Consider the following 72,089-nt stretch of genomic DNA (forward strand, 5'->3'; position numbering starts at 1 on the left):
TTTAGTGATAGCTAAAAGTTAAGAGGCTTATCTAATGTGTGACAGTGTGAGTACATGTGTCCCACAAATTGAAGGGATGCGATACAGTCATACTATGATAACATATGTTGAAGCCTTTGAAGGGATAGGATTTGGATCTTCAAATTCAAAAGTATCCTTAACCTTGTTGTTACACACTCTTTGTATTTTTTTTTATCATTTCTACTTTAATTATACGGTTGGTTAATGTTATTTTTTAACTATAAATATCTTTTAAGTATTATATATTAGTAAAAATTATAATAATTAAATATTATATTCTATTATTTTCGACACAATTTCAGTTTATTTATGTCGAGCTCATTATAGTTCAGCTATTTTTCCTCTCACATTTTCAGTTCAATCCAAAATAACAATGTCTTAATAAGGCGTGTTAGACAATAACTTTTGAATTAGCTTTTAAAATTTATACCAGATCAAAATTGTACTAATGGTGGAAAGTAATGTCTTGTGAAGTAGTGTTTGAAATAGTTTTGGTGTTTGAACTAGTGTTTTGAAAAAAAATATTGATATTAGCCTTTCAGGTAGTGATAGCTTTTGGAAAAACTTTTTAAAATTGAATATAGTTTACTTTTGTTATTTTTGTAAACTAGCAGCTAGTTTTACCGAACACCAATTATCAAAAGCAATTCTCATAGTCAAACTCTAACAACTAATATATGATGGGTAACATCTAGTATAACAACTGACAGTTGTCGCTACAACTAGCAGTTATTGCAATTGCTACTTTTGCCGAACAAACCACAAAGTAACTAGTGAGTCGAATCAAACAAAACCCCACATAAATATTTTACTGATATATTGAGAATTTTTTTTTTTTGAAAAATCTGTTAAGATTTCAAGTGAGAAAGATAAAAAGATACAAATGTATTGTTTCATCTGATTTTATATAATTGTAACTTTTTGACATTTACATTATTTGTATAATCAAATAGTACTTCATGTGATTTCCGTAAATATCTAGGCACACTTCACATGTGAAAGAGGAGCAAAGTGTCAATGCCTAGGCAAATTTATGGACATAAATAAGTTTGTTTGAGCAAACTAACTTAATATCATAAAAAATAATCTAAGCTCTACAAAAATAATTTTAAAATAAGCAAAACATTTACGCTGAATGTAGTAAGAGTAAGTTAAATTCAATAATAATAAGTTTAGCAAAATAAGTTCAATTCAACAATGATAAGTTTAATCAAGTAAAAATAAATTAAATTTAGCAAAAATAAATTAAATTTAGCAAAAATAGGTTAAGAATACATAGAGTCGTTCTAATCATATATTGAAATATGTCTACCCATATGTTGGGTTTTATCTCTCACTTTGTGAGAGGTTCGGACTTTGATTTGAGTGTTTGTTTTCCTTTATGGATTGTTTTGTTGATGAGAATTTGTGGGGGATCATGGGCGATGTCAATTCTTCGTCTACAATCAATTGAATCAAATCAATAAAAAATATAAACGAGGGGGTATCAAACAACGATGCTTATTGTGTTAAGCCACCATTGGCGTATCCATTCTAGACCGAATCTCCTAATGAGAAAGCTCATTAAAGCAAAGTACAAAGTTTATCCTATTTCTCTCACTATTACAAAGAGAAAAGATTGTTCATTGTCTTATGGAGATAGGGGATTGTTGAGACCAACTACAGAGATCAAAGATGGGCTGGGAATATGGATCCCAAATGGAAAAACTACAAGCATCACATAAGATTTTGGGACTAGGAGAAAAATTGAGTTTAAGCGCGAGGCCTCGCTTTGAGATCTAAGAAAACCTTCTTTAGTAGTTGATCTTATTGATGAAAATCAGAGCTGGGATTAGAAAGAAATCAAAATGAATTTTGGTAACCCCCGTGCTCAATCAATCTTCTCAACCCATTTACCCTCTACTCCAAGTGAGGATGTCATGTCCAGCAGAGGAACGAGGAATGGCAACTTCAATTAAGTCGTGCTACTGGTGGTTGGTTAACAAATATCTTCCTCAACCTTCTCCTAACCCCTTATAGAAAATGATGTGGCAAAGTTGCCACCGCCCAATAAAAAAATTAATATATTATTGTGGCAACAATACTTTAAGCTTCTAAAGCATTTTCAAATACAAACAATCTTAGAGAAGAGAACTAGTCGTTGTCTACCTTTTGTATGCTTTGTAAAAAGGAATAAGAAACACCATCTCATCTATCTAGAGATTGTGAAGTGTCTCAAGACATATGGCTTCCTCAGAGTTAGGGAACAGAAGTGGAAGGAATGACGAGACCGAAATCTCAAAGTAGGTTCAGATACTTCCGACCTCCTCAAAATGTCAAAATAAGATACACATCGGTCAAAATCATTGTTTATGTCCTTGGGGTATTTGGCTCCATATAAACAAGGTGATTTTGAAGAGATTGGATATGTACCCATCAAGGATCTCACAACTAGTTGCTGAAACGAGATCTCGATGGGAAGCGACAATGGAGATGCCAGATCTAAGGAAAAATTGGGAAGTTAAAAAAATGGGTCCAATTGACTTGATTTTTGAAAAAGCTCGTGTTTTGAGAGAGGATCCTTGGGCATGTGGTAGTGCGAAGATTCAAGGAACAAGCCTCAGATTCACAACGGATGGGGCATGGAAAAAGAACGAAAGCAATGGGTGAGTTTTAGCTAGTATTGGGTGGGTTCTTCTTCATCACGACGTAAGACAACCTCACTTTGAAAAATAGAGGCAAGCTCACTGCTCCAGGCAAAATTGTCGACCATTTGGATCCCCATATAGGAGGTCGCTTGTAGACTTAATTGAGCTACTGGCATTTGGACGGATTTCAAGGAATAAGTCTTCCACCCGAGACACCTAGACCTCGACGACTAGTTCTCTAGGGAACTTGTGAAGTTGATGTCATCTTTGGCTTTATTGTTACCTTATTGTATTTGTAATCTCTAAAATGGAGGTTTAGGAGGCACACCTTCTTGCCTTTCAAGGTAGGAGGCCCTCTAAACCCTTCATTTGTTTGTCCGTCGCAAAAAAAGAAAAGAAAAAGAAGTGTGTGGAAGTGGATTTGTGTATCAACAATCGTGATTTCGGCATAATAGAAATTTATGTGATACAATCTGACGTATATTTCTTAGTTTTGATTTACTCTATAGATGTCATATGATTTTAAATCAATGAATTAGCTTTGATTTTTAAAAAAGGCCTATGGGTGTTTCAAAATCACATGTTAATAAACATAAACGAAACCGAACATATTAAAAAGATTAACATGAACATTATTTTCAAAGTCAATTTCAATATTAAATTTTCGTTCAACTTTAGTTTAACCTTGTTTTAGATTGGGTAAATAATAAGTCCATTTAATTTGGATTTTGAATATGGAACTGATAACAAGACTACTCAACAACATATTGACAGGCTAAAGTCGTATCACCTTATCAAAAGTAATCCTAAGTCCTCTAACAAACAGTAGTCAGGGAAGTAGGGTCGAATCCACAGAGAAACAGTGTTCTTTTCCTAATTGTCAGTCAAATCTAGAGTATAGGAACGAGTGTTTGTGTGTAATTATACTAAACTAAACTATAACTAATTCAAGAATTATCAATAATAAAAAGTCTAGGGCATAGGTTCACCAATGATCAATATTTCGGGATGAAACACTAAAATCAACAATTAATAATGCAGTTAACAGATTGATTCGCTCTCTCAAGTCTAAATCAAGCATAGAACGATATTAACAGGCTCTCGCAATTTATTAACACCAATTCTACCTATTGAAACTAGCCTTAATATCAAGTTTATACCTCTCGGCGCATAACCTAATATTGCAACACTATAACAATCAAATCTGGCCAAATTGGATTGAATAACATAATAAAAACATCAATAGGAATCAACATGCATCAATAAAAATCAATACTTTAATAAACATCCCTTCCTAATTGATCATGGATCCCCCTAAACCCTAGAAATAGACTACTCAATCATAATTGGGGAAAACATATTCATAATTAAATAAGCAAACATGAATTAATAATAAAGGATTGAATAGAATAAGAAAGAAGAGAAATAATACCAATTGTAGAACCAATCTTGCAAAAATCAAAGCTTTATTGAAAATTCAATGTAAATGGAGAAAAACAAACTAGGGTTCTTCAATAATTGAGAAAAAAAAAAATAATCTTTTATGAATTAATGACGGAAAAACCAAATAGAAAATAAGATAGGAAATAATAATATTCCCTTGAGTCTTTATACCTTTCTATTTCCTAAAACAACTCGAAAAATAGAGTCTAATTCGTCAAAAGATAAAGCCTTATTCGACTAGGAAACCCGGAATAATCCGCGGCGCGCGGATTTTCGGGCTGCAAAACAGCGTCAACTTGTAAAGACCATATCTCGCAAACTAGAAGTCGTATCGGGGCATGTAATATACGTTGGAAAGCTCTTCAAGTCTAGTTTCCAACCCCACTGGAATCACTAAATTCCGATCTCTGGATAATAAGTTATGATCAAAAGAGTGCACATGACTCAATTTCCATACTTCTTTTAATACGTTTCCGCTATGTTTGGTTGCAATCCGACTTGAAGATGCCCTTTGGACTTCTCATTTGACTTAGCTCCTTCCTAGATGCTTCTCATGCTTAAGCTTTCCAATAATACTCCAATTGTGTTCTCAATACCTGAAAACTATCAAAAACACCGAAAACACACACTAGAGTAATATCTTCTCAACTTAAGTAACTTATGCAATTATGGACTAAGAATGCAACTAAATGATCCTAAAATGCAACCTAAATGCATCATGAAATGCCTATATTAATATGACTATCAAACTCCCCCAAGCTAAACTGTTGCTTGTCCTCAAGCAATAAACAATAGACACGGGAAGAAAATGATAACCTACAATATGGGACTAAAACAGGGTCAAGCACACAATCCAAAACACGAGAGATATCAATCCTACATGAACCAAGCATCGAGTATCAATGAAACAAAGCCGCATAGCACGTCATGTGACCAATCAACTCAACAATCTTACCACAAACCCTTTCCCCCAAGCTGGACTTAACAACACTTGACAGACCTCACTATAGGTATGTGAACTAATACTCTCTTGTGTTTAGGGCGAAAATCAATGACACTCAACGATCTCAACCTATATATATCAACTCAGAAGAACTGCTCTTTAACTTTGACCTTTTGACTCACTTTCAACACGAAAAATGTAACACACAAAGATCAAGAGGACTTTCAAGGGTTGTAATGAGGCTAGGGTTAAGGGTATGGATCATATTTTGGGAAATGTGGGGAAAAGCCAAGAAGGGGAGCAAATATCAATGTAAAACGGCCTAACAAGGCATTCATCACAATTTCATATAACACCATCATTACCACAATATCACCACAATATCTTTCATGCATAGTAACCCATATATAACCTTTTCACTTTTCTTTCAAAATATGTTCACTTTCTTTGTTCTTTCATTTCTTTTTCTTCACTCTTTTTCATATTGCCAAAATCTCTTTGCACCACATTCAAATTCGATGATAAAGCTCATTAATAACACTTTCCTTCAACATAACCATGCATTAACTACATCCATGTAATACAGTATGACCAAAACTAACACTTGCTCCCCCAAGCTAGGCTTGGGACAATAATCAAATGAGGTTGGGTTGTAATATGGGTTAAGTAGCAAGCAAGGGTCAAGAAAGCTCAGCGGGGCTAGAGACGGGAAATATGTGAACAAAAAGAACTCTGGAGCTAAAATCTGAAATGAACGCCTCAATCATATCAAATAGTGTACACAATCAAGTATCAAGGACGTACCAGGTCAAAATCAAGATCAATACATCAACTGAGGAACTAATCACTCATGAAAGAACATAACTGACACAGATTCGTCAGTTTATTAGGCACAGAAGCTCACATGGGTCAATTTTGTCTGCACAGTAAAGTTAAAGCCAGCCAGAGAGATCAAACATTCTTACCACAGCCAATCAATCGTATCACAATTATGCTATGAAGAATCATGAAACCACTGTACAACAAAGCTGTAGAGCTGTAGTAGAGATATCCACAAAATTCTCGAAGGTGTGCCAACAATAGTCCCATAGATGAAAACTATAATGAAATGAGCTAGCTAAAATGCAACTATGATGCAACTAAGAAAGCAGTACATTTTTTTGGTTACACGTAAAATCCTATTCCTAATGAACAGGCAAAAGCGTGTAACAACTACAAAGCAATAAAAACTACACTAGAAAGCATAAAGGATAGAATATCCCTCCCCCAAGCTAAATACAGCACAGTGTCTCACTGTGTAAAAAGTAAGGAAAGGAAAAAGAAAAAGCTCACGCAACGGGAGCTTCGTCCATCGAGGATGGCTCAGGAGTAGTGTCGACGCCAGAAGCGATGGGGCCAGAAGCATCTAGCGGCCGACGTAGATCACGGACCTCGGCACGAAGGTCCTCCATATGACGCTCCACAGTCTCGAGACGAGATAAATCGTCGTCTGAAAGGATGCAAAAGAACTCATGAAGCGACTGAAACGGGCTTCCATGCTCTCAGGAGACATAGTAGTGCTGGACGAGGGTCCTCAGAGACTGGAGGTGGAGGGGCTTCAAGTGGGGAGAGATGACAGATGCTGGGCGGATAATGCAACACACTGCAGGCACGGGAATGTCCCCTGAACCTTGCCGCCTACCTCTATAGTTTCAGAGATAGCACGGGGATTCCACAGCCAAACACTAGAATCCTGAGGATGATCATTTGGTAGAATATCGTAGATGATGCGTTTTCTGTGGAATGACAAGGCTTAACAAACCATAGATACCTGTTCTTAGCTTGGTGGACGAGCCATCCATATCGATCCATAGCAGTGGTGTTAAGGAGGTTGGTGGAGGAAGAAGTCACTTTAGAGGCTAAATCGATGCCTCTATCCAGAGCAAACACAGAAACAAACCACCCATAGAGATATCACCTTTCTTTACATCCCGCTCCCAAAGAAATCCACCCATAAGAAACTTGGCAAAGTTCAGTTTCCGTGCACAGTTGGGAGACATGAAAGAAACCACAGAAGTTTCAAATCTTGGAGAGTGACTTGCCCTGATTCCGCTTTGGGACGGAAAAGTTGAAGTATAAAGCGGTGAAGCAGGCGGAGAGCAGGACAACCAATAGATGAGGACTTGCTAGAACCCGATGCCCAATCAGAACGCCCTGTAATCTGCTTCCAAAGGAGATGGGATCAAATTTGTCACAACTGGAGCCATCTTGTAATTGCATGAAGGTAGATGGACCAACATCCCCCCTGTAGGCCAACCAAACATAGTGTTTATCTCATCCCAAGACATGATATGCTCTGTACCCTCAAGGGTGAATACTACATCACCTTTCGATGTTCCCACTGCAAGGGAATCCAGAAATTCAACTACGAGCTCAGGATAAATCCGCTCGTTCAATCGGAATACTCGGCCCCAATGATGTGTCCGCTCAATGTACTCAAAAGCCCAATCAAAGCCGATCTTAGTCACGGCATTCAGAGAGAGATAGAGGGTTGGGGCGATGGTGCGCTTTTGGAGTGTAGCAAGGCGCGTTTGGGAAGTGGAGGGTGAGGGTGGGGGTGAAGGTGGAGGGGGTGGAATGGAGGTGGTGGCTTTAGATGTGGTGGATTTATTTGCTTTGGATTTTGAAGTTGTGGAAGTCTTTGAAGGTGGTTTGGAGGGGGTTTTCTTGTGTATTTTGCGAGAGTGCTCATTGGGATTGTAGATGGGTTTAGGCTTAGACAAAGCTCGCGTGGAGGATCTCATGACGCTTTTGAGCACACAACCAAGATCAATCACCACAATATAATCACAACAACTTCACAAGAATCACCACACAACCAATGTAATGCTTAGCAATCCAATCGCAACAATTTGTCGCCACCAAGAGACCCAAAATATTATCAATTGCAATGAGAAATTCAACACAATCGAAACCACAATCAAGATTGATCAACAATAAACAACTTGAATAGCAACCATGGTTCAAAAATGAGTAGTAAGCACTAACAATAATGATTCAAAATTCGGAACGAAAGTGAACAAATTGAAAACTTACTACCACGTGAAATACACGAGTGATTGAGAAGATCCAAATATGTGTCCAAGATTCCCAATTGAAATTTCAAAGCACCTTCAAGAAGAAACCCCAATTCAATGATAAAGGTTAGGGTTTGAAGATGATGTGAGGGGAAGAAAGGGGAAGAGGGTTTGGTGGGTGGGTAGTGGCGGAGGGAGTGGTGCGCCGGCGGGGGGAAACCGGTCGGACGGCCGGCGAAGCCGCGGTCGATTGAAAGACGGGTCGGGTGTGGGTCGGTCGAGAGAGGAGGGGGGGTGAGAACGAGGGTCGAGTGTGGGGGCCGTAGGGCTGCTGTTCGTCGCGGCGCCGGCGGGTCGGGGGTGTGTCGGACGACCGCCGGTCGTCGGTCAGGAGGCGAGAGAGGGTGGGGCCGGAAGGGTTTGAGGGTGGGGAGGATGTGGGGTGTAGTTTATTATTTTATTGGCTTGTGTTTGTGGTTGGGGGGATTGATGGGGTAGGGGGGGTCGAAATCCCGCGGGCGCGGGATTGGGGCTGCGGGCGGGCAGACGTTTTAGTAATGGGGATGGGTGGTAGGTCTGCGGGCGCGGGGTATCGGGGAGGGTCGCGGGGTGTAATGAGTTGGGAAATCCCGCGGGCGCAGGCGAAAACCCGCGGGCGGACAGATGCTGGGGGAAGGCGGGGGATGGTGCTGCGGGCGCGGGGTTTCGGGGGGAGCGCAGGCTGTAGGATGGGTTCGAAATCCCGCGGGCGCGGGATTCATCCCGCGGGCGGACAGCAGGAAGTGAGAAGGGGGGGTAAAGGTTCGGCTGCGGGCGCGGGGTCGATCGAAGGTGGTTTGGAGTTGCGAAAACCCGCGGGCGCGGGATGATACCCCGCGGGCGGACAGGTTATTTGGGGGTTTGTGGCTATGAGATCCCGCGGGCGCGGGATTAACCCTGCGGGCTAGAGGTAAGTGGAGGGGATTTGAGCCGAATTCCCCGAGGTGCATGTTGGAACTCGTGCTTTCACCTAGGGTCAAAAGTAGCACACCAAAACCACTAAACAACACACTTGTTAGCATGGTTAGTCTAATAAAATTAAAAAATAATTAAATAAATAAATAGATGAAGATGGAATTCAAGTGAATTCAAAACACACAAAAAAAATGAAAAATAAATTGAATTCAAGTGAATTCAATATGCAAATATTTTTGTTCTTTTCTTTTGGTTAGATAAATGAAGAGTAAAATGAAAAAGAAGAGTTAGAGATTCGGGTTGCCTTCCGAATAGCGCTGGTTTATGCAGGTCCCGCACGACCGTTTACCTCTTCTCAATGACTAGTAGAGGTAGGTGTTTGGAGGTAGAGTACCTCAACTAAACCCACAGGAGCGCCTTCATAGTACAACTTCAGACGTTGACCATTCACCTTGAAACTTTCACCTTTTTCGTTCATAATCTCGACAGAACCGAACATGTTCACTTTGGTAACTGTGAAAGGGCCTGACCATCTAGACTTTAACTTTCCAGGAAAGATTTTTAGCCTAGAGTTATAGAGTAAAACCTTATCTCCAATCGTGAACTCCCGAGGGAGGATCTTTTTGTCATGCCACTTCTTGGTTTTCTCCTTGTAGACTCGTGCACTATCATACGCTAGCAACCGAAACTCATCAAGCTCATTGAGTTGTAGAAGACGTTTCTCCCCCGCAAGCTTTTGATCCATATTAAGCTCCTTGATCGCCCAAAAAGCTTTATATTCTAGTTCAACGGGGAGGTGGCACGCTTTTCCATACACAAGCCTATACGGTGAAGTACCAATAGGTGTCTTGAATGCAGTTCTATAAGCCCAGAGTGTGTCATCCAATTTCGTGCTCCAATCCTTCCTAGACCTTGCAACTACCTTCTCAAGGATGGACTTAATTTCGCGGTTTGAAACCTCTACTTGTCCACTTGTTTGAGGATGGTATGCTAATCCAGTACGATGGTAGACTCCATATTTCTTCAAGAGGGTGTCCAAATGTCGTTCATGAAAATGGGAGCCTCCGTCACTAATCACAGCTCGTGGGACCCCAAACCTTGGAAATATGATCTTCTTGAACAAAGCTATGACGACCTTAGAATCATTAGTAGGAGATGCCACGGCTTCAACCCACTTAGAAACATAATCCACAGCAACCAATATGTAGCAATTTCCATTGGAGGAGGGGAACGGTCCCATAAAGTCAATACCCCAAACATCGAAAATTTCGACTTCGAGAATACCGGTTTGGGGCATCTCATGCCTTCTCGAAATATTGCCAGTCCTCTGGCAAGCGTCACATGACATAATGAAAGACTGTGCATCCTTGAACATTGTCGGCCAAAAGAAACCCGACTCATGGAGCTTTGCAACAGTCCTGGAAGGGCCATGATGCCCTCCATACGGTGAGTTATGGCAGCGATTCAGGACTCCATTGACCTCCCATTCAGGTACACATTTTCGAAAAAGACCATCTGAACATTCACGAAACAAGTGAGGGTCATCCCAAAAGTAGAATTTGACATCATGGAGGAACCTTTTCTTCTGTTGGTAGGACATATCAGGAGGTATCACCCGCCTACCAAGTAATTGGCGTAGTCGGCAAACCAAGGAATCTGTGCTGTGACTGCATATAAATGATCGTCAGGAAAAGAATCATCTATAGGAGTTGAGTTCATACCATCTTCATGCCTGATCCTTGACAGGTGGTCTGCTACTACGTTCTCTGCGCCCTTCTTATCACGAATTTCTATGTCGAACTCTTGGAGTAAGAGAATCCACGAATGAGCCGAGGCTTGCTTCCTTCTTAGAGAGAAGGTACTTCAAAGCAGCATGATCAGTGTAGATAATACTTTAGAGCCAATCAGATAAGATCTGAACTTCTCTAAAGCATAGACAATAGCCAAAAGCTCCTTTTCTGTAGTAGCATAGTTGACTTGAGCCTCGTCCAATGTCTTGCTAGCGTAGTAGATTGCATGCAAGACCTTATCCTTACGTTGACCAAGTACTGCTCCAACCGCATAATCACTAGCGTCACACATTATCTCGAAGGGAGTTCCCAATCGGGAGAGCGGATAATAGGTGCAGTTATTAAAGCTTGCTTGATCCTGTCAAAAGACTCAAGACACTCATCAGTAAAAACAAATGGAGCATCCTTAAGAAGGAGTTGGGTCAGTGGTTTAGCAATTTTCGAAAAATCCTTGATAAAACGGCGATAAAATCCCGCATGACCAAGGAAGCTTCGTACCCCTTTAACATTAGCTGGTGGGGGTAATTGCTCAATCACTTGGACCTTAGCTCGATCAACTTGGATGCCCCTATCAGAAACAATATGGCCTAAGACAACTCCTTCAGTCACCATGAAATGACACTTTTCCCAGTTTAAGACCAAATGACACTCTTCACATCTTTTCAGGACTTTAGTGAGATTAACTAAGCATGTATCGAAGTGGAACCATACACACTAAAATCATCCATAAAGACTTCCATGATAGACTCGATGAACTCAGAAAAGATACTCATCATGCAGCGTTGAAAGGTGGCAGGGGCATTACACAAACCAAAGGGCATTCTACGATATGCAAAAGTGCCATAAGGGCATGTGAATGTGGTCTTTTCTTGATCATCAGGATGAATGGGAATTTGGAAGAAACCTGAATACCCATCCAAATAGCAAAAGTATTTATGACAAGCCAACCGTTCAAGCATTTGGTCAATAAAAGGTAGAGGGAAGTGGTCCTTTTTAGTGGCCATGTTGAGTCTCCTATAGTCTATACACATACGCCATCCAGTCACAGTTCTAGTAGGGATTATCATTCTTTTCATTTTTCACAACAGTCATGCCACCTTTTTTCGGTACTACTTGGACAGGACTTACCCACTTAGAGTCAGCAATAGGGTAGATAATACCTGCATCGAGTAGTTTCATCACCTCTTTCTTGACCACTTCCTGCATGTTTGGGTTCAATCTCCTTTGTGGTTGAATGCATGGCTTATGGTCATCCTCGAGGTGTATCCTGTGCATACAAAAATCGGGGCTAATACCCTTCAAATCATCAATACTGTACCCTATAGCCTTCTTTGATTTTTCAGAACAACTAGAAGTTTGGAAAGTTGGCTATCTCGAGTGCAGCACTGACAATTACAGGATCTAACTCTTGCTTCAAAAAAACATACTTCAAATGAGAGGGGAGAGGTTTAAGTTCGGGTTTCTTTACCTCAACATTGCACACAGATCGATCAAACCTCTTTACCTGTTGGCATCCATGAAGGTCAGATTCTTCACTTGCTAGCATCTCTCAATAGCATCTACTTCATGCTCCATATACTGCCATCACCTGTGGAAGAATCAAGACAAAGTACCGCCTCCAAGGGATCTCCATAGAGAGCTTGGGGCATGTTATCATGGCAAATTAAATCAACCACATCAATACTATAGCACTTTTCCTCTAGCATAGGACTTTTCAAAGCAGTGCTCAGATTAAAAGTGACCTCATCATCTCCAACAGATAGTGTAAGCTTACCATTTTTCACATCAATGACAGCACCAGCAGTATGAAGGAATGGCTACCCAAAATGATTGGAATTTGCCTATCTTCCTCCATATCAAGTACAACAAAGTCCACGGGAATAAAAAATTTACCTACTCTAACAGGTACATCCTCTAAAATACCTAGGGGGTATTTAACAGAACGGTCGGCCATTTGTAGAGTAATATTGGTAACTTTCAAACTTCCCAATTCAATTTTGAGGAAACAGACAATGGCATAACACTCACACTAGCCCCCAAATCACATAAAGCTTTATCAATGAACAAACTACCAATGTGACAAGGTATAGAGAAACTACCAGGGTCTTTTAATTTTGGTGGAGATTTATTTTGTAAAATGGCACTACATTCTTCAGTAAAAGCAACTGTCTCCACCTCGTTAAAAGCCCTTTTCCTAGTCAAGATATCTTTCATAAATTTAGCATAAGCAGGCACTTGAGTAATTAATTCCGTGAAAGGAACTGTTACCTGAAGATTCTTGACGACTTCCAAAAACTTACCAAATTGCTTGTCCAGCTTACTCTTGAGGTGACGATTGGGGAAAGGAAGTTTGATAGGAGGAACCTCAATAGCAGGCTTTTTGGCTTCATTGGTCTCTTCATGTTCAGTGGCGCGTTAGAGTTCTCCTTGTCATTTTTAGCTTCAGCTGGGACCTGTTCCTTATCATTGTTCACACTCAAAGTATCATCAATAGGCATGGGTGGTCCATTATAGTGAGAATCACTTCGGAGAGTGATGGCATTTGCCGAATCTGTAGGCTGAACAGGTTGTGCTGGAAGAGCACCTTGTTGCGAGTAGAGTTCGAAGTAGCCAATTGTGCCAACTGATTCTCCAACATCTTATTGTGAGCAAGAATGGACTCAATTTGTGCCTTTCAGCTTGTCGATCCTTTTGCATTTGTAGCATCATGTTTCTCATCTCAACCATCATTGGATCGGCAGGAGGTGCTTGTTGAGATGGATTGAAAGGTGGTCTAGAGAAACCAGGAGGGTGTTGGGAAGGTGTTGGTAGTATCTGGTTCAATTGTTGTGCTTGTGGTTGTGGTGCAGGAGGATTCAGGACATTAGTGCTCTTGTAAGACAAGTTAGGATGATTTCTCAACCTGGATTGTATGTGTTGGAGTATGGGTTGTTCGGCCGATATGCTTGAAAAGCATTAACTTGTTCGAGAGAACTCCGACACTCTTGTGCCCAATGTCCAACTATGCCACAATTATCACACATAATCTCGGAGGTAGTACCCAAAGCAGCAACACTTGCAGGAGAGGAGAGCTGCATATTGTCAAGTTTATTGCTGATGGCATTCATCTGTGCAGCTAATAGGATATAGAATCTATCTCATGCTTTCCACCCTTGTTAGCTAGTCCTCGAGGATTACCATATTGAGAGTTGTGGATAGCCATCTCCTCGATCAAATCATGGCAGCATCAATTTCAGTTTCATGAATCTCCCATTTGCTGCAGAGTCAAGGATAAGTCTCGAGTTGTTCCCCAAACCATTGTAGAATCCTGAACTAGGAACCATTTTTGTAGACCATGATGGGGACATTCTCTCTGAAGATCTTTAAATCTTTCCCATGCCTCATGTAAAGATCATCAGTCCCTTGGGTGAAGTTTGTAATCTGACTACGCAACCTAGCAGTCTTTCTGGAGGGTAGTACTTTCTGTAGAAAGCTAGAGCCAAGGTATTCCAATCAGTGATCCCAAGAGTGGCTCGATTAATCCCATTGTACCACATCTTTGCCTTGTCTCGAAGTGAAAATGGGAAAAGAATCTCCCGAATCTGATCTTGTGTCACTCCCTGCTGCTTAATGGTAGAGCAATATTGGCAGAAATCTTGATAATGAAGATTGGGGTCTTCATTAGGTCCACCACCAAATTGTTTTCTTTCGATCATGTTTAGCAATGCAGGTTTGATCTCGAAATTTACAGCTTCGATTTCAGGCATTTGATTGCTTCTGGGAAGTTCAGCCAAAGAGGGTTGGGAAAATCAGTAAGCCTCCGAGCCATCTCTGATTCTGGTGAAGCAACAGAGCAATGCTGGTAGAATCAGAGTCAGAATCCAAAGGATTATCTTCCCTTGGATTATCTCGCAACTGTCTGGAAAAGTTCTTCTGTCTATGAAAGGATCTTTCGATTTCAGGATCAAATTGTAGGCAATCTGAACTCAAACTCCTGCGCATAGAAGAACTAAAGAACAAACAATTAAGAGATTTTGTCCCAAAGAACAAGTGTTCTCTGAGACGAGAGTTGTATAATCTAGACTCTAAAACAATTAAAGAAAATGGAACAAAACCGTTTCCCCGGCAACGGCGCCAAATTTTGACAGGCTAAAGTCGTATCACCTTATCAAAAGTAATCCTAAGTCCTCTAACAAATAGTAGTCAGGGAAGTAGGGTCGAATCCACAGAGAAACAGTGTTCTTTTCCTAATTGTCAGTCAAATCTAGAGTATAGGAACGAGTGTTTGTGTGTAATTATACTAAACTAAACTATAACTATATCAAGAATTATCAATAATAAAAAGTCTAGGGCATAGGTTCACCAATGATCAATATTTCGGGATGAAACACTAAAATCAACAATTAATAATGCAGTTAACAGATTGATTCGCTCTCTCAAGTCTAAATCAAGCATAGAACGATATTAACAGGCTCTCGCAATTTATTAACACCAATTCTACCTATTGAAACTAGCCTTAATATCAAGTTTATACCTCTCGGCGCATAACCTAATATTGCAACACTATAACAATCAAATCTGGCCAAATTGGATTGAATAGACATAAAAACATTCAATAGGAATCAACATGCATCAATAAAAATCAATACTTTAATAAACATCCCTTCCTAATTGATCATGGATCCCCCTAAACCCTAGAAATAGACTACTCAATCATAATTGGGAAAACATATTCATAATTAAATAAGCAAACATGAATTATAATAAAGGATTGAATAGAATAAGAAAGAGAAATAATAATACCAATTGTAGAACCAATCTTGCAAAAATCAAAGCTTTATTGAAAATTCAATGTAAATGGAGAAAAAGCAAAACTAGGTTCTTCAATAATTGAGAGAAAAAAAAAAATCTTTTATGAATTAATGACGGAAAAAACAAATAGAAAATAAGATAGGAAATAATAATATTCCCTTGAGTCTTTATACCTTTCTATTTCCTAAAACAACTCGAAAAATAGAGTCTAATTCGTCAAAAGATAAAGCCTTATTCGACTAGGAAACCCGGAATAATCCGCGGCCGCGGATTTTCGGGCTGCAAAACAGCGTCAACTTGCAAAGACCATATCTCCCAAACTAGAAGTCGTATCGGGGCGTGTAATATATCGTTGGAAAGCTCTTCAAGTCTAGTTTCCAACCCCACTGGAATCACTAAATTCCGATCTCTGGATAATAAGTTATGATCAAAAGAGTGCACATGACTCAATTTCCATACTTCCTTTAATACGTTTCCGCTACGTTTGGGTTGCAATCCGACTTGAAGATGCCCTTTGGACTTCTCATTTGACTTAGCTCCTTCCTAGATGCTTCTCATGCTTAAGCTTATCCAATAATACTCCAATTGTGTTCTCAATACCTGAAAACTATCAAAAACACCGAAAACACACACTAGAGTAATATCTTCTCAACTTAAGTAACTTTATGCAATTATGGACTAAGAATGCAACTAAATGATCCTAAAATGCAACCTAAATGCATCATGAAATGCCTATATTAATATGACTTATCACATATCAAGTGAATACTCTAGAAAAAACAATAACCTAGCCGTCCCTACTCTCTCTTTTCTCTCTAAAACCCTAGCTTCCTCTATCCCTTCTTCAATAATTTAGGGGCTGTCAAGCCCTTTTTCTCTTTGTATTTTCAATTTTTAGTTTCTTTTCTTGTTTTGTTGAATAAATCAGTATCTCTTTATGAGATTTCTTCAAACCCTGTTATGGGGTTTTTAGTCTCTGTTATGGAGATCTCCTTCTCCCCTATGGGAGTTGTGAGTAGGGTTTTTTTTATTTTTAGATATGAGAAATTGTTCTCATTGGTTGAAGTTCGAGACTTAACATGAAGGTATTGGAATCTCGGATGCGGTTAACATGGCTTGATCAAGAATGCTCTTCCAAAACTATGTCAAAATGATAGATTTCCTCATCAATAGTTGCTTGATTCAACAAATACAAGGGGGTTGCGCTGTATTGCTTGATCTGGTTCATTATAGTTTTTTCGAAGACAAATTTGATTTAACCTTGCTTAATTGTACCTTGTTTTTTCTTTACAATCTATTATAGTTGTCGTTTGACCTTCAATTAATGAAATTTCTCTTTTAAAAAAAAGTGAATACTCTATAAAGTTGTATTGAATTAGAGTTGCTGGGGTGGGGGTGGTGGGAGGGTGGGGGAGGGGGAGCTGCTAGGGTTGGGGTAGTGGGAGGTTGGGGAAGGGTTAGGGTTAGGATTAGGGTTAAGGTTTAAGTTTAGGGGTTAGGGTTGGTGTTACTGTTTAGGGTTAAGTTTAGGGTTAATTAGGGTTTAATTCAAATAATTAGGGTTAGTGACTAATGGCGGTTAACTCTATACTAGGTGTATTTTCAAAAGTGTAAGGGTACCCGGTGAATTTCGTGAAAACTCGAGGGTATTTGGTGAAAAAACTATTTCTTTAAATAGCTAGGCATACTTCACATATGAAAGAGGAGTAAAGTGTCAATGCCTAGGCAAATTTATGGAAAGTAAAGAAACATAAGAAAGAGGGGACATAAATAAGTTCGTTTGAGCAAAATAACTTAATATCATAAAAAATAATCTAATCCCAACAAAGATAATTTTAAAATAAGCAAAACATATACGCTGAATTTAGCAAGAGTAAGTTAAATTCAACAATAATAAGTTTAGCAAAATAAGTTCAGTTCAACAATGATGAGTTTAATCAAGTAAAAATAAATTAAATTCAGCAAAATAAAATAAGTTAAGAATACATAGACGTTGTTCTACCCACATATTGGAATATGTCTACCCATATGTTGGGTTTCATTTCTCTCTTTTTGAGAGGTTTAAACTTTCTTTTGAGTGCTTTGTTTTTATTTATGGATTGTTTTGTTGATGAGAATTTGTTCGCGATCATGGGCGATGTCAATTACTACATTAAAAATATAACGAGGGAGTATCAAACAACGGTGCTTATTATTTAAACCACCATTGGTGTATCCACTCTAAACCAAAACTTCTAACGATCAAGCTCATTAAAGCAAAGTACAAAGCTTATCCTATTTCTCAAAACCTTGTTCGGCGTTTCGGGGAGATAGGGGATTGTGGAGATCAGCTAACATAGATGAAAGATGCATGGGCTGGGAATATGGATCCCAGAGGGGAAAACAACAAGCATCACAAAAGATTTTTGGACTCTGGGAAAACAAATTGAGTTTAAGCGCAAGGCCTCGCTGTGAGATATGAGAAAACCTTATTTTGTAGTTAATCTTATTGATGAAAATGGGAGTTAGGTAAGCAAGAAATCCACATGGGTTTTGGTAGTCCCCCTGCTCAATCAATCTTCTCAACCCATTTACCCTATCTACTCCAAGTGAGGATACCCCATCTTGGAGAGGAACGAGGAATGACAACTTTAGTTAAGTCGCGTTACTGGTGGTTTGTTAACATAAATCTTCCTCAACTTTCTCCTAACCCCTTATGAAAAATGATGTGGCAAAGTTGTCCCCCTCCAAAATTAAAATTTTTATTGTGGTGACAATGTTGTAAGCCTCTAATGCACTTACAAATGCAAACAATCATAGAGAAGATGATTGGGCGTTGTCTACCTTTTGTATGCTTCGTAAAAAGGAATAATAAACAACATCTCATCTATTTAGATATTGTGAAGTGTCTCAACACATATGGCTTCCTCGAAGCTGGGGATCATAATAGGAAGGAATGATGAGATCGAATTTTGAAAGTAGGTTCATAACTTTACTACCTTCTCAAAATGTCAAAATAAGATACATATCCTGTCAAAATCTTTGTTTATGTCCTTTGGGATATTTGGCTCCATATATAAGAGGTAGTCAAGGATCTCACAACTAGTTGCTAAAACGAGATCTCGATGCGAAGGGGCGGTGGAGATAACATATCTGAGGAAGAACAAGGAAGCTAAAAAGATGGATGCGATTGAATTGATTTTTGAAAAAGCTCGTGACTTGAGAGAGGATTATTTAGGCATGTGGTAATGCAGAGATTCAAGGAATAAGCCTCAAATTCCCAACTATGAGGCGTGGAAAAAGGACAAAAGCAACAGATGATGTCAATTGGTTTTGGGCGTGGGTGCTTCTTCATCACAATGTAAGACAATCCCACTTTGAAAAAATAGAGCCAAGCTCACCACTCCAGGTCAAATTGGTTATCATTTGGAGCCCCATATAGGACGCTTGTAGACTTAATCGAGCTACTAGCATCTGGACTGATTCAAAGGAAGCAGTCTTACACCTAAGACGCTCGAACCTCGGCGACTAGTTCTTTAGGGAATTCGTGAACTCGATGTTGTCTTTAGCTTTGTTGTTACCTTATTGTATTTGTAATCTCCAAAATGTAGGTTGTAACACCCCATAACCCCTCTTTATATAAAGTAGGAGAAACTACGGGAGTGTTATGCCACACATGATAATACGTAAGGCTAATAAGAGAATATAGCGGAAGTCTTTTAAAATAAACTGGAAATACTTTAATAAAACTGAAATAATAAAGTATGTAAATGAGTTACAAACTCGAAAACTATCCCATAATAGTCCCATATTCAAAACAAGTCAAGCCTTGACCCCAATGGTCAAGTAAAGTCAAATCTATAATTCAAAATAACTTTATTAAGAAAGTACTCGTGTAGTAGAACTCCCATCCGGATGCTTATGATTCTCATGCACATCAAGAACTTGTACCTGAAACTTCTTCTCTAAACTCTGCTCGCCAAATGGGTCATTACAGGGTTGTTGAGGAAAAACAACAACCAAAAGAAAAAAAGAAACATATACATCACCAACTATGAGTATATAACACTACTAAACTAATGCAAATAATAATGCATGCAATCCTCACAACAACTTCTGCTTGCTCTTCTTGTGACTCTACATGTGACAAGCACATAACTGAACTTACTAAATACTTAATATTATTTGGCAATGAACGGGCACCGTCCTCCTCTTAGAGTCATACGGGCTACTAATTTTTTGTGTAAGAGATTCCACACCTCTTACTATAAGAGATTCCATACCCCTTACTAAAGTTACATGAACTTTAAATAACTTGACTTGAGAAATTTACGTTTGTTAGTAATGAAAGAGGGTGAGAGTGAGTCTCTAGATTCAACATCTCAGAGATAAAGAATATGAGTGAACCTAGTCCACTCAAAGATCTTGATAATTGGAATTCCATAAACTTGCTCGATAAAATAAAAGCATTAGCTAGCATCGTCATGCTAAGCTATATGCAGGAGTGTAGTTCCACACTAACTTCCCCCTTATGTTCAATACTCATGGGGGATCCATCTCAAGTGTTTTATTGCCAAAGCCCATTACGTGAGACACAATCACAATAATAATACATCTTACAAATAAATTAATTTCTTATCTTTCTTTAACAAGTGAATGCAACAAACACCATAAATAACTGGTAAGTGCATGATTTCATATGTTTATCTCCCCTTATTTTAATATCATAAGTATGTTTATACTATTAGTTTAAACGCATTTTATGTACTTCTAATACTATTAGATATATTATGCTATGTTGTTATTTATTACTAATATTACTTAATTAAAATATTTTTTGCTAATGAAATACTTTTGTCCAAGAATTGAACTACATGCTAAATAATTTCATCATTTGGAAAACATCCCAAAGAGAAGGCAAGCCCAAGTGTAAAATTCAGCCCAGCACCAATCAACCCAAAGAAAAGAAGAAAAAATCAGGGAAGAAGAAAAAGAGAAAAGAAAACAAAAGAAAAAATAATAAGAGAAGAAGCATGTGAAAGAAAGAAGAGGAAAACAAGAAGTAAAACAAAAGAAAAAAAGGGAAACCAGAAAATTAAAGAGAGGAACATCGTTCTTCTTCTTCTTCGTTCCTTCCTTCACTCCTCTTGGACATTCTTCATCCTCTCTCTTCAAGACACCTCACCTCCTTCACCACCGTATCTCCACCAATAAGAAAGGCTGCAACTTGCGACCCATCAGACGAAAGCAAGTCGCAATTGGCGCCGCAAAAACTCGGGGGTATTTGGTAAAAAAACTATTTCTTTAAATAACTAGGCATACTTCACATATGAAAGAGGAGTAAAGTGTCAATGCCTAGGTAAATTTATGGAAAGTAAAGAAACATAAGAAAGAGGGGACATAAAAAGTTCGTTTGAGCAAAATAACTTAATATCATAAAAAATAATCTAAGCCCAACAAAGATAATTTTAAAATAAGCAAAACATATACGTTGAATTTAGCAAGAGTAAGTTAAATTCAACAATAATAAGTTTAGCAAAATAAGTCCAGTTCACCAATGATGAGTTTAATCAAGTAAAAATAAATTAAATTAATCAAAAATAGGTTAAGAATATATAGAGTTGTTCTACCCACATCATGTTGGGATTTATTACCCTCTTTGTGAGAGGTTCAAACTTTGTTTTGAGTATTTTTTTTTTCATTTATGGATTGTTTTGTTGATGAGAATTTATCCGCGATCATGGGTGAAGTCAATTACTACATTAAAAATATAACGAGGAAGTATCAAACAATGATGCTTATTGTTTAAACCACCATTGACGTATCCACTCTAGACCGAATCTCCTAACGAGCAAGGTCATTAAAGCAAAGTACAAAGCTTATCCTATTTCTCAAAACCTTGTTTGGCGTTTCGGGGAGATAGGGGATTGTGGAGATAAGCTAATAGAGATGAAAGATGCATGGGCTGGGAATATGGATCCAGAGGGGAAAACAACAAGCATCACAAAAGATTTTTGGACTCCAGGAAAACAAATTGAGTTTAAGCGCAAGGCCTCACTATGAGATATGAGCAAACCTTATTTTGAAGTTAATCTTATTGATGAAAATGGGAGTTGGATAAGCAAGAAATCCACATGGGTTTTGGTAGTCCCCCTGCTCAATCAATCCTCTCAACCCATTTACCCTCTACTCTAAGTGAGGATGCCCCCATCCTAAAGAGGAATGCGAAATGGCAACTTTAGTTAAGTCGCGCTACTGGTGGTTTGTTAACATAAATCTTCCTCAACTTTCTCCTAACCCCTTTTGGAAAATGATGTGGCAAAGTTGTCCCCCTCTAAAATTAAAAATATTATTGTGGTGACAATGCTGTAAGCCTCTAATGCACTTTCAAATGCAAACAATCATAGAGAAGAGATTGGACGTTGTCTACCTTTTGTATGCTTTGTAAAAAGGAACAATAAACAACATCTCATCTATTTAGTGATTGTGAAGTGTGTCAACACATATGGCTTCCTCGGATCTGGGGACAGAATTGGAAGGAATGATGAGATTGAATTTTGAAATTAGGTTCATAACTTTACTACCTTCTCAAAATGTCAAAATAAGATACATGCATATCCTGTCAAAATCTTTGTTTATGTCTTTTGGGATATTTGGCTCCATATAAACGAGGTGGTTTTTAAGAGATTAGATATGCCCCCGTCAAGGATCTCACAACTAGTTGCTAAAACGAGATCTCGATGCGAAGGGGCGGTGGAGATAACATATCTGAGGAAGAACAAGGAAGCTAAAAAGATGGATGCATTGATTTTTTAAAAAGCTCGTGACTTGAGAGATGATTTTTAAGCATGTGGTAATGCAGAGATTCAAGGAACAAGCCTCAAATTCCCAACGTGTGAGGCGTGGAAAAAGGACAAAAGCAACGGATAAGTTTCAGTTGGTTTTGGGTGGGTGATTCTTCATCACAGTGTAAGACAATCCCACTTTGAAAAAATAGAGCCAAGCTCACCGCTCCAGGCCGAATTGTTATCATTTGGATCCCCATATAGGAGGCTTGTAGACTTAATCGAGCTATTAGCATCTGGACTGATTCAAAGGAAGCAGTCTTGCACTTGATACACTCAAACCTCGACGACTAGTTCTTTAGTGAACTCGATGCTGTCTTTAGCTTTGTTGTTACCTTATTGTATTTGTAATCTCCAAAATGGAGGTTGGGGGGCACAACTTCTTGCCATTCAAGGTAGGAGGGGACTCTAATCCCTCCGTTTGTTTGTCCATCGTAAAAAAAAAGAAGGAAAAAAAAGCGACGTGAAAGTAGGTTTGCATATTAATGATCGTGATTTTGACATTGAAGTTTTATTTGTTCTAGTATGACATGTATCTGTTACTTTTATTCTATGGATACCGTTTGATTTTAAATCAATGAATTAATTTTAATTTTTAAAAAAGGCCTATAGATATTTCAAGATCACATGCTAATAAACAAATATAAAACCAATCATATTAGATAAATTTACATGAACATTCTTTTCAAAGTCAATTTGAATATTAATTTTGGTTCAAACTTTGTTTAAAGTTGTTTGAGATTGGATAGATAACAAGTCTCTTCAATTTGGATTTCGAATAGGATTTTGCTATTTGAAGCCCTAATATATCCTACTAACACCCTAAATACAGTATTTTTATATTGTATATTTATACCTCCATTTTTTTCTCTCTTCTTTCCTTCCCCTCCCCCTGTCCCTTCACCACCATTGGAGCCGCCACCACCAACAGTACCACCATCAACACCACACCAACGCCGCTGCCACCAACACCGCCGCCACCACCACCAATTCAATGAAGATTCATATAATACAGCTTCATTTTCTTTCTCCCCTTCACTCACTTCCCATCCCCTTCTTTCAAACCACCACTGGCACACCAAAACGTTGTCTCCGCCGTCGTACCACCACCACCGGCACACTAGAGGAGATTGATTTTTTTTTAAAAAAAAATTATAGAGAGGGCGCCCATGGTAGGCGCTTCACCATACGGTGAGGCGCCTGCCATGGCCGCCTTTTTTTAAAAAAGAAGAGAGGCGTCCACCATGGACGCCCCACCACCAGTGGGAGGCGACCATGACAGACGCTTCACCTTGTAGTGGAGCGCCTGCCATGGACGCCTCCACCGATGGTGGGGCGTTCATGGTGTACGCATCCCTTCTTTTTTTTAAAAAAAAATTCACTGTAATTAAGAAAACACAGGAGAGAGAAGAAGATGGGTGATGATGTGGTGGGGGTACAACGATGGTGGTGACGCCAGTAGCAGTGTGGCGGTGGTGCGTCAGCACCGGTGTCTAGTGGGTTATATGGAAGAAGATGGGACTTGAGGGGGAAAATGAATGAAGAAGGGGAGAAAAATTAAAATTAGAAAATACGGTATATTATACGTATTCGGGCGTTACTAAGAAATTCTAGGGCGTAGTTTAGCAAACCAGTTCGAATATCGGACTAATGTCAAGTCTCAAGTGAACAAAAAGTTCTACTCCATCCGTTTCATATTAATTTACTCACTTCACTTTGGGCGGAACCAAGGAGGAAGTACAAAAGTTTGAGAGAGAAACTGAAAAGGTGGAGAGAGAAACTGAAAAGTGAGAGAGAGAAACAAAAGAATGGGTTAAAATATTAAAAAGTGAATGACATGGGTGGAAAAGGAGGAGAAAGTAGATGTGATATATTAGTAAATATAGAAAAAACAACCGTGTGTAGATTAAAAGGAAACATATTAAAAAAAAAAGTGTGTAGATTAAAAAGAAACGGAAGAAAACGGAAGGAGTATCATATTAGAGTTTGGTCTGATTTTCTAATCATCAAATTGCGTGTGTTGGTTGAGGTTTGAACCATAAAATATCAAATCGAGCCCATAAAAAGATCGAGTTGAGTTGAGGTCGATTACAGATAGATCACTAGTCTACGGTGACAGCTCACAGCAGTAATTCCTTATTGAAAGCTCCTCAAAACAAATTCCACTCCAGATTGTGGCTGCGACAACCTGATAGCGGGAGGAGAGAGAAAGAATGGCGGGGGATTTGTTCGGCGACTTACCACCTCCTTCATACCACTCATCTCCTCCTCAAGAACATCAACCTCTACAACTTCGCAAATCCGTCAAATTCAATGCAAACAATACTACTAATGACCCTAATTTACTCCCTCCTCCTCCCCTTAAAAGCGCCCTTAAACGGCCCAAACCTCCAGAATTTACCTCTCCTCTTGGTAATTTTACTTCTTTTCTCTCTCTTAATCGCTCCTACTATTTAACTTAATTATGTATGTTTTCAATTTCGTGTTGATAGAGTGAGATTGAAGTCGATTTTTATGCACTTTGATTGAAATTTTTGCACTATTTATTTTAAAGGGGTCGCTTTTTGTTTGCGCTACTTTTTAAGAGACCCCTTTCGCTTGAATAGTAAAGTAAGGCAGTATTTTTTTATATACCAACTGTAGTTAAAATGATGTAGGTTGTTGGTTGATATGCTTGAGTATGGAGTTTTGGTAACTATGAGTTACAGCTAACTTAGAGTTAAGGGTTTGGTCATATTAGGGTTTCTAGGTAGGGAGAGTTGTTTCTAAGAAATGAATAATTCTGTGTAAGAAGTTCAAGATTGGAAAATTTGGAGTCTTGATTATTAGTTTGGATGATGTCGAGTCACTTATGGTTGCGATTAAGGGTTGTTGCTGACTTAAATTTATAGGTCTGTTTAATATAGTGTTTTTTTAGACAGGCAGAGTCACTTTAGGGGATGAATCATTTTTTATCAAGATTTAGTAAAAGTATTAATGTATGGTCTGTAATGTGAACTTGACTGATAAAACTCTGAATCTCTGGCCAAGATTTAAGGGCAGCTGTAGGTTTTTGTATAATTGTTATTAACAATTTCTTGTTATAGTTGGGTAGGCAATGATATTACCGAGTTGGTCTCGTCAAATTAGTATCCAGGGTTGGTACTCGGATTTCGCTATTGACCTAGATGGCACCAATGATTCGTGACTTTAGTAAATCAGATTTGTATCTACACGGGTCTGATTCTTCCAAGATGCAAATGTTTCAACTTCTCTTTGTCTTTGATTTCAGGATGTTAAGGAGTTTCATGGTTCTGCAGGATTTGACCCTTGCATGTCATTTATATAGGTGATTGATGATTTTCTCTAGTTTCTAACATTTTCTTTGAAGTTTTGGACTCATCTGTGTCTCAAGGATTTTAACAGCAATAAGTCAATTAAATTTTATTTTTGTCGTCTTGATTAATTTTTATTTCAAACATAGATTGATTTGGAGGGAGTCTTCTGGATATTGTTGTAGCATTGGATTTGTTATGTGAGACCATTATAGTCATATTGTTCACCACTTATTTTTTTTATAATCAGCTTCCATAAACATTTCATAATGTTGTTAAAAAGAGAAAGACATATCGGACAGTTATAACATTGAAAAAGCATTGACAGTACACGGTAGAGTATATCTGCCACGTAGTGCTCCCCCCAGCCCATGGTATAGATCTCACACCATGTCTTCTCCATACAGATGAAAAGTAACACGCATTGTTGTTGCTATCCCCAAATTCACGACCTCCGGAATGTGGCAATTAAGTCACAATAGGGGAACGAGATGAAAGAACAATCATACACAACCTCCAAATCCAGTTTGCTTGTCAGTTTTCACTTTTCACAAAGTAGAATACTTCCTTTCTTCTAATTAAATTGCAACATTGGACTTCTTTGGGAACTCTGTAAACTTTGACTGATATGTAATTGACATTATCATGAGGGGTCTTTTAGATATATTTTGATGTTTAATTTAAAATATCCAAATTTGATAGAATTGTTTATATATGATGGTGAAAGACGTGTATTTAGAGATTGTGAAGCATGTTTACAATTAAAAAAGAATGTAATAAAAAGTACTCAATTATGTGTTCTGGGAAATGCTCAGCGCTAAATGTTATATCTTGGTAATTCATAGACAATGTTTGGATCCAATGCGAATAGAGTGTTATAAATTATAATCCAAACATAAAAGTATAGGTATCATCTTGCATCAATTATTCTTTTATAATCACAATGTTTGAACTCTACATTTCCCAAAAGGGGACATGGTGTTGAGGGAATACAGTGTCACACTATTATGTGTCACTGCGTTAAACTATTGATACATATTTCTTTTTGGAATAGATGTACGGCGACAATGTATTCTTATATATAAAATAATGATGTGAAAACATCATTGTAAGTACAAACGATGAGATCGCCAAAGAAGGAAAATGATTAATCACGACGAGTATGGAGCACCATGACAACGCAAATATGTGGCGCTCAATAAATTGGAGCATTGCCCCAGCTATTAACACGCGTACAGTAAGACCACAATGATTAGTCAGAAACTACAACACTAGCACATCAATTTTCCATCATTAGCAAAATATAAGACATGCAACAATCCTTGACATCACTTGGGCACTTACTAGTTATACTGTTATAGCATTAAATTTTTTTTGATTATGTATCTCTGAGCGTAGTACCAAAACTTTATTAAGGTGCTGATTTTTTTTGTAAATCTTGTCAGATAGTGGATCTGAAAAGAAACTGCGGTTTAAAACCACTACCGATGCGTCAGTATCACAAATTGTAGAGGCCATGCAGAAGATAGCCTCCCACATAGGTAACCCTGCGAAGTTCAGCAAAGCTTCAAAGTTGGCTGTACAGTTGATTCAGGCTGGAAGCGTCAGACCTGAAACAGCTGATCACTTCTGCGGCATACTGGAAGCAGCAATGCTTTCGCCTACTTTGTGTAATGATGCTTCTGTACGATCTGATTATCATACATTGTTTTCTGTAGCACAAGATGCAAGAGAAGTAAGTTTTCCCATGTTCTTTATTGTGTAGGTTTCTTTGCTGTTTGTGATGGTTGTCCTCAGATTTAAAATTCTTTTCTTGTAGATTAACTCTCTTTGTGTTGTATCACTGCAGTGTCTCAATAAAATGCAGAAGAATCGGCTAACTGCGTGGACTATCCGGGCTGTGGTGGCAAATGACTTGTATACTGATGACAGCTTTGTGGTAAGAATTTATGCTATATGGACTTACGCCAAGTCTATGCTTCCCATATGTACATTGTGCTGGGTTATGCATTCAAGTGCTTGTTACCATGGAATTAAAACTCAACCATTCAATTACGGAACAACCGTTTTGTAACGGATTTTGGATTTGTTGTTCCGTTAAATCCCGTCATGGAACACCACAATAAAAATCACTTGTCGTCGTGTTGTTCGTTCCGTAACGCGAAGTCCTCACGTCAGAACTTTTTTTATCCGCATTACAGCTGGTCTTTTCAAACATTGGCCAAAAGTGTTTATGAATTAATTATATAGCTGATGAAACATGATATTGTGGTAGATTTGATTTTATTATATTGTAATAATGCTTCAGAAACTAAAACAATGCAAATAAGGTTAGAACATAATAATGTAAATCTTTTGAAAAAATTCATGCCGCGTCGGCCGCTATCCGTCCCATTCATCCGTTAGAAGCCGTATCCGTGACAGCACAAATGTTACAGTGATTGCGATCGCATCCACGATTTTTTTATTGTTACTGGTATTCTGCTATGCATATGTTCTCTTGGGTTGAAAATGTATTTAGCTAACTGCTAGATATTCCTATAAAGGCAATTTAAAAGGGTGCGTTTTATTTTCTTATTTAATTTTTTCCAATCTCATCTCTATTTCTGTTTCCACCAAACTCTGCTGCCCTTTTTTGCATTCTGTGATAATAACCTATCTGGATTTCTCATGGCTAGAAACAAGGAGCCGCTTGAGGGCTATTTTCTGTAATATTCCTTGATTAGAGGATATCAATTAAGACTCGGCTGTGGACAGTTACAGTGTTTGAATTCATGCAGTGAAATGTGGATTTGGAGGAAACTGTGCTGATAGAATAGAATCTTCATGGAAGTGGTTTTTGCCGAATGTCAATCTGTCCATCCAAGTGATATAATACTACTCAGGGATGGATGGATGGGATCTTCCAATGCCATGCCAGTAAGGTAGTAGCTTTTGGTCAGAGTTGCCTCATAATTTATTCTTTTCGTTTCATAGTGGTATGACTGCTGGATAATAATTCACCATGGAAAAAGGAAGGTTATATCTATGGTTATTTGGCAGATTTTGCATCGGATTTAGGACCTAGTTGAGGACTTGAGAAGTTAAATTTTGTGTCTTTAATTGTAGAATGTAGATTAATACGATTAGGAAAGATGTTCCTTACAATCAGCATCTTTGTTAAGATGATTGCACTAATGTTGTCAAGTTTGATTGTGCTTGGATTTTTTTATGAATAAAGGACTCATGATGGATGTTCGTAATTCTGAATGGCGACATGTAGATGTAGTATGTAGTTCTGCTGGCGATGATTGCTTCATTATTGATTTGCATGATAATGGAAATGGCAATTCCAGCAAGTATGAAATGAGTAAATGGCATATAATATAAAATGATTACAATAATGTGTAATGAGTAATTTATTGAGGTTGAAAGTACTGAAGCAAAACAGGCCCAACCGGCCCAAGACAAAATTAATTTTTCCTTCATTTTTTAAGAACTAATATAAGTCCCAGTTTATTAGGTCAAAGTATCAAAGTCCCATTTTGGTCATCCTTTATTATGTCTAAAATTATTTCAGTGCAAGGACTCCATCTGGGCTAGCCTAACACCATTACACTTCAAAACTTTAGCCAGTATTGATTTTGCTTTAACAATATTCCTCATTTCACGCTGCCACACTTTGCTAAGAAGTGATAGTGCTGTGAGATTTTTATCCATGGTGACTCCAAGTGTTTGACACTTATTGTGTTAGTCCAGGTCTTCATGAGGAAGAAGGCAACTTCACACATTTGCTTATTGCAACTTTTTGTTTTGCTGAATTTTCAGGCTACAGATATTCCAGAAACTTGCTTGTGAGCTGCTTGCTCTTTCAGATACATTGCCTTTTCATGTTTTGCTGGGTTTTGTGTGGATGCAAGGTTCTTTGCAAGTCTGCTAAAGTTTTCATACCATTTCTTTTTGTGCGCATCTCTACATGTTTCCATTTCCGGAAACCTTGCAGTAAAGTCAACCTCCACCCTGCAGCTTTTCTGTACTTTTTTTTTTTTTGCCTGTTCTGTCTGTGCCTCCATCCTTGGCTTCTTGGATTAAATTGTTAGGTGGTTCAGAAATGTGGAAGTTGGGGTTAGTTGGGTCAACGTATGTTTCACAAACAGCATCAGGATACTCTTGCTGCTTTAACTAGATACATTATTATATCTTAGATGATTCCTGTCAACATGTATTCTCTGGAAGATGACAGCAGAGACATGGTGATAGAAATTTCGTCGTAGTGCACACGGAGCATTTTAGCTGTCTACTACATTTTTACATTATGTTGGGAAATGATTGTAACCCAAAACCACTTCATGCTTGTGCTTGTGTAGTTGTGTATGGGTTTATATCCCCACAGCCACTTCTTTTTATTGGATCACTATGCTCTGACCTTGAATACTTGACGTAGTTTGCATAACCTCACCCTCCAGCTTATCCGACAAATTAAAGAAGGTATCTTTCAGGGAAGTGGTTCCCATGCTTATGCAGCTTTACTGGCAGTGCAAATGGCAAATTCATGTTTCTGACTTGTGAGTCCACGTTTAGGTGCTGGTTCTTTGCTGTGCCCATAGGTTGCATATTACTCAGATCTTTATCAAGTCCCATAATGTGTGAAATTTATCATGTAGAAAGGAATATCTGCTGCTTTGTAAGATTGACAGCATGGGAAGAATGTCAAATAAAAGAAAGGTTTTCAGGTTTCCTATGAATCATGCTCTTGCATGAATACATGGAATTCCATATTCAGCTTTTGATCTGTTTCTAGGTGCTTGATGACATTCTATAGGAATTTTTCTTTCCCTTCTTTATGTGTTTTTTGGAAAACACTGAACCTTATATAGTGGCAGTTATGTTTGTTCTCCGTAACCCATCTCCCTCAAGTTGCCATATAGATAGTTAGCTATAACGTTTTAACTTAGGTGATTGGCATAAATTATAACTCAAGTTTGAGTTAGATGTGTATCGAGTTTATCTAGGGTTTTGTCAAAAAATGCCCGGGTTTATCTAAAACCCCCAAGTTACCTTTCTTGTATCTAAAACATGGTGATGTCTGAAGAGCTAAATATGACAAGGGTGTGGATTGAAGTTGAGTTACCATTTACTAAAGGAAAGAAGAGATCAGAAGTGGATATTAGAGGAAAGGAAAAGTAAGTATGGGTAAACTACAGAGAATAGATAATTTAGTACTTCTGTATCTTTTCTGTTAGATACTCAGTCCTTTCTGTTTAATTTTTTAAAAATATTTGTCGAATGTTACTATTTGATTGGGTTTTCAGTTTCATTAGGTTAACTAGCTTTACGATATTACTTATTGACAAATTTAAGGTTTCTTCCTTTTTATTTTCTCTTGACTGGCGATAAGTTGTAGTCAGGTTCCAATCTCTTTTCAGAACCGTAATTTTTGAGTGGTTTCATGTTTAATGCAAAAGTCTATAAGCTCAAATTTAGAAAGCAGGTTTGCTGAAGTCATCACTAATGTGGTATAACCCAAACCTTTTGGCGAGGGTCAAAATGAGAGTTACACGGAAAATGCATGGGTTTGGTAAGCTTTTTCTGTCTGACTTCTATACACCTGCTCACCAGGGAGAAGGGGGGGGGGGGGTTTGAAGAACTATTGATTTCTGTTCTCTGTGGTCTCTTTTTTCCCCTGTAGTAGCTGAAAATCCCAAGCCCTTCTATAGTTCATAGGTCTTAATTCTTTGTACGCTAGTTCCTATTCAAGTCGTGTTTCCTTTTTGCTTTGGTTGATGCAATCACAGTTGCCAGATGTTTAATGATCTAGCTTCTCGAATTTGTGATGCATGTATGGTGACTTGCTGCTTAACTTTTCATTTGGGCTTCATGTAGTTCTCAAAAGCTTCTGGACACATCAAAGAGTTGATATCTAATCTTCCTGTTGCAACCAAGGAAGATGATGCTGTGGAAGCTGCAGCGCTTCGAGACGAGAAAGAAATGGCAAGTAAAGAGGTTCAGTCAAACCAAGATGTGATTTCTTCTGAGGGTACCACTGAAGAAGAGTCTGATCCTTTTGGGCTTGATGCTCTTATCTCAAATAAACCGAAGAAAGACGAGAAAGGAAAGGACAATAAAGGGAAGGAAGAAGAGGAGATGATGAGATTCCTGAAGTTACAAAGAGAAGCCCTAATCAATTGTTTGGAAATAGCTGCAAAGCGCTATAAAATCCCATGGTTAGTTTTTTGCACCCCTTGCAATATTAAACAATATCTCACTTCATTTCTGATTCTGGTTCTCACAACAATGAACATCTTCTTTGCAGGTGTCAGACTGTTATTGACATATTGGTGAAGCATGCCTTTGATAACGTATCAAGGTTCACCTCTCAACAAAGGCATGCCATCGAGAAACTTTGGGCTTCAATACGGGATCAACAGACTCGTCGAAAACAAGGGAAGTCAGTTTCGGGTAAGCTTGATGTGACTGCTTTTGAATCTCTTCAGGAGAAGTACTCGAATGAGATTATCAGCATTCGTCGTGCTGTTGGGGGCGCCGGGGATCGTCGTTGTCAGCAGTGGCTTGGTTGATTGGCTTTATTTTCTTTAGTTTGTACTATGTACCATCTTTAAGACTTAACAGTGTTTGAATATCTGTGAAAACGCCAGTGTCATTAAGAGGAGAAATATAATTCACAATTATAAGCTGCAACTGCATATACTGTACACTTCAGTTGTATTACATTTATGTTTTTTCCTCTTTTGATTCGTGCATAAGCATTGTTATGCATTACCAATAGTCACCACAGGAACAAGATCCTTTTGAGAAATGGTGGAAACGGTTACGATCCCTAACAACAATCTCTCTGTTATAGATCTTGGAGAGGAGTTTTGTCGCTGTATGACAATCATCACAAACCCTAAGATTTTTCACAATCCTAATAGGAGTTCCAGGAGCTGTGCTAATGAGGCCAAGTGCCATGGCAATCTTTTCACTGTGATACTTTAGTGACTGCTCTTTTTCTTTCTCTTTAATGTTCAGCAGCACTACAGAAGTATCCGGCTCGTAGCCAGAGGCCTTCAGCTTGTAGATCATCTGGTCAAGCATGTCATCAATTTCTACAAATCTTGGGTGTGCCTGAATTCCTGTGGTAAATTCATGAACTGAGCCATTTACCTCAATACAACTGAATCCTGGTTCCTTCTTCATCCCTCGGTTTCTCATTTCTTTTCTTACACTCACTACATCCTTCCATCTGTTCTCTGTTGCATAGAAATTGGACACGAGAACATTATGACCACAACTATCAGGATCTATCTCAAGCAACTTTTTAGCGGCTAATTCCCCCAGCTTAGGGTTCTTATGAATCTTGCAAGCACCAAGTAAGGCACCCCATACTATTGTATTAGGTTTCATTGGCATGCTTTGTACTACATCATAGGCTTCGTGAAGCAAGCCAGCTCTCCCTAGAAGGTCCACCATACAACCATAGTGCTCAATCTTCGGCGAGAAATACTTATTCTTCATGTTTTCAAAAACGCTCTTTCCTTCTGTTACCATCCCTGCATGACTACAAGCATTGAGCAATGCGATAAATGTAATATCATTCGGTTCGATGTGCGATCTTTCCATTTCAGTGAAGAGCTCCAAAGCTTCCTCACCAAAACCGTGCATACCAAACCCCATTATCATACAGTTCCACATGCATATATCCCTATTCATAGCTTCATTAAACAACGCATAGGATGTGGTTATGTCCCCACATTTAGCATACAAATCAATAAGAGCAGTATCAAGTACTGTGTCTTTTTCAATCCCTTGTTTGTCCATGAATGCATGAATCCATTTTCCCATATCAAGTGCACCTGATTCTGCACAGCACGATATAAGGCTAACCATAGTTACCTGGTTAGGCCTTACGCCGTTTTCACTCATAAGAACAAGGAGATCAAATGCCTCTCCAATGCAATTTCCTCGTGTATAAGCTGCGATGAGAGCCGTCCAAGTCATAATATCCCGTCTCTCCATTGTATCAAAGATCGCTTTTGCACTACTGATTTCACAACATTTACCATACATGTCTACCAAAGAAGTAGCCAGTGGTAAAGTCATGGCAAACCCATTTCTCAGTACATATGCATGTAGCTGCTTTCCCAGATCCAGAGCCTCAACTGCTCCACATTCCGCGATTAAACTGAGCAGAGTGACTTCATTTGGCAAAACTCCATCTTCTAACATCTGCCCAAGAAGTTTTACACCCTCCTCTAAAGCATTGCAATGAATGTAGCCTGCAACCATTGCTGTATAAGAATAAATGCTCTTTTCTGCTAATCTATCAAAGAGGGAGCGCGCAACAGCTATATTCCCACTCTTAGCATGCATGTTTATCAGAGAAGTTGTCAGATTAGCTCCCAAGTGATTCATGTAGCTATTCTTGATCACATAAGCGAGCATGATCTTTGTCACTTTCTTGTTTGAAACATCTGCCAAAAGATTTATTATGCTAATCATTGTACTCTCACTAGGCTTCAATGAGGTGTACTGCATTTCTTTGACCATTCTCAGCGCTTCATCAATCATTCTGTGTTTAATATAGCCCCTAATCATTGTATTCCAAGAAACAACATCTCTTTTAATCATTTTATCGAAGATAAGGCGTGCAGACCCGAAAAAAGAACATTCACTGTACATTTGAATCAAAGTATTACCCACAAAAACATCAAAATGTAACCCATATTTCAATGCAAACCCATGAATTTCTCTCCCTAAAAGTACCCAACCAATCTGTGCACAGGATTTTAGGACAGAAGAAACTATAAAGTTGTCAGTTTCAATGTCCATCCCTCTCATTTGGGCATATATGTTTAGTGCAGCTTTTGGTTGGTTATTCTTGTTATATGATGTAATGAGGAAATTATAGCGAGCAGCAGCAGTTGAATGCAGTTGAAAAATTGGATGAATTTCATGAGGATTTTGGAAGTGGGTTTTTAGCAAGTGGGCATGAATTTGCTTTGTTTCATCAAAGGTGATTTTATCATGTTTTGGTGGTTGTTTACGCAAGTCTTGAAAGTTGAGTTTAAACGAAGGAAGTGTAGATTGTAGGAGTGTTTGGGTTGTGAAAGGAGTTAAGGAAGGAGGAAGATTGGGTTTTGTTGTTGCCATAATCTTGGCAGATGGATAGATGCGTAAGGTGCCATTACTTTATTGAGGTGTAGCCACATATAAGTAGTTCTCGTCCACACATCACATGATTAGATTATTGCATTTGCACTATGTCCAATTGTCCACCTAAGAGTGGAATTCTAATTTTTACCGACCAACTAAATCTGGAGGGTTATTTTATAATATTAAAAGGTAAATTTGTCAAATGCAGTCTTTTAAAGTATTTAATTTGTTAATAGTAGTATTTTTATTCAAAATTGTATATTGTAGTATGAAAAGTATTAATCTCAGCACTTAAATTTAGACTTGGCGAAACTGACCCAACTTAAAAGATCCGACCCGAGTCTTAGATTAGACCTAAAAAGTGACAATCCAAAATTGACCCAAGACCTAAAATGACACAGACCGACCCACACCCGAACTTGACTAGTCACGAATCAACTCGATCATTACGTCAACTTTGATTTGACTATATAAAGTGGATCAAATTCTAATTTTTGTTATTTTGATACTATATTATTTACTTTAGTACTTTCCCCATTCCGAATTAAATACAACAACTGGACTTTCTTTTTCTATTCACACTTGTCACTTTGACTAAGATTTGTGATTTGTACATAATGGAAAATATAGGCAAGTAGGATCTTGTTAGATTCTTTACATGAAATACTTTCATAATATATAATTTTTACTTCTATGTAACTATAGATATTTGTGGTCAAAGTAATTGTATGGAGCTATCTAAGTTACATACCGGTACTCTATTGACCATCATGGTCAAAGCATACGAGTAGATATCATTGACTAGGATAGAGTCAAACTACGATACCGACATCTATATCATGTCGGCTATGCTGGAATACCTTAACGATGTTCTCCATTTGGGCCATCTCTAAATAGGACTGGGTCTGATCCATTACTCAACAAATAATCCTATGGGCCTAAAGATAAGCATCAAAAGAAGATAGAATTATATCCGACCAATAGGAGTAGTCCTACCTAGCTTGGGACACTGTCGACTTCTACATACAAATACCCCATGATTTGAGTCATAAGGTACGTACACATATACTAATATACTCTACTTGAGATATACCGACTTTTACCCTTTATTGACTTAGGCATCGGGGGGGGGGGGGAGGGCGTTACTCGGATCAAACCCCGAGGTTAGTTTACGTGTTCTGTCTTGCAGGACAACAAACCGACATACATGATTGAAGGATACCGGTTTACCCCAACAACATTTATTCCGTAATCGGATTAATTGGCGCTAGAAGGAGGGGTGAACTATACTTTTAGCCTTGAGCCACGGTCCTACCAGCCCACCCGCCCTATGGATCCTAAGCAGACTTTTGGGATGCCAGAAACAGATGAAAATACAGTTTTTCACCAAGTGCCCCTGAGGTTCCACAATAATCACTTGGTACCCTCGTGTTTTTCAAAATTCACCAGGTGCCCCAATGGTTTGAAAAAAAGTAATGACATAACCCTGACGTCAAGTGTCCATTACAAACTTAATTCATAATTTACCCTTGAGGTTTATATTTTTGCACATTTTTTTTATAAAAATTAGCCGTTTGTTTCTCTTATATAAGTGATACTTATACTCTGATTTCCTCCACCATCTCTTCTTGTTTTCTCAAGCTAACACCTTCTTGATTCTTTTTTTCATGTCATGAGTTTACAATCACACAATTCAACTTTTTCATATGAATCCTTATACATAAGAGTTCCAAACAAAACATACAAATGTGAGAAAAGGCTTCCAATAAGAAGTCCAGATAGCAGTATAGCACACAAAATCCACAAAGGCTCTACTACAAGTGTGATGAATGTGATAAGTTCAAGTGGTGCAAGGGAACTATTGAACAGTTACATCAAACTGGCAGCAACTCTTAGAGGACCAGGGGAAGCATGGGGGCTGACCAGTTTACATAGAACAAAAGTTTAAAGGAGGATATCCAACATATGAAGAAGAAGTTGAAACAACAAAAGAAAGCAACCACCAAAATAGGCCTAACTTTATTTTTGTTGCTTATATGTGTAATGATGAAGTGATTAATGTAATCAAAATTGAGCAATTACATTTGAGTTCACTACTTTTGCAAAGTATTAGCTTTCCTAGATTAAACATAAGTAGGCATATAATTGTAGTTTTACAAAAAACCTATCCCAAGTGGCTAACAAAAAATGATGAAATGTTTTGATACCCAAAAAACCTAGCTTCATCAGTCATATTTGCACAAAAAATTATGAACCATGCATTAATCTGTCATAATTGTAGCTTCACTTTTTCATCCCTTTTTCTGCCCCTTTGGATGAGCTTGCCCCTGATGCATTCTTCCTCTTTCTTCCACTTGGGCCAACACTGGTTCTAGCACCAGAATCACCTTCTCCAGTAGCAGTAGCAGTGGAAGCCTTCTTTTGCTTTGATGTGGATCCACCCCTACAGCTCATATTGTGACCCACCTCCTTGCACTTGCTGCACCCGACAATGCTATTTTCTCTTCCCCTTCTTTGGATCACTTTTACCTTTCTCCTTAGTATGCCGACAACTCTTTTAATGGGTGGTAGCAAAATGTTTGGCAGATCAAATGAAGGCCATTGGATAGGGTCTAGCATAGGGTGAATATGGCCGGAGTAGGTCAATTTGTAGGTTGCCCCTTTGAAGTAGGAAGAGGCAAAATCAAGAGGCTCAAGACTTTGGTGGTAAATAACCCTTAGGGCATGCTTACATGGTATACCAGAGCCTTACCACTTCCCACATGCACAAATCCTAGTCCTAAGGCATATTGGGAACTTCACATTCCCATCTCTCACTTCAAATTCTCCACCTCCAGCATTGATCACTTGACAAAACCTAGAATCCTGACCTCTTTCTTCCAAGATCTTGGCAACATATGTTGTGAGTTTGTCTACACCAATTTCAAGTGTCTTATCAAATCTGGCCCCAACCTTCTTCATACACCAACTTCTAGCCTCTGTTAACATGAAATGAATACAATAAATAAGTTAGTAGGCTAAATACAAATACATGAAATGAATGCAGACAGATAGGGGTATGTATCTTCTAACAAAGACATCACAAGTAGATGCCTTAAGGGCTTTGTACAAGCATTGAATGATTTCAAAAATTGGTGGTGTTATGATCACAACACACTTGTGGATCAAATGTATGCCTAATCCAATGTTCAAGCACATTAGAAAGATATTCTACAACAACAAGGTTATGTTTATGGATCTTCTCCATAGATTTGTTAAAAACATAAAGGGTTGTAAGCATTTGCAGCCACCCAAAATAAGTCTTGGAATGTGGAGCCACTCTATCCAGCATTCTTACAGTTTGAATACAAATGCTGAGCACAAACTCTCCTATGCCTTTGGGAACACATCATACAATAATGCACTCTCTACACCTTGCATTGTGAGTTAAAACAACATTCAATTAAGTTTGAACATCATACAAATAAAGCAAACAGGATAAAAGTGCAAATAAAGAGACATACCCTCATTTTATCACTAATAAATGTCCAATCTTCTTTGTGAAACTCCCATATATGCAAACATAATCTTCATGTTTATGAAAAAGTTGGACCAACTCCCCAATCTCTTTGTGTCAACAATGCCATAAGCAAAGGGAAATATCTCATTATTCCCATCTATGGCTACAACAATGAGCATTTGTCCCTTGTAGTGCCCAGACAAGTGAGCTCCATCCATGTGAATGAGTGGCCTACACCTTCAAAGAAAACCTCTAACCATACAAGCAAATGAAATGAAACAAGCCTTGAAGTAAGGGATTTCACCATCAGCAACTTCACACCAAGTAACAAGACAATAACTACCAGGGTTGGTGGTCTTTATCATCTCCACATAACCTGGTAGGAGACCATAAAAGTCAATAAACCCCCCATAAATCCTCTCCTTTTCCATCCCCTTGACTTTGTACAACAACCTTAGCTTCACCCTTAACCTATATCTATCAAAGCATAATTTATGCAAAGACTCAACTGGACAGTCATGATTGGATTGCAAATCACACAATAAGTGCCTACATAGCCAGTATTAGGACACCATCGAGTTTTATTCAAGCCTATGACAACTTGCATGCTCCCCCGTAATGGACTTTATAGCCCAACTGCTCCTATTCATGAGGACAGATGCATGAATCCTCTAAGGATAGTTTTCATAGTTGCACCTAGCAGTGTATATCTTATTGTCATGCTTATAAGGGCACACAACAGAGCCCTCCTGCACACAATAGTCCTTAAAAACTCCCAAAAAATGCTCTTTATTGGAGAAAATCATCCAAGCCTCCAACTTAACATCCCCAAACTCCATGTGACCAACCACTTTACCATTCAAGTAAATTTTTCCATTGCACTCTGGTCATCCAATAAATCTTCAAAACCCTTCTCACTGGTATCATCTTCTAAAACACCCTCATCCTCATCTTCATCCACATAATCCTCCAAGTCATCCTCTTCTTCATCTGCTTCTATTGAGACAGTAAAGTCCTCATCTTCGTTGCTCTCAAAGTCCCTGGGCTCATCTTGTTCACCATACCCTCACCAGTCTCCATTTCATCATAACATGCAACCTCTTCTGTAGTAGATTGCCTAGGCTTATTCCTAGTACTCCTCTCACCCCTCTTCTTCTTTGGTACATAACTATCCTGTCTTTTGGCACTGATTTTTTTTGGCACTCAGAAGCCTTTCTTTTTAGGTTGAGGAGGGGCTGTGCAGGGTGGTCAGGTTGTTGTGTGACAGGGGGAGAAGGATGGTGGGATGGGTGTAGAGGTGACTTTGTGACAGGGGAAGAAGGAGGAGGGGATGGATATTGATGTGGCTATGTGAGAGGGGAAGAAGGAGGAGGGAATGGAGGGTGAGGTGGCTGTTAGATAGGGGAAAAAGGAACAGGTGATGGAGGGTGTTCAAGTTGTGTGGCCTTTGATTGTGGTTGGGACTCTCCCAAAACTTCATGTTCCTATGAATAAACCCTATATCATTCCACGATAGTGAGATCATTTACACTATACACTGGAATCTCAATTGCCACAAGAGGCTTTGCTCCTCCAACTCTCTCATTAACTCCTCCTCTATATAGTAGGAAAAACGTTGGCAATAAAGGCCCTAAGATCTGGTTTCCAGTGGCCGATAATGCTAGCAGGCGTGCAAGCTTATGTGAAGAAATGCGACAAGTGCCAAATATTCGCTCCATAGTCATCCATCAGCCGGCAAACGATTTGCAGCCAATGCTAAATCCAATCCCTTTCACTCAGTAGGGGATGGATATCATAGAACCTTTCACACCACCATCTAGGGGAAGAAAGTTGATGGTAGTAAGAATTAATTACTTCACTAAATGAATTAAAGTAGAATCGACAACAAAGTCACATCCAATTAGGTAAAAATAATCATCTGTTAGAACCTCATCACAAGGTTTGGAATTCTCATGGGAATGGTGATTGACCATGATGTCCAATTCGATTGCGGACCAATTAATAGTTTCTCGAGTCCTTACGACATCAAATTCACATACTCCTCAGTGTGTCACTCGTAAAGTAACGACCAAGCTGAGAGCTCTAACAAGCAAAATACAAGCAAATGAAATGAAATAAGCCTTGAAGTGAGGGATTTTACCAGCAACAACTTCACTCCAAGTAACAAGACAATAACTACCGGGGCTGGTGGTCTTTATCATCTCCACATAACCTGGTAAGAGATCATAAGAGTCACGGAACCCCCCATAAATCCTTTCCTTTGCCATCCCCCCTGAATTTGTACAACAAACTTAGCTTCACCCTTAACCTATATCTATCCAAGCATAATTTCTGCAAATACTGAATTGGACAGTCAGGATTTGCTTGCAAATCACCTAATAAGTAACTACATAGCCAGTAATAGGACACCATTGGGTTTTATTCAAGCCTCTGACAACTTGTATGCTCCCATGTAATGGACTTTATAGCCCAACTGCTTCCATCCATGAGGACAGATGCATGAATCCTCCAAGGATAGTTTTCATAGTTGCACCTAGCAGTGTATATCTTGTTGTCATGCTTATAAGGGCACACAACAAAGCCCTCCTGCACACAATAGTCCTTAAAAACTCCCAAAAATTGCTCTTTATTGGAGAAAATCATCCAAGCCTATAGCTTAACATCCCCAAAATCCATGTGACCAGCCACTTTACCATTTATGTAAATTTTGTCCATTGCACTCTAGTCATCCAATAAATCTTCAAAACCCTTCTCACTGGCATCATCTTCTAAAACACCCTCATTCTCATCTTCATTCACATAATCCTCCAACTCATCCTCTTCTTCATCTGCTTCTGTTGAGGCAGTAAAGTCCTCATCTTCACTACTCTCAAAGTCCCTGGGTTCATCTTGTTCACCATCACCCTTACCAGTCTTCATTTCATCATGATCTGCAGCCTCTTCTGTAGCTGATTGCCTAGGCTTGTTCCTAGTATTCCTCTCACCTCTTTTCTTCTTTGGTACATACCTTGTCTTTTAGGCACTCTGAACCCTTAGGGGGGGGGGGGTGCAGGGTGGTCTGGTTGTTGTGTGACAGGGGGAGAAGGAGGATGGGATGGGTGTAGAGGTGACAAACGATTTGCAGTCAATCCTAAATCCAATCCCTTTCGTTCAGTGGGGGATGCATATCATAGATTCTTTCACACCACCATCCGAGGGAAGAAAGTTGTTGATAGTAAGAATTGATTACTTCACTAAATTGATTAAAGCGAAACCGATAGTAAAGATCACGACCAATCAGGTAAAAAAATTCATCTGTCAGAACCTCATCACAAGGTTGGAATTCCCATGGGAATTGTGATGGACGATGACGTCCAATCCGATTACGGACCGATCAAGAGTTTCCTGAGTCCTTACGACATTAAATTTACATACTTCTCAATGTGTCCACACAAAGTAACGACCAAGCTGAGTCCGCTAACAAGAAAATCATGAGCACACTAAAAAAGAAACTAGATGATTTGAAGGGTGCATGGGCTGACATGATTCCAGCAGTACTATGGTCCAACAGGACTACAGAAAAAGAAACATCAGGGGATACCCCTTACAGAATAGCATTTGGTGGTGAAGTTGTGCTACTGATTGAAGTTAGATTGCCAAACTGGAGAATTCTAAACTATGATCCAAAGCATAAAATAAACTGCACAAGGAGGATATAAATCTATTGCTAGAGGTAAGGCTAGCCATAAAGCTTAGGTCAGCCGCTTACAAAGATTGAAAGCCTACAACGAGTGCGAATTAAGCCGGCCAATAAGGAAGATTTAGTCTTAAGACGCATAACGACTATAGGAAAAGTCCATGCTGATGAAAAGTTAACAGCTAACTGGGAAGGGCCCTACCTAGTAAAAAAGGAGATTGTGCAAGGGACGTACCGGCTAGAAGACATGACATATAAGCTATTGAAGAACATCCGGAATGCCAGTGTGTTAGCTTTCTTAGTTTTGATTCTTATGATGTTCCCCTAGTTAAAAATAAAACGACATTGTTTCCATAAGTAACATTACTTAGCCAAACCTAGTACTCTATCCGTCCCAAAATACTCTTTACTCTTTCCTTTTTTATCTGTCCTAAAATACACTTCACACTCTATTTTGGGATATGACCCACTATTATTTTACTCATTCTACCTTTTAACTATTGGCCCACACTCTCTCTCCTCCAAATAAAATAATACCACTCTTATTACCTACCAACTCTAACCATGACCATGATTATCTCTCCTTAAAATAAAATAATACTACTTTTACTAACTACTAACTCCTATCACATCTATTTTTCAATAAAATAACATTTGAAAACCAAACAACAACTTATCATCTAAAACTATGTGCCTTGATAAGTGTCAAGAATATTATGGGACAGAGTGGAGTATTATTTGATTGTAGTTGAATAATTCCAATATGACCGGGAAGAGCCACTTTAATAAGACGAGCATCTTCTAACCTACAATGCGTACAATTCATTATTACTTCCCAGATGGTCCATGACCTCATTGGATCTGCAGTCACGAAAAACTAGAACAAATTCATGACTATCCCTTCCATCGGTCAATGACCTTTTAAGATCTGCCGATGGAGGATGAGCATGACTCACGTCATAGCTCTTGTTGGTTAATGACCCAATAGAGACCTACCGACAGAAGAATGCAAATCAGTTACATACCCCTGATCGGTCAACGATCTCCTCGAATCTGCCGATAGGAGGAAGCCATTATAACTCTCTTGCTGGTCCATGACCTAATCGAATATGCCGGCATGAGAGATTAATATATGAGCTAAAGTTAGTCTTGGTTGGTCAATGACCTTAACGGTAGAGGGGTGGGCTGGGGGCTGTGCAGGGGTGGGCAGGGGTGGGCAGGGGGTGGGCAGGGGTGGGCTGGGGGTGGGCAGGGGTTGGCAGGGGTGGGCAGCAGGTCTGGGTGGGTGTGGGGGTGGGTAGGGGTGTGGGCTGGGGTGGGCAGCAGGTCTGGGTGGGTGTGGGTGTGGGCAGAGGCAGGGGGTGGGCTAGGGTGGGCAGAGGCAGGGGGTGGGCTGGGGTGGGCAGAGGCAGGGGGTGGGCAGGGGCTGTGGGTGGGATGGGTCGTGCAGGCTGTGTGGAGGCTACTTATTTTTTTTTAAAAAAAATCAGCAAGAAGGGATGTGCTTTTTTCATAGCGCAACCCTTCATAGTAGGAAGGCTCATGAAGGCTGCATCCCTTCAAGCTTAGAAGGGTTGCGCTTGTTGAAAAAAGCGCAGCCCTTCAAGCTTAGAAGGGTTGCGCTTTTACTAAAAAGCGTAGCCCTTCTAAGCTTGTAAAGCGCATCCCTTACTTAAAAAGTGAAGGGCTACTATTGAAAGGGCTGCTGTCAAAAAGCGCACCCCTACAAGCCTTTTTCAGCGCAGCCCTTCTTCATTTTTCCACTAGTGTTATGAACCAACTAGAATCCGCCATCATAAAATTATATTGCCTACTTTCGTTTGCCAATAACAAGGTAAATAGAAAAAGAATGCGATAAAGCAACAATATTAATCAATTGATTTACCGGCAAAAGAACGCGATAGAGCTTCATTAATTAAAGTAAAGTCATAATTACATCCTAGTTCAAGCTAGTTAGAAAAATGAACAAAGTAGGCCATCCAGAGACGGCATGACTGGAAAAGGCTAAAGAGGGAAAGGGGGAAAACCTAGGCTAAAACCCTATACAGCTTCATAAGCAAGATCATTGTCGGAATATGATACCCAGCCACAATGGCTTTAGCACCGAACACCTTCACGGCCTCATCAATGGACGCATCAGCAGCTTTAGGCTCGAGACCATCTGGCCCCTTGTCAAGGATGACAACGTCATCATTCTCCTCGACCTCATTATCGGCTGTCTCCTAGATGATGGTGCCCTGGTCTTCCAGCTCCTCGAACTCAACTTGAGGGTCTGCATTAGCAATATCAACCTCTATTACCCTAGATTCTAGTTCCTCACCATCAACTGGGATCTTGAACCTAAAGAAAATAAATAACCAAACTAACCTCCTAACTATGACTAGGGTAAGTCAGGGTCAATCCCACAAAGAGAAAGTTGTTATATGATTAACCCTTAACTAATGGTAAGACTAAACGAGATTAATATCAATGATGGCGGAATAAACTATACTAATCAATATATAAATAAAAGTTTTTAGAGTCAAGTATCCCACTAGCATGAACTAATACGATAATAATTCCTACCCAAACTAATCAATAAATGTTCATAGGGAAAAGTACACCCTATAAAAATATCTTAAACCTATCTCGAGTATCTATGACTTCCCTAATATGCACTCAAGACTACTCCTTTGTAATCATGCAAATTAAAGACATTAAATACGACACTCTAACTTTCTAACAATCCATTCTACCTACTCTCGTAGAGGACTTCATATTTTTTAATTAAAATATTCAAATCCGTCAAAACCAACTCCCGTTGTGATAAAGAAATGGAATCAAAACAATACTAGTTATCCCTAATCTAGTATTGAAATATGCACAATCAATTAAGCAAGAATAAATAAACAATTAATTGACAATTGAAAGGAATAAATCACATATTAATCATGATAGAGTTTGCTTAACCCTAGATTGGAAAACTACTCACATATAATAATCAAAGAAAATAAATAAATATAAAAGAAAGCATAACTAATTATCAAAATCATAAAATAAATGAGAATACTTGAATTGATGACGATGGAAATATGAAATCTTGAAGAACAATAACTCAAAAAACTATAAATCATGTCTACAATATATATGAGAAGGAGATAGAGTCTCAACAATGAGTGATTCCTAATATACATAAGACTAGGTAACCTAATATAGCTAGGAAAGTAACTTACAAGATAAGGAATGCCAATAAATTATTAAATAGGCAAATATAACAAATTCTCGTACGTGTAACAAGCCCCGAAAAAACAGTGCGATCTTGTAAAGCCCATATCTCCTAGAATATAACTCGCCTTGTGCCATATAAGATATCGTTGGAAATATTTTCAAGCCTAATTTCTAATGCCACTGGAAATAATCAATTATCATAATCGAGTCAGAAGTTCTGGATAAAAGAGTAGACATGACTTAATTTCCACCATTTTTTCGTCAAATTCCAACTTTATTTTGGCTCCAATTTGCACTCAAAGATATTCATCATGATCCTTATCGATGTAACTTCCTTCCAATTGCTCATCAAAAAGCTCATTCAATCATACTCCAATTGTGTTCCCAATATTCATCAAAGAACAACGAAAAAGCACAAAAGGAGCAATACTTCACAACTTAACAAATTATACGCAATTACGAACTATAATGCACCTAGATGCTCCTAAAATTCAACCTAAATGCATCTAAAAAATATATAAAAATATGATACATCAAACTCCCCCAAGCTAAACCATTGCTTGTCCTCAAGTAATTACACATTAACATTGGAAAAGAAAAATGACATACAATATGGGAATATGATAGGGCCAAACACACAGTTGATAACACAAGAGATATAATGACTACACTAATAAAGCATAGAACAATCTCGAACAAAGCCGCATAGTACATCATGTAAAGCAATAAACTCTCCAATCATACCACAAATCTTCTCTCCCAAGCTAAACTTAACCAAACCTGAGAAATCTCACTTTAGTCATGTGCGCTCATATCTCATGTGTTTATGGCATAATCAATAAAACTCAACCTAAACCATGTCGACTCAAATGAAACATTTACTCTTTAACTTTAACTATCCTCTCACTATCCACTTGAAATTACAATGGAGGAAGATTGTGACTTTTAAAGGTTGTAATGGGGCTGAGGATATGGGTAGGAAATATATTTGAAAATATGGTGCTAAAAACCAACTAGTGGAGAAAACAACATTTTAACATCTATGACTATTAGATGAAAACATCACAAAAACTTCTACTATAGTTCAACAACACATTACCATTAAATCAGTATAGTACCATCTTTATCAACTCCAACAAATTTCATTCTCCTTTTCGATCTTTTTTACTTTTTTTTCTTTCCATTTTTCAAAAATTATTTTTCACAACTTTTTCGTCATTCTTTTCATTTTGTACTTACACACTACTTCAAGCAACTTTCTTTCAACATATTTCCATCCAATAATTACCACAAAACCACAAAAACAAGCTCAAAACATAAACTATAATGCTACTCAACTAAGCAATGATTTGGTACAGAAATCATAAAAGGCAAGAGGCTTGTAATGTAGATATTGATTCAGAAAAGAGTCAGGAAAGGTTCAACGAAGCTAGAGAAAGGATAATGTATATGAAAAGAAAATATCTCTGGAGGCTCAGAACAATGAAAATAATGCCTTAGTCATATCCAACTACTTATAAAGCCAAGTGCCAAAAAGTACCAAGTCAAAGACAAGATGCATGCAACAAATGAACTAATCACACATGAAACAACATAACTGACACAAATACGTCAGTTTATAGGCACAAAAGCTCACATGGGTTAAGATGTCTAAACAGTAAGGTTAAATCAAGTTAGAGAGAGATCAACCAATCTTACAACAAGCAATCAATCATAATACAATAATGCAATGAAGAGTCATGAACGAGATGAATCACACTTAAAACTGTAGTAAAGATATTAACAAGCTTCTTAAATAGTGCTAGTAATTGTCCCAAAGATGCAACTAACATGAGATGAAATATGCTAATGCAACTAAGAAAATAATATAATTTTTTTTGGTTACATGTAAACTCCCACTCCTAATAAGTCGTGAAAACCATGGAACATCCTACTAAAGCACTAAAATCTACACTATAAAGCAATAAATGATAGAATATTCCTCCCCCAAGCAAGAACTTGCGCTGTCCTCACAGCAAAAGAAAATATTAGGAAAGGAACCCAAATGCACCCCAACAATGACCGAACACCAAATATGTCCCACCAAGATCCATAATTTACCACTAAATAAAACACCATACCAATCCGAAAAATTGACCCATCAAACCAAAATAGTCACAAGAAATCAACAAGTATGATTTTTTAACAAAGATCCAAGCAAAAATGAAAAGTATCAAGAGCATAAACAATATAATGGAAAATCTTATTATGCAATTGAACTGTCGAATAAACTTAACATTACATTGTATCACTTCTTGAAGACCAACTCGAACCATTTTGTTGCGAACTTGCATGAATCTTATAATGATATTGATAAAAAGAAAATGAAAAAAAATTAGGTTTTCAACAGAAAAAGTAATAATAAAAAGAAAAGGAAAAAAAAGTTGCTAAGAAACTAATAAAAAAAAGACAATCGAGGACTAAAAAAAACAAAAAATAAGAAAAAGAATTAGAAAATTAATAGAAAAGAAAGATGAGAATCATGTGGGAGCCCAATGGCTGGAGCTCCCACCTCCCAACCTAGGGGAAGAAACAGGGGGAAGTCGGGTGTTGGGCCATTGGAGTGCTGGCGGGAATGGTGCTGTGCAGGTGAAGGTTGTGGGGTGGAGAGTGGAGGGAGGTGCGCACCCGACGGTGGTCGACTGTGATAGCGAACAGGACAATAGTGAGGTTTCGGGGGGTGATGCGTTGGTTGGGAGGCAGGAGATACCGCTGGATGCAGGGGAGGGGTCAAAGGAGTCCAACGTGGGTGTCGGGAATACGCCATAGCTATGGGGTACTGGGGACTAGGTGTGGCTCGTGGTGAGCAGGAGTGAGGGGAAGGCTGCGCTTGTGTACCGACGATAATTCAGGTGGTGGTGTGCAAGTTATGTGAGTTGGTGTATGTGGCACAGGGGAGGACAAAGGGAATTGGGGGTTGCTGTAATATCCTAAGTTTTACTTATATTTAATTAATAACTAATCTTAATTATTAAACTAAAAGTGAACCAATTTTAGTAAATAAAAATTTCTAAGATAATTTCTAAGTTATTTTGTTTAGTAATTTTGAAGTTCATAAATTAAATTACTAAACCATAGCATCAATCTTGTAAATGATGTAAGACTTAAGGTTAGTAACAAATGCTGTTGGACCCAATGCCCAAATTCTTTGAAGCCCAAACAAATCAAAATAGCCCAGCACTATTCTTCCCCAAAATCAGAAAATAAAACACAAATTAAAAAAAAAGAAATAACTCCATCCTCTTCCTCCTCCATACGTGGAAGGACAAGAATGGAGATTGCTCAACAAAGTCAAAAACCACCTCAATATACTTAATTGAGATTTCACTCTCTCAACCACCCTTAATCCACCGGATTTTTCTCAAAACCCCTGAATTTAGCCACTTGATTTCTTGAATTATATGGACTCAAGTGGTTTGAGGATTTTAAAATTCTGAAAATCATCTATTGCGATGAGGATTTCTCTATAAATAGGGAATAATGGATTGTGTTTTTACATCACAAAATCAACAACAATTCAGAAAATAAAATCAACTAAAAGAATTTGAAACAAAAGTTTTCAAATATTTCAACTCCTCTGTCCTTCTGTTTCGGCCGCTACTACAACCACCACACAACAACCACCGCCCCACCTGCCGACCTTTTCCTCCGCCGCGGAACGCCGTCACCCAGCCACATCCAGTCGCGCCACCCGCACCCACCATCTCCCCTCCTCTCTCGCGCACTCTCTCGTCTCTTTCGACCCCCCCTACACACTCGCCTCACTCTCTCTCCTTTCCGCGACACCACAACACCACCACACACCAATCACCGCCTTTCTACTCGTTGCTGTTCCGTCGCCCTTCACCGCCGCGAATTTTTGCCCACCGGCAGGCCCTTCGTCGTGATTCAAAGACCCACGTCTTTCCTCCCCTGCTTCTTTCCTTGTGCGTGAGTGTCTGTCGAGAAGGAAAATCAGTTTTCCTTATTCTGGGTAAGTTTTATGTTGTGGAATTTGTTTCTCAACCTTTTATAAATGTATATGTAGGTAGTAATTTAAAATGACCCACTTAATAATGTTGCTCATATTACTAAATCACTCATTTTTTTTAAAGATTTTACATGATATACTCCCATGTAACATATTCCTAATTGCTAAGTTATACCAAGATTAATATACTCATGCAAATAGTTAAACCAAAAACCACTTATAAATTACAGGTTATCAAGTCTCATGTTATTTAAGTTATAACATATTTTAACATATACTCCTATATTAGTTTAAAAGTTATAATCACTTGTAATTTTAATAAGTAACTAACTTATATGAGTGCAATTATTAAATTATAAAACTATGACATGATAATATGACTAATTGAGGGATAATACTTTTAATTCGATTTTTAAGTAATATTACTTGAATTAAGTATAAATATTTTTGGATAAACTATTATAACTTCAACATATACATAATCGCTAAATAAGTTAGATTATATAACTTATATAATCAATACTATAAACTAAGAATCATACTTAAAGAACACTTATACTAATGTTTTTATTGATTTCTAACTTATAAAAAATACTCATTTTGAAACTGAAAAGAACTCGTTCCTCGGAGCTCAGTAAGGACGATATCAAGGACATAAGAAGAGGATTATTATTATTATTCTGCAATCAAGGTAACAACTACTCCGGGTACCCGCAATTCCTTTGAAATGTGTTTTTATAATATGCTATTGAGATGATGATTTATGAACATGTGTTTTTTTTGAGTTGCGGGAATATTATTACATGTTTTGATTACGTATCCTGAGATTTATATAATTCTAAAAGACTGAAAGATACTGAGTTATAGAGGTATACTGATCACTGAAAATGATATTGTTTATGAAATATTAATGGAAGTTACTGAGTTACTGAAATACACTGATCATTGTTAAAATAAAAGAAACGTAACATGATAAAGTCAAGTGAAAGAACTGGTTAGTTGTACCTACTGACTGACTGAAGGTCGTGCACGTACCGTACTGTTTACTAGGGCACTGTCCCGCTACTGTTTACTGGGGCACTAGCTCACTACTGTTTACTGATGTAGGGCAATGCCCCGGGCCAAGGCCCTTGCACAGTGGTGCATACACATACTGGGAGACGTCCCATCACTAACTGATGTACATCAACCAGAGTAAAAACTGATGAAATGGAATCATAGAATATTAAAGTGAATTGAATGAGTATTGTTTTCGTAAATGTTTGAATTATTCTTTCTCCCTGTTTTGTAAATAAAATGAGTTGAAATGAGTTTACGTTGCTAGGGTAGTTTGTTACTGAGCCTCGGCTCATAACGTTTTGTATTTATGTTTTTAGGTACTACTAGGGACGATGGTACTGCGTAGTGGCAAGGATTACCACCTTATTAAATCATCTAGTAATAGTGATACTAACTTGTAAGGTTAACTTATGTAGAATGTAAGACCATATACTTTAACATAAGTTATCATTGTTATGTCAAGTAACGTTAACATTGTCTACTTTAATATAATATAAGATGTTTAAGTTATCACTATTATATCTCTTAATGATTAAATATGTTTAACTTGTAAGTTTGTTACTGAGTTTCAGAAGATAAACGAAGGAGAGAGAGGAGAAGAGGAGAGAGAAAGTTTGATCTGGAATTTTGCTCTGAGAGAAAGCACGCGCTCGATTTTTTGCTCAAAACTCATCCGTGAATTTCGTCCGTTAGATTATACTATGGATAATCTAACGGTTGAGATTGCTTGTTTTCAGTTTTCAGATTAGCTAGTGGTTTTCACAAGATCCCATTCCTATATATATATATATATATATATATATATATATATATATATATATATATATATATATGAGGGTGGGATCCGCTGAAAACAACTCTTAATATGAAAACTGAAAACAAGGGTAACTTTTAACCCCTTTAGGGTAACTTTTAACACTTTTAGGGTAACTTTTGCCAGTTTTAGGGTAACTTTATTATATTAAGGGTAGTTCTATATATTTCAAGGATAACTTTATCTATTATAAGAGTAACTTTTACCACTTTTAGGGTAACTTTGACCATTTTTACGGTAACTTTTAGCAATTTTAGGATAATTTTATACATATTTCAAGGGTAACTTTAAGCACTTTTAGGGTAACTTTATATGCTATAAGAGTAACTTCTTCCACATCTAAGGTAACTATATATATTTCAAGGGTTAACTAACCTCATGTTAACTTTTGTTTATGGGCATGTCCAATTTTGTTTTGTTGAGCTCATTTCTACTATTGAAATGTTCATTTATCGGTTCTAAAATTATCAAAAAATTAATAATTACTCATCAAACCACATAACTCTCAAACCAGAAAACAGAGAAATTTAAATTATTCAACCTCAATCAATAATCAAAATAGAGATAATTCGAAACAATGAAATATGAAAAGTCAAAAAACAAAAATCGAGAAAGAACACTCAGAGTTCAGAATATATGAAAAACGATCAAGAAGAAGAACCCTAAAATTAGAGGAAATGATGAATTTGATGATGAATTGATGTCAAAGCTCTGAAAAAGGTCCACAAAAGAGAGAGAAGATGATAAAGATTCGAACAAGAATTGACCATAAAAAAACAGAAAATAGCTTTTTCAAACAATATATAACGCAAATTTAGTAAATCTTGCAAAAATTCATATGAATATACGAAATTCTCTTCTATATCTAACAAAAAGTTCACAAAAAAATTTCGAACCACCAGATCTAGAGATTATAAGAATTATAACTCAAAGAAAAAATATTGTAAGCGAAATAAAACTAAATCTAAAATCAAAAAATAATTAAAAGCTTACTGGAATTATAAATCGAGGATGAAAAACGCTGGAAACAAGAAGAAGATTAAGTTTAGAAGAGAGAAAAATGTTCCAGAAGAGAAAGGAAGGAGAGAGGAGAGATCAAAGGAGAGAGGAGAGAGAAAGTTTTTGGTAAAAAAATGGGTTTCAAATGAACCGCATGATGTAGAATAAACTGTCAGATTAGATTAATTAGATTAATTGATTTATGTTCGCACGATGAAAGATCGACGGCTGAGATTCATTGTTTTCAGTTTTCAGCCTAAAGATGGTTTTCATGAGATCTCATTCCTATATATATATATATATAAATAAATGAGTTCATATGAGAATGCATACTTACATGAGAAATGAGAATACTTGGCATGAGGCAACCAAGTTAACAGTACAGGAACATGTTTAATACCCTCGGAAGCTGGTTTAGAAGAAGCCTCAAAGTACTTAAAGGCTTCCAGCTCCCAGCATGTCAAACAAGGAAACACCTGTCAGGAATATGTTTCATCTTGGAACGAGGTTTTGTCCAATACCGGCGTAAATGAAAGTCATGGGGCACCATGACCCAGAAAAAACGAGGCCGCCATTGCTTCAAGGATGTTAGCTTAGAGTACACAGTTAACTTACTGCCCTTGGTGCATATGGACATCTAACCACCTTGACCGAGTTCCTTGTCGGCCTTGGACCTTTTCTTCTTACCCTGGCCCTTACCTTTTGCAGAATCATCTTCGTTAATCCAATGAAGCTTCCGGAAGAGATTCAGGGTCTTAAGGTATCTTATATGGCGAACGGTCCAGTAAGTTATAAGGTTACCCCATCCCATCAATGTTAATTGGGACAAACATATGTTTCAGGCCTTGAAAATCTTAACTATAAACTGATACAGAGGGAACCTTAGGCCGAAATCTAACATATGCGCATACACCGCTACGTGCCCAGGAGGGCAATCGGAAACCCGCATCCTTCTGACCGCATCACCAATGCATATCCATCTGGGAAATCAAACACTTCCCCCCTACTACAAAATGAGTTACTCAAGGCCGTTTCCTCCAGTTCTTGTCTATTTCTGCCTCGCATGGCAACATTTACAAGTCATCCAAAGTCTCGTCGTCATCTCTCGAGATAACCTCTAGAGGATTTTCATAATCATCGGCCTCTAGAGATGTCGAGTCCGGATCCGACATCATATCAAGTAGAACACTGTCCACGTCTTATGAATCAACAGAAGATACTTCATATACATCTTCCATGTCGTCACCTTCGGCCTTTTCATCATCAGACGATTGCACATTTGAGGCACCCTCCTTCAACACCCCTGCTGGTCTAGAGGACGAGGGCTCACTAAGGGAAAAAGCAATGGGGAACGCTCGGCTAACCCAATCATAGTGCCATACTAACCAGATACCAACAATCATATGGCCTCTCCAAGGTCCCTAACGAAAGTGAGAGGGGAAGCATGCAATACGGGCTCTTCAATAACCCTCCCAAAGGTACTACAGTCATGGTGAGATTTGGTCCTACATTCTCTAGTCAATTCTACTATCGGTGAATTAGCAAACACTACTGGGCTAGAAGAACAATCAGAAGAGAAATCACTATAGGTCATGGAAGGGGGGCTTTCAGAAATATCTTGTGAATCAGAATTTTGAGCATGCTTACAAGGTAATATTATGAAAGAGAGAAGGAATTTATCGGAAAATACCTGGAAAGAGGAAATTGACGTACAAAAAACACGAACAATCGCCTAGATCAACAGGCAGAAAAGCTCGAAAAAGTGTAGAATACGACTCAAAATTGAATGTCGAAAAAGTTGCAATGTTCTTGATAAATTGATGGAAAAACAAAGAAGTAATGGGCACAAGAAGATTAGAGTTCAGAGAAGAAAAACGCCTGAGGAAGAGTTGGAAGTTCAAGAGCAGTTTGAAAATGAGCAAAGGAAGTTGCCAAAACCCTATTTATAGGGAAACTCATGGTATGGATCAGGCGACTCTTCACCTTCCTGTCCACGATCATGCCACGTGTTACCAAATGCAAAATAGCTGTGAAGCAGTTTCCCAAATCTCTGATAAAGTCCACACACGAAAATCAGGTGATGTTTCGCATTCCGCAAGCTTATGCTTTACTCCGAAATCCTTGCCAGATTTATGTTTTTCCATCATTTGAAAGCAATAATACCCATGGCGACGAGATGATAATTAAGCAAGACATCACTGTGCTAGTAATTTCGGCTTGGGAGCTAGTTGTATGGGGGGGCTATCTAAGTTCCATACTGGTCCTCATGGACCGTTATTATTGACCGTCAAGGTCAACGCATACGAGTAGATATCATTGACTAGGAAAGAGTCAAACCACGATACCGACATCTATATCATGTCGGCCATGCTGGAATACCTTAACAGTGTTCTTCATCTAGGCCATCCGTAAATGGGTCTGGGTCTGATCCATTACTCAACTAATAAGCCCATGGGTCTAAAGATAAGTATCAAAAGAGGATAAAATTATGTCTGACCAATGGGAGCAGTGTCCTACCTAGCTTGGGACACTATCGGCTCAACAACGTTTATTCCATACTGGAACAGTAATGCTTCGGGATGCGTAAAAGTGCAATTGTTGCATTTAAGAAGAAAGGGGGGAAGTATTATCTTAAATCTGTAATTTGTAAGTATTGACTTAAATTACCTTTTTTGCTATTTTTTTCAATATATATTTATGTCAATTATTTAATGGACCTGAAATAGACCGAACTATGACCCAAGTGCATACACTAGAAAAAAATCTGATCCAAATCCGATTTTAAAATAAGAAGACCGAAAGCAGACTCGACTCCAACAGACCAGCAGCAACCAACATGAACGACTCGTCTGCCACGTAATATGCTAATGGTAGCATTTTAGACTTTTTAGACTTTGGTGGTGTTTAATTTGGTAAATACATCATTTTCATTCAAAACTACAAATTAGAGTTTGAAAAGTATTAGTATCTCATTAATCAACCCTCAAATTGAGACTTGGAATGAATGGCTGGACATGAGACCCGAATCAGACCTAAAAATGGCAACACAAAATCGAGTGAACTGATACGAACTGGAACTTACCTCGTCAAAAATCAATCCGACCTATACCGTCAACTATAATTTGATACTATGAAGTGAACGAAATTCTATACTCTATTATTTTACTTTATTATTATCTTGTAATTTTGTTATGAGTTCGTATTGTGTCGGACTCGTCCGACACAATATTCTCGTCGGACGACTTCAGTTAGACTTACTTGCGTTTCAGGTAGACTTACTTGCGTTTCAGTTAATTATATGTAGAACTGTTTGACGACGATGACAACGACGATGCAGTGAGCATAAAAAATGCGATGACAACAAGTTTGAAGTAAGACGACATGCTTGAGCAATATGTTTTTGAAGGAAGTTTCTGTGTGATTTTTTTCTGAGATGATTCTAAGAAGTAAGAAGTAAGACCAGGAAAGCACATCGCCGGAAGTAAAGAAAGTCTGGGTCTACAAGTTGCAGTTCCATTTAATTTGTGGAGAGAAGGAAAGAAAGGTAGACGGTTAAGAGGGATAGATAGATGGAGTGGAGATGGTGATGCTGATGGTGAGCTAAGGAATATGGTTTGCCTCTTTGTTGCTCTAATTCTTTATTTTTTTTTCAGGTAGTCTTCATTTTTTTTCAGGTAGTCTTCATTTTTTTTCAGTTAGTCTTCTTTTTTTTTTTTTCAGTTGGTTCTTGTGCTTCAGTTAGACTTATTTGGGTTTCAGTTGGTCTTTATTTTTTTCAGGTAGTCTTCATTTTTTTTCCGGTAGTCTTCATTTTTTTTCAGTTAGTCTTCTTTTTTTTTTTCAGTTGGTTCTTGTGCTTCAGTTAGACTTGGGTTTCAGTTGGTCTTTATTTTTTTTCAGGTAATCTTCATTTCTTTTCAGTTAGTCTAAATGAAAGTAACTTAGGTCTAAATGAAAGTAACTTAGGTCTAACTGAAAGTAACTTAGGTCTAACTGAAAGTAACGTAGGTCTAACTGAAAGTAACTTAGGTCTAACTGAAAGTAACTTAAGTCTAAATGAAAGTAAGTTACCTCTAAATGAAAGTAACTTAGGTCTAACTGACAGTAACTTAGGTCTAACTGAAAGTAACTTATGTCTAAATGAAAGAAAGTTAGGTCTAAGTGAAAGTTACTTATATTGTCGTTTCAGTTAGTTTTCTTATTCTTTCATTTTAATTTGCTTTCTTCCTTCTGATAAGGATTGACTTAGTCATATCCTATCTATATTCTATCTTTTACTAAGTCTTAGCTACTGTATCTTTAATATTCCACTTGTACTTATCTTCTCCTAGTTTCATGCATTTACGTAGCTTTGTATACTTATCTTATCATAGTTTCCTGTACTCACGCATTGTATTTCTATCTTTTCCTAAAGTATAGCTAACAGTTGTAAACCTCCATAGCATGTATATATATGCGTAAACTATCAATTATTCATTCTCTCCAAAACATTATCTTCCTCTATACCTTCCACTGTATCTCTTACTTTAATATTTCGACAGTATTTGTTTGCTTTCACTTCCAATGGTTATGCACTATTGCAAGTTAAAATAGGAATGCAGTGATGTTGGTTCAACCCTTGATACGTGCAATACGCAGTCCGTCAAGGCTAGCTGTTAGCTAAACGAAAAGACCCAGCATCCATTCGCAATTTCTAAAAAAAAAGGTCCCGGAAGACACCTGCAATTACATTTGGATAGATGTTGCAGACCACTTGTGTGAAGAAGAAAAAGCGAGTGAGGAAAGTGAAGCAGAGAGACGAGAGTGGTGTTGTTGCGAGAGAGAAGATGTATTGGGCTCATCCCGTCTGACGGTAAACAATTCGTCAGACGGTCTGACCCAATACTTTCACTTTTGTTATTTGAACGTATTGATTTAAAATATCTTTTTGTTAATGTTTTATTTTTTAGTTACATATTTAATTTAGTTATTGAATTGACTTGGAATAAACCCGACCCGATCTTGACTTGAAGCAAACACGATTCAGCCCAAACCCGAATAAAAAATTAAAAGACTCGAAATCGACTCGACTCAAATAGATCCGACCTAACCCTAGCGTGTTCGGTAATAGCTTTTGAGGTAGCTTTTAGTGTTTTGTCTAAGTCAAAACTCTAATAATGGTGAAAAGTTGTGTTTGGAGTAGCTTTTGGTATTTGAACTATTGTTCTAGATTAGATATAAATATTAGCTTATGGGATACATGTAGCTTTTGAAGATTGAATATATTTTACTTTTGTTTTTTTTTTTCCGTTAACAACTAGTTTTTATCGAACACTAATTATCATAAAAGTAATTTTCATAGTTAAACTCTAACAACTAATATCCGACAACCAATAACTAATGCAACAACCGACATCTATTTACAGAACTAACCGCTAACGCAACGAGTACTTTTATCGAACCTGCCCTTAAAACGACTCATTTGCCGCGTATGATCAAACTGAATTTTTGACCAAGTGTCCAACTGAAAATAACCGTCATATTTCACCCAAAGATCATCTATCTAACTAACCCCTCAAGTTTCCCCTCAAAAAAAAAAAACTAACCCCTCAAGTAAATTAGTAAAACCCAATAGAAAAACGTAAGAAATAGGAAATATTCTTTTTTTTTTTTACGGGATATCCCAAAAGACCCTAGAAAGAACACGAGGGTAGTTTGGACTTTGGATAGTTTCGTAATTCAAGTTTCTCATTCTAGCTCATACAAGTTACAACCCAATCATCATCCCTTCCCACATCTTCCTTCTTCATTCTTCCTTCTTCATTCTCCCCTGCAAGCAAAACAATAAGATAAGGTGATCATATTCATCTCATCTCCCTCCATTTCCCAACCCCACAAAAAAATCATGCTTTCCCTCTCTTCCCCAAAACCCCCATCTCTCTCCTTCTCCTCCACCCTCTTCTCCACCACAAAACTCCCTCTCATCCCCACCACACCCTCTTCTCTCCGTCAAATCATCAAACCCACTTCCAAACTCCACTCCGCCAACTCCCCTCCACCTATAGTCCCCAACCTCATCATCCCTTCTTCTTCCTCCCCATCTCCACAACCTCAAAACCTTTACCAACCTTTCCGTCCTCCCCCCAACCCCCTCCCTCAAAAATACAAAAACCTTGACACCGCCTCCATCATTGATGTCCTCGCCAATCGTCTCGGCTTATGGTATGAATACGCTCCCTTAATCTCCTCCCTCTTTCGCGACGGTTTCACCCCTCCTTCTATTGAAGAATTAACTGGCATTACTGGTGTCGACCAAAACCGACTTGTTGTTGCTGCTCAAGTGCGTGAGACTATTGCTGATTCTCCTGACCTTGATCCTGAAACTCTCGCGTTTTTTGAATCTGGAGGTTCTGAGCTTTTGTATGAGATTCGATTACTTTCGACGTCGCAGCGTGCTGCTACTGCTAATTATGTTGTGAGGAATAAGTTGGATGGGGAAAAGACTAGGGAGGTTGCAAGGGCTATTAAGGATTTCCCTCGTGGGAAGGAGGAGGTTGGGTGGAGGTGTTTTGATTATACTAAGCCTGGGGATTGTTGGGCTTTTTGGTTGTTTAGGCTTTCGAGGGAGTTTATTAATAATGCTGATAAGAGGAGCTCGGCTTTGACGGCTGCGTTGGAGGCTGCGGAGACTGATAGGGCGAGGGAGGCGATTAATGAGGAGATTCATGGGAAGGTTGAGGAGATTGTGGAGGAGATAATGAAAGAGGCAGTGAAGGTGCCGGTTGTGAGGTTGAGGATGGGGGAGGTGGCCGAGGCGACTAGTGTTGTTGTTTTGCCGGTTTGTGAGGCGGTTGAGGGGGAGAGTGGGGTTGGGAGTGTGCCTTTGGAGTGTAGGAGTGATGGACATTTTGGTATTGTGAAGGCAGAGAAAGGGTGGGATAGGTGGGTTGTGCTTCCTAGGTGGGCACCTGTGGCGGAGATTGGGGGTGGTGGGGTGGTTGTGTCGTTTAGGAATGCCAAGGTGTTGCCGTGGAAGGTGAATAGGACGTATGTGGAGGAGCCGATTTTGGTGGTGGCGGATAGGGGGAGGAGAGAAATTGAGTATGATGATGGGTTTTATTTGGTGGCTGGGATGGGTGATGATGGTTATGAGGGAGGGTTGAAATTGGAGAGGGGTTCTGCTTTGAAGAATATCGGGGTGAGTCAGTGTTTAGGGACGGTTGTTATTGTGGTTAGGCCACCTAGAGATGAGGGTGATGATCAGTTAATAAGTGATGAAGATTGGGATTAATAAGTGGTTAGTTTTAGAAGGGTTCAATTCTTCTTGTGGTGACTGCTTTTGTGCATTGTTAGCTTTGCATAGATGGAAGAGAGACCAAAAAAGTGTTATGTCGATGTAGTAATGTTGTATGATGATGCCTGTTGTTAGAGTACAGAGCTTGTAATTTTTTTGTTTTGTTTTTGAAATGGATACATATGTCATGATCTTTTACACAGACGTGAATTTCTAGTGTACTTGCAAAACAATTGTTTGATTGAGCCGTGGAAGAATATATGGAGTATCAAATTTTGCTGATATCATTTCTATTTTGGCAATGAAATGTGTTCATAAATTGACCTTTATTTCAGCAAGCAGCACTATCGCTCTCGATTTTAGGCACCTCGATGGCTCTTTATAGTTTGCTGTAAATCTGAAAGCCAGGTTCAGAAGCTAAATTAGCTGATCTACTGCATGTCATGACACTGGCTGAATATTGCTGAATCATTAAGTGTATCAGAGCACATAAAAGGAGATCACAATACAAATTCAGGAAAACAATGAGGATAATATGTAACCTGAAGCATATAAAAGCACAATTTGGAAAAATTCCATTTATAATCTTAATCAGTCTGCAAAGTTCATCTATTCCTGAAACAGAGCCATAAAAAGCTAGCACTGTAATGCAAGTACATACATATATCCAGAACCAAATTCCTTGTATCTAGAAGCACATGCTTTAGAATAATGCTAAGCACATTTATTTCCTCAAGCTCTTTTGATGTCTTCTGCTCAACTAACAATCAGGTAGCTGACCACAGTCTTCTATGACCACTGATGTAGTAGTCCTTCCACTTTCAGTGCCTACTCCTTCCATCTGTTCAACCACATTATAACCATCGACTACTTTACCGAAAACCACATGCTTCCCATCCAACCAAGATGTCTTCGCAGTGCAGATAAAGAACTGCGAGCCATTAGTATTGGGTCCCGAATTAGCCATGGAGAGGATACCAGGTCCTGTATGCTTCAACTTGAAATTCTCATCATCAAACTTCGACCCATAAATAGATTCTCCTCCAGTTCCATTACCCCTGGTGAAATCCCCACCTTGGCACATAAAGTTTGGAATGATTCTGTGAAATGCTGATCCCTTGTAGTGGAGAGGCTTCCCAAGTTTTCCAAGTCCCTTCTCTCCAGTGCACAGAGCGCGGAAGTTGTCAGCAGTTTTGGGAGTAACATCTGCAAAAAGCTCCATAACAACTCGCCCAGCTTTTGACTTTCCAATCAATATGTCGAAAAAGACCTTGGGATTTGGCTTGGCCATCTTTGCTCTTTAAAATGTTGCTACTGAATCCAAATTAAGGGTCTCATCAGTTACAAGAAATCACTTACAAAGAAGAACACAAACAAATCAACATAATAATGTGAGCTGACCAGAGCATTCTGATATATTACTAATACATGCACCATTTTACTCTTTTGGATGAACACGCTCTGATATAACTTATAAAAAAAGAACACAAGCAAACTAACTCACAAATATCAGCTAACTAGAACATTCTGATTTACTTCCTCCGTTCCTACATAAGTGCAACATTTCTTGTTTTCACGTTTGCCAATGCATTATTTTAACCATTAATATCTTCAATTATCAATAAGTAAAAATTATAAAAAGTTGATATTAAAAAAATTCACATTCAAACGAATCTAACAAGATCCCACATGACTATGTTTTTCCTAGAATGTGATCACCAAAGCTAATTAAAGTTTAAACTGTGAATAGTAAACACTATGCAAATGTTGCACTTATTGAGAAACGGAGGAAGTATAAGATAAAATTAGCTGAGCACATTCTAATCAATGACTGATTACTGAGCTATTACATGAAATGTAAAAAGATGTAAAGACAAGCAACCTTCAAATGAAAATAAACATAACAATGTCAGTTGACCAGAACATTCTGATATGTACTTATGCAATTAGCTGAGGACATTTTGAGAAATCACTGATTACTGATCAGTTACTCTAGACATAAAGACAAGCAACCTACAAACAAGAATAAAGAATGTGTGCTTTCACAAAAACAATAACTTGGAAACCACCAAGGTCTAATATATATCAGATGGCAAAACCTATGTAGCACAGAAACAACATGGGTTTTGGGAATCGAAGCAGGGAAACCTCAAGCATCAGCCATTTCTGGGCTTTCTTAGCATGAAATAAATTGAGAATTTCAAGAAAGGAAACATTTCAGAAAAGGGGAAACCCAAGGTCCTAGAAACTCCGTGCTCCACATGGCAAAAGAGAATATAACATAAGATGGCACCTCTGTTACTAAATGGGAATCTTGCTCTCAACCGAATGCACTTCGGAAAAAGAACAGAAGGTAACGCATGACGAACATGCGTGCGAGTCTACAGTTTACGGTTTGTATGCTCAAAGTAGTGATATAGTCTTCATCATACAGGGACTTACTCTCATTACCAACTAGTTTAGTACAATTTAAATGCTTTATATCAGTTTTTCTCCCCAATTCAAATTATGGTTACCCACACAATTTAGGGGAAAAAAGGGAAGTATGAAACTACTCAAGATGTGTTTAGTTGGCAGGAAAGTGTGTTTCGAGAAAACTATTTTCTCACTTTCCTCTGTTTGGTTTGGGCTGGATCAAGGAGGGAGAATTATGGGTTGAGCTTCATTTCCCAAGGTGGAAAATTACTTTCTCTAGTGAGGCAAAGAAAGCTACATCTTCCCTCACTCTATTGAACGACACACAGCACAAATAAAGGAATATGAGATCAAAGGATGGTCAGTTTCCTTGCAACCAAACAAAGCAAAATCAATGTAGAACTGAGCTTTTCTCTAGAAAATGATTCTCATGGAAAACAGCTTTCCATTAAACCAAACACACCCTAACTCCACCAATCAAAATTACCAATAAAAAGGTGTATATCTTTAAAAAAGCAAACCCTACTTCCTCCAGCATGTTATGTTTGGAATTCTGTTAATCAGGTATCTAATTCTCACTCAATGTTCTTCACTCGGCACAGACCCTCTACAGATTTAGAGGATAACATAAGCCAAGTGATGAATTTTATGATATCGCACAGTTTTTGAGCTCAACAGGCTTTAATTTCATATCACCTGCAAACCTTCGATATGTGCTTCACTCTCAAAACAAAATCAATATACATTAAAGCACTAACTTTCAATTGAATCTGAAAATCAAACAAATCTCACATAAATTTGAACTATTTGTTCCTTCATTGTGCCCTCTACGGCTCTACCCCTTAATTCCTGGTACTTGGAATTTAAAGGGGAAATGGCGAAAACTAACATAAGAAGACAAAATTGCAGCAGAATTTATCAAATCAGATATGAGTATGTAGAAGGTGACTAGCAGGGAAATGAACAAAAGAAAGATGAAAATGGATAAAAGAGTACCTCTTAGTTTGAAGACCACTGTTGAGTTTTGGGAGCTCAGAGCCTTACTGTGACGAGGTTTAGGGTTTTAGAAGATATGTCGATTTTGGAAGAGATTTGAGGGGCGATTTTGGAAGAGTTATAAAGGCCTTACCGTGCTCATTTCTTCTTTTTTATTTTATTTTTAATTTTTTGTTTCTCAATAATAGTATTAGCTTCCCGTCAAAAATAATAATAATAATAGTATTAGCTTAATACTCCAGGCTCCAACTTTGCTTAACACGAAACCGTTCCTTCTATACAATTTTTGGGCCTTACCGTGCTCATTTCTTCTTTTTTAATTTTATTTTTAATTTTTTGTTTCTCAATAATAGTATTAGCTTCCCGTCAAAAAAAAAAATATAGTATTAGCTTAATACTCCATGCTCTAACTTTGCTTAACACGAAACCGTTCCTTCTATACAAATTTTTGTTAATTTTTTTTAAGGTAAGGAAAAATAAAATCTTAGGAGACACTCTTTAGAAGGGGAACTCCTAAGTTATTTTTTACAAGTATAGTATGAAGTGAAGAATTGATACAAGGACTAATTCGAAAAGGAGAATCTACTAAATGACCAACATTTGCAATTCAATCTGCTGCCTGATTTGCTTCATGGTACACATGTCGAATTTCTGAGTAAGTAGACTGTTGGAGAATGTATCTTGAATGATGTAGTCAGTTTGCCAAGGGGTGGACTACACCTTTGAGAGAGTTGATGACCACAAGGTTTGTCGCCTTCAATGATGAGGTGATGGATGCCAAGTTGCCGAGCAAGGAGAACTCCACATTGGAGGGTCGTAGCTCCAGCTACTAAAATTGGCGCGCGGCCTACATTGTAAGCGAAAGCCTCACATAAGCGGGCGTTGGAGTCTCTGATAATGACAGTTGTTGCTCCTGACAAATTGCTGAATGAGTCATTGAAGTTGATCAGTTTGAAGAAGTGAGTAGGAGGTGGCTCCCAAGCCACCATGGTGAAGGGGGGGGGGGTAGAGGAGACGGTTGAGGAACTGTACCAAGTCTCTGATCTAGGAGGGTACGTGTAGACCATTTTGTGTATACGAAAGAAGCTTTGTGAAAAATGCGAAACGGATTCCACATGGCATTCTGGAAAAGGACTTCGTTTCATTCTTTCAGAGGTGCCAAAGAAGGAAAGCAAATTTCACACAAATATTAGACTTTGTTTTGAAAGCAACAAGTTGGTGTAGAAGAGAACCAAGAAAAGTAGGTAAATTTAGCCAAGTTTGGACTTGGGAGAGAGTCCAAAGGGAGGTGGAAATAGGGCAGTGAAGAAATAGGTGGTCTAAAGATTCGATAGCATTGCCACAGAGAAGGCATTGGTCAAACGGAATAATATGACGTGAACAAAGAGTTTGTCGAATAGAAAGACTATTATGGCAAATTTGCCATAAGAAGATGATAATCGTGGGAGGGAGATCAAGCTTCCAGATCCATTTATAGGGCTAAGGATTGGATTGAAGCAAGTTGTGTGCCAACTAAGTGGCGGACTTTACAGAAAAAAAAGTCATTAGAGGTGGGGTCCTAAATAGGGGTGTCTGCTATAGGACGGGAAGGAAGTGGGAGGCCTTTCATGATATTGACGATGTGTGGAGGGACAACCGAATGAAGTTTGGCTATGTCCCAAGTGACATTGAGCAAAATAAAATCTGCAACTTTTTTTGTAAAATCATTTTTGGAGGGCTGAAGATGTAGAATTTGAGCTAGGGGATAGGTAGTAGGCAAATTGTCAACCCAAAAAAAGGATACTTTTCTCATTCCCAATCTTCCAGCGAGTTCCCTTGCGAAGAATTTCTCTCTAGGCTAAAATTTTTCGGCCAGATAGGGGAGTCTTTTGGTTCGGGAGCAGGGTCAAAAGAATTCTTATCTTGTAAGTATTTTGCTTTCACTAGTTTAACCCAAAAATTATCCGGTTCCGAAAGAACTTTCTAGCCTAGTTTGCAATAAAAGCTTAATTGAGGGAGTAGGACGTCCGGAGCCTTAAACCCTGGATTTAGGTTGGCAGATTTAATCCCATGAAATGAGGGATGTGCCATTGACGTCTTTATTTTGACTCCAGAAGAGCTTCCGGTGAATAGTGTCAAGCGACTGACACATGTCTTTTGGGATGAGGAGTAAAGAGCACGTGTAAGCCGAGAGGGCTTCAAGATTTGTTTTGATGAGCGTATGTTTGTCTGCTTTTGAAAGAAAACATGTTTCCCAATGTTGGATGCCAGTTAGTGATTTGTGAAGAATATGTTGGAAATATGCTTTTTTCGGATAGTATGAGCTGAAAAAAGCGCCCAAGTATCTTCTAAGAGTCATATTGAAACGACTTGCCAATATCTCTTTCCTATGATGGGGAATGGCCTTGGAGAAAATAATTGCGGATTTTTGGAAATTAATAAGATGTCCGAAAACATAAGGCAGGGAATGTGAGTAGACCTGCACTAGTAGAAAAAGGACGATTTGCGTCCCCTCAATTGCGTCGCACAGAAACGGAAGCGACGCACAGTTGAGATTTGCGTCGCATGTGGGAAGCTGTGCGACGCAAATCACAAATATATGCGTCGCACCCTCCTCACATGCGATGCAGATTAACAATGTGCGTCGCATGTGAAGAGAGTGTGACGCAGATTTTTGGGCTAATGTGCGTCGCACCTACAAAGCATGCGACGCACCTCACTTCCAAATATTTTCAGCATATCTTTTAACGCGTCCCACTCTTAAGTCTTAACCCTAAAATTTCTCTCTCTCACCTTCACCCTCTCCATCTCCCACTCTTAACCGCCGCTTCCTTAGTCTCCCTCCTAAAAGCTTTAACCCTAAAATTCGTCTCTCACTCCCACTTCGATCCTTCACTCATCTCACTTCGATCCTTCACTCATCTCACTTCGATCCTTCGACGAATTTTCTCCCACAAGTCGACATTTCCACAATTAAATAAACAAGATCTGAAATGAGGGTTTGTTTCAAGAAAGAGAAGATCGAAAATTGGAGAACGACGCGAGAAGAAAGAGAAGATTGAGAATTGAAGAACGCGAAGAAAGAGAAAGATCAAGAACTGAAGAATGAGAAAGGTCGAGAATTCGAAAATATAGAAAATTCGAATTCGAAGAACTAGAAGAAAGAACGCGTTCGTCAAATTCCAGGTTTGCTGAATTTTTTTGAGTTTCTTTTTTTTTATTATTAAAAAAATAGTGAAATTATGTGAAATGGGCTGTTTTCATTGATCTTCTGAAATTTTTTGAGATTATTATTGTTGCGATTTTATGCCTTCTCCTCTTTTCCAGTAGTTTTTTTAGATCTACTTTCTTTCATTCCTCTATATTTTTTTGGTAAAAAAATATTCATCGTCTTGGACAGACTAATGTCGGTGGTTTCTTCGAGGAATCGTTGTGGACAGACTCGCCGGCGGCGACGAAGAAGATGATTTGTTTCATCCCCAGATAATTGTGAATGTCAATGTAGGGATCAATGTATTATATTTTTTTTTGATATTCTGGTGTTTCAGATCCAAAATAAGAGGCGGTGGCTAGTGTTTGCAAATTGGGTTTCATTCTTCTTCTACTGTTCTTCTTCGATTATGTATTTTTTTGGTAAAATACACCAAAAAACTGTAAAAATTATTATGGAATTGTATTTTAGTGGTTGATTTTTTTTTTTGGTTTGCACTATGTATTTGAACTCAAATTATGTATATTTTTTTGTTCTTCTTCGATTTGAGTTGGTAATTTTTTCTCTCAATCTTCTACTGTTCGATATCCTAGTTCCAAAAATATATTTTTTTTTATTAAAATAGTAATTTGCGTCGCACATAGCCCAAGGTGCGACGCAAATCACTAATGTGCGTCGCACCCTAGGCAATGTGCGACGCACATTACCTCTGCATTACTCTGTATTGGGCTGGGATAGCCATCTGCGTCGCACCGTATACGAGGTGCGACGCAAATAGGCGAAAATGTGCGTCGGATCTGCATTCGACGCAGACCATTGATAGTCATTTGCGTCGAGGGCTTTGGCGTCGCACCATAGTCCGACGCAAATAGGCGCCTCACATCCGACGCAAATCGCCTTTTCTGTACTAGTGCTGGGACATGGTTTAAACCCTAAACCAGATTTGTGCTGACTACACTCCTACGTGAGCTTTTGGATAAGGACATCCATGCATAAGATGAAGAAGTAGGGGGAGAGAGGATCACCTTACCTAAGGTCCCGGGAAGGAAGGAACCATAATGTAGGTGTACTTTAATGACACACTCTTGCGTCCATTTAATCCATTGAACGGGTAACCCAAGATTTTGTAGGGATTTCCATAGGAAGTCCCATTCAATACGGTCGTAAGTTTTCTGCATATCAAGCTTGAGGGAGCACCAACCAGTTTTGTTTTTAGATTTATGAGACGTATTTAGGGTTTCCTGTACAATTAGGATTTTGTTGTGAATGGAGTGATTAGCTGTTAACGCATTTTGAAGAGGACTAATAGAGTGAGTTTGGAGAATTGTTCAAATTATTTAACCACAGTAGTATATATCAAGTAATATAAGTAGCACATTTAATGAAGAATTATACTTGAGCTAAAATATCACTATGAATATACTAAGAAATAAGTCATATATTATTATAAATAAATATATAATCTTTTATAATGAATTCATTATATTTTTTTGTTATATATATATATATATATTCACTAAAAAGTGTTATAAATGAGAAATGTTTAGAAGGTTAAGTCTTTCCTTAGCACCCGTCGTAAATGAATGTTTTATAAAGAACTCACAGTTTCTAACAATCTATCTATCTAAACTAATACTGAAAGGTATAACTAAACAAGGAACAATGTCACATGACACTTTCCCATAGAGTGTTTTATGCAATGTAATTCACATACAAAAAATATGTATTATATAAGATTTGATCCCGTGATCATAAGAAAGACTTAACCACTAAACCAATACTTAGGGTCCGTTTGATTCAACTTATTTTGTCTTATCTGATCTTATCTGAACTTATCTGATCTGATGTGATCTTCTCATTTTATCTTATCTTGTCTTATCTTATATATCTTTTTTTTTTTCTGAAATGAGTGAAGTTAAATGAACAGAATATCTTATCTTATCTTATCTTATCTTATCTTATCTTATCTTATCTTATCTTATCTTATCTTATCTTATCTTATCTTATCTTATCTTATCTTATCTTATCTTATCTTATAAGATCTTAAATAAGTTAAAATAAGTTGATTAGAATCGGGTTTTAATGTTAACAACGCAAAGTAAAATATTAATATATGAAAGGAATAATTACCTGGATTGTAGCCCGAACTTAAAAACTAGTTATAAGTTATAACACATATAAAAGCCTTACATGTTTTTGGAGATTGCTAAACAACGTCACCCCAAAATTTCTAAAAATCTACTCATGTATTCTTCTATGATGGCCTTGATCCTATGTCACGTGTCAACCTTGATGCCGGAGCTAAAAATAACGCACAAAGCGAAAAAAATATGACAAAAAGAAAGAGCCAAAGGCAAAAAAAAAAAAAGTCAAGGTAGGGGGAATGCACACAAGTTCTACCCCTCATTCAAATCCTTCAACCCCATTAATTCTTAACCATATAATCCAAATCCATGATCCTCCATTCGCCAAATCAGTTGAACCTTCATCTAAACTTCAAGCCTTAAACCTTCCAGCCTTTCTTCAACCCTAACTCCTTCTTCAAGGTATGTCTAAGCCGGCTAGGTTGAAATCCCGAAAGGGCAGCCTAGGCAAAAGTCAGGGCACAAAAAATATAAAATAAAGAAAAGAAATTAGATTTAGAACTACGAATGGTCTGGTTCTGCAAGAATACGTAGGAATCCTCATCTCGATGTCCGACTGCTTTAATAAAATATAATTTGTCATGGTTTAATGATCTGACTTTCTAGAATTTAGGAAGTTATTATTTCTAGATCCTGCCAAAGCGTTTTCCCACCTACATTCATTTGAGTTTATTTTTTAATTCAAACTCTCTTTGTCCCTGAAGGAATCTCTGACAATTCCATGGTTTCTAGCGATATTTGACTTTGCTTATATCAACTTCCCAAAGAAGAATCCCCAGCGACAACTTTCAAAGTTCAAGACAGTTCAGCTACATTACAATATCAGATCAAGTATATTATAAATTCAAGACAAGCTCACCTAAACTGGGGGATTCCTTATGTGGTGGTGTCTCCAAGTCAAACTCCCTCAAGTTGTAATCTGCGGACCTCGTTTACGGACCCTGATTATTTACTAAAAACTATTTTCGAAAATCATTCTATCTATTTCTAATCATTCTATCATTCTACACATCTTCTAGCCTTGTAGAATTCCAACCTTACATTGCAACCTTATAAAACCCTGACCTTGCATTGCATACATCCTAGTCTTGCATAACCCTGACCTTGTATGACGTGTCATCCCTTAGCTTTGCATAATCCTAATTCTTGCATAGCGTCTCATGCATTCTTAATGAGTAAGTTTCCATCGTTGCATCATTGTTTGCTCTATCTGAGTTGTTCGCACCTATCTGCTAGCTAGCATCTTATTCTACAGGTAATCAAATTGCTTTTAGTTATTGTCCTACATACTAACTTTGTTTTGCAGAGACCGACCTATATAGATCAGTTCTAAACTGCAGAGTGTTTAGAATCGTTTCTCCATCTAGATAGCGTAAACTTTGACTTTTCAGTTTCGCGAACTTCAGTCAAAGTGAGGATAATTCTCTAGACAAATAATCGTGTCTCCCCATTTAAGGATCCGATGATGAAACATACCGTGGTCTTCATTGGTCCAACCTGAGGGCAGGGCAGTTTAAAAAGTCATTCAAAACCATTTCGAAAATTGTTAAAGTCCTATTTTAAAGCCCAATTAATTATTCATGGTAATTAATTATATCTTGAGCCCAATCCTTTGAAAAACCCAACTAATTCTTTAACAATAATTAATTGAAAAGTATATATTTTCAAAAGATATTTTTCTATATAGTTAAGATCATATTTATCCCATTTATAATCAGAATATGGAATTAAAGCCTAAAAGAAATCTTTTACAACGTGTTTTCTAAAAAGCCGGTAAAGGCACGTCAGGAGCCAAGCTGGTGCGTCTAGCCACCAACCTGCGCATAGCACACGTCTATGTGTTAGGCCTAACTCTGTCCACCTGTGCCAGGTGCACTAATCTGCACCTGACACGTGAATTTCTGACTCATTCAGAGTCCTGCATCAAGCGCTGGTCTCTGCGTGAGGCACAAATTTTCTTTCTTATCTTTTTCAACACGCGTACCACATGTATACTTTTTTCGAGGCATGTCGCGTCATGCGCGTGACACGTCATCCTGCTAGACGCAATAGACGCGTGAGGGGCGATGTCGTTTTCCCTATAAATAGGATCGATTTCCGTATCGATGAAAAACGGATTTTTGACATAACACTCGACGAATACTTTGCAAATACCTCTTTACGAACTACGAAACCTCCCTACAAAATTAATACTTTTAAACATATTTCATCTACACACTTTTAGACGTTCGGATTTTCAGGCTTCACGATTGCTCGTCCTAAAGGTTGTCAATCTCGCAGACCCAAGCCATGGTATAATCCTGGGGGTCCTTAAATAGATTTTCTATTTTTATATTCAAGTTACTAAATGTTTTCTTTCATGATGTAGATCTTTAATATAAAATCGTTGTTACTATATTCTAAACCTTTTTCTTTCTTTTTACTTTCATACATTATATTATATACTTGTCTGATCATTTAATGCCTATTATATGATTGTCCTGATTTATTGCTTTTATCACCCACATGTTATTTATTGCTAATCAAGACCTAAAGATCTGTTCTAACATTAATCAGATTAATTTGGACAACCTGTTAGGTTCCTTGTAATATTGGTTGCATAATAACATATCAGTAAAAAATAGTCTTTTTATGTGTTTCCTGAACAAATTTAGGGTGTTTAAAACATTATGTGGTTATTCTATTGCATAAAAATTGACATGAATCGATATTTAGTAGAGGCCAACAATAGGCAATATAATTTCTGACTATATTGTACCCTCACCCCCGAACTCAATCTTTGGTTCACTTTGACCATCTATGGAGTCTAGACGGAAAAATCTACATTGTATAAGTCCCTAATTTGTCCCTACGGTTTCCCAATATCCAATTAGGTTTATGATTCTCCCTTTAAAGAATTGTTGGCGACTTCAAAAACGTTTTCAATACAAAAAACCTTTACAGTGGGGTAGTTAAATACAAATACGCGTTAATCATGCGTAGGCAAAATAAAAAAATGCCTACAATTATATAATTTTTTTTTCACAGATAACATTATTTTATTTGCAGATGCTAATGTTACTAGAGCACATGTGGTTCATGATTGTCTTCGAAATTCTGCCTAGCCTTAGGACAAAAAATAAAGCTTTCAGATCGAGAGTTTTCTTCTCGAACAATATCCCTCTTTCTCATCAAAATGGAATAACTGAAGCTAGCCTTACAAATTGAAGCTACAACTAATTTAGGGATGTATTTGGGGATGTCTACCTTGACAAGTAGAGTGACAAAGGAGACTTTCAATTATATTTGTGAAAAAATTAATTGCAAGTTAATGGGTTGAAAGATAAAATACTTGTCCTTGGTAGGGAGTAAGGATGGAAATGGGTGATGGATCATCCATCACCCGTTTAACCTGGATTTTTAAATGGATGAAAAATCCGATTTAAATGGATGGAAAGCGGGTGGTGGGTGAGAATTTTTTTACCCGTCACCCGATCCATCACCCGTTTATTAAGTTTTACATGTAAACTTACTTACTTTTTATATTTTTGATAGAAATATTTTATATCATGTATATTATATCACAAATTTCATTAGAAAATATACTACATGGTTTCACCCGTTTCTCACCCAACCCACCCGTTTCACCCGGTGGGTGACGGATGGATGGATGAGGGTGACGGATGCGGGTAATGCTCCACCCGCCCCGAATGACATCCATTTCCATCCCTAGTAGGGAGAGTCTCATTACCAAAGTCAATGCTATCAACCATGGCTAACTTCTTAATGCAATCTGCCAAAATTTCAAGATTAATATGTGATAAGGTGGATAAAAAAGTCAGAAGTTTTATATGGGGGGGGGGGCTTGGAGGAGAAAAGGGTTGTGCACCTTCTTTGATGTAAAACACTCCAAAAAAGCCATGATCAAGGTGGG

The 72,089-nt window shown here is 38.1% G+C and overlaps 5 protein-coding genes and 1 pseudogene across 7 annotated transcripts in view; 3 read left to right on the forward strand and 3 right to left on the reverse strand.

The window, feature by feature from the left end:
- The window catches only part of LOC104907538 (AT-hook motif nuclear-localized protein 14), a 10,058-nt gene extending 9,973 nt beyond the window's left edge, over window positions 1-85 (reverse strand). The window contains exon 1 of the mRNA XM_010696477.4: window positions 1-85. This exon is cut by the window's left edge and continues 716 nt beyond it. The gene's annotated coding sequence lies outside the window, so the exon portion shown is untranslated.
- A 14,078-nt stretch (window positions 86-14,163) lies between these two features.
- Window positions 14,164-14,262, forward strand: LOC125497161 (small nucleolar RNA R71; annotated as a pseudogene).
- Window positions 14,263-24,508: 10,246 nt separating this feature from the next.
- On the forward strand, window positions 24,509-32,441 carry LOC104907537 (uncharacterized). Of its 2 annotated transcripts, XM_010696476.4 has the most exons (6): window positions 24,721-24,861; window positions 25,721-25,777; window positions 27,209-27,498; window positions 27,613-27,702; window positions 31,626-31,966; window positions 32,056-32,441. In XM_010696476.4, exons 3-6 carry the CDS (start codon window positions 27,280-27,282, stop codon window positions 32,318-32,320), a joined length of 915 nt encoding a protein of 304 aa, XP_010694778.2. In that variant the 5' UTR covers window positions 24,721-24,861; window positions 25,721-25,777; window positions 27,209-27,279; the 3' UTR covers window positions 32,321-32,441. The 2 variants fall into 2 exon arrangements, with proteins under 2 accessions (XP_010694777.2, XP_010694778.2); XM_010696475.4 differs by lacking the exon at window positions 25,721-25,777 and having other exon boundaries at window positions 24,509-24,861.
- LOC104907536 (pentatricopeptide repeat-containing protein At4g21065) lies at window positions 32,404-34,908 on the reverse strand. The gene has a single exon (XM_010696473.4). The coding sequence runs from the start codon at window positions 34,890-34,892 to the stop codon at window positions 32,520-32,522; it is 2,373 nt and encodes a 790-aa protein (XP_010694775.2). The 5' UTR covers window positions 34,893-34,908; the 3' UTR covers window positions 32,404-32,519.
- A 23,002-nt stretch (window positions 34,909-57,910) lies between these two features.
- Window positions 57,911-59,713, forward strand: LOC104907534 (rubisco accumulation factor 1.1, chloroplastic). The gene has a single exon (XM_010696472.3). The coding sequence runs from the start codon at window positions 58,043-58,045 to the stop codon at window positions 59,426-59,428; it is 1,386 nt and encodes a 461-aa protein (XP_010694774.2). The 5' UTR covers window positions 57,911-58,042; the 3' UTR covers window positions 59,429-59,713.
- Window positions 59,714-59,983: 270 nt separating this feature from the next.
- On the reverse strand, window positions 59,984-63,002 carry LOC104907533 (peptidyl-prolyl cis-trans isomerase CYP19-3). 2 transcript variants are annotated; one of them, XM_010696471.4, is made up of 2 exons: window positions 62,843-63,002; window positions 59,984-60,745 (listed from the first exon to the last, which is right to left on the reverse strand). In XM_010696471.4, exon 2 carries the CDS (start codon window positions 60,720-60,722, stop codon window positions 60,192-60,194), a length of 531 nt encoding a protein of 176 aa, XP_010694773.2. In that variant the 5' UTR covers window positions 60,723-60,745; window positions 62,843-63,002; the 3' UTR covers window positions 59,984-60,191. The 2 variants fall into 2 exon arrangements, with proteins under 2 accessions (XP_010694773.2, XP_048499148.1); XM_048643191.2 differs by having other exon boundaries at window positions 59,984-60,742; window positions 62,843-62,966.
- Between the last annotated feature and the right edge of the window lie 9,087 nt (window positions 63,003-72,089).

Source organism: Beta vulgaris, chromosome 4 (assembly GCF_026745355.1).
Source record: "Beta vulgaris subsp. vulgaris cultivar EL10 chromosome 4, EL10.2, whole genome shotgun sequence".
Taxonomy (NCBI): domain Eukaryota; kingdom Viridiplantae; phylum Streptophyta; class Magnoliopsida; order Caryophyllales; family Amaranthaceae; genus Beta; species Beta vulgaris.

What these genes read in the sequence shown, in the direction of transcription:
- LOC104907537 (XM_010696475.4), top strand. Translation starts at nt 24,663, where the DNA reads ATGGCGGGGGATTTGTTCGGCGACTTACCACCTCCTTCATACCACTCA. An exon ending in AGAATTTACCTCTCCTCTTG is followed by an intron (nt 24,862 to 27,208) that starts GTAATTTTACTT and finishes AAATCTTGTCAG; the next exon opens with ATAGTGGATCTGAAAAGAAA. An exon ending in ATACTGATGACAGCTTTGTG is followed by an intron (nt 27,703 to 31,625) that starts GTAAGAATTTAT and finishes GGCTTCATGTAG; the next exon opens with TTCTCAAAAGCTTCTGGACA.
- LOC104907536 (XM_010696473.4), bottom strand. Translation starts at nt 34,892, where the DNA reads ATGGCAACAACAAAACCCAATCTTCCTCCTTCCTTAACTCCTTTCACA.
- LOC104907534 (XM_010696472.3), top strand. Translation starts at nt 58,043, where the DNA reads ATGCTTTCCCTCTCTTCCCCAAAACCCCCATCTCTCTCCTTCTCCTCC.
- LOC104907533 (XM_010696471.4), bottom strand. Translation starts at nt 60,722, where the DNA reads ATGGCCAAGCCAAATCCCAAGGTCTTTTTCGACATATTGATTGGAAAG.